A 72,089-nucleotide genomic window follows, 5' to 3' on the forward strand; every position below is an offset into this window, starting at 1 on the left:
ATGGATGGAACTGGAGAGCATCATGCTAAGCGAAATAAGCCAGGGGGCGAAAGACAAATACCATATGATCTCACCTATAAGTGGAACCTAACCAACAATACAAAAATGCAAGGAAAATAAGACCAGCAACACTGAAAGGAAAAGAAATCAACAGAGACAAGAGGGAAGGGGGGGCAGGGAAAGGGAAAGGAAGGGGAAAGTCAAGGAACATATAGTAAGGACTCATGGACAAAACCAAAGGGGAAGAGCTAAGGGAGGGAAGGAAGGAGGGGGCAAGGGAAAGTGGGGGGGGGGGGAGGCAGAGACAAATGTATTTAAATAAATAAATAAATAAATAAAAGAGAGCTAGAGAAGTGAAAAAAAATAAAAAATAAAAACAAGTCCTCTAAAACTTGAGAATTATCCCTCATCATACTTCTGTTATTTGGCAAACTTTAATTTTAACATATTCATTCCTTTCTGAGTCTCTATTAAACAATGGAGGGAAAAACAAATGTGCTGGCTATCCAAAAAGGATTGCTTCAGAGCAAAAGTAGGCAAGATATAACCTATGAATATCTAGCTTATTGCCTATTTTTCAAAAAAGTTTCATTGGAATTCAATCATGAGCATTTATACCACTGAATTTTAGAGCTGGAGAGTACAACAAAGATCATCCAAAAAAATGATTATTTAGGTTTAATACATCATTTTATAGCTGAAGAACCTGAGGTTTGGGGTAGTTACATGACCTGCCAGGAATCAGGATTGAAGCCAATTAAAGAACAAGAGTCAGAAACAATCCACAGCTCTTTTACTTTGCCATTACATCTGTCCTTTATTTTCTAACACACTTAGAAGTAGCCAAAGGCATTATTAGCTTGAGCCACTGGTCTGGCTTGATTGTGACATGTGTCACTCCAACTGAAGAAAAGTTTCCATCTGTCTTTTCTTCTGTTATTGTGACTACAGAGGCCATGTATTTTAGATATTACACTATAAGCCCCCAGGATCCTGGGTCCCTGAATGATTCCATATGACTGTCTCCTGGCTGGATAGTTTGGGGCACGTAGTGTGAATATGAAATAAACATTATTTTGTATTAAGCCACTAAGATTTGGGGAGTTTTCTCACATCAAATCTTGTCCTCAGAGATCAACATACTGCTTCTCAAAGCAGTAATTTAATTTAAATTCTAAAATTTTAAATAAAAATAGTTTGCTATACTAAAATTAACATTAGCAAATTATTCTACATTAAGGCCAGCCCTATTTCATGTTATTATATATAGTTTTTTATAGATTACATTATTGTGGCTTTCGAATAGTTGTCTTCTGGTGGCATGTCTATTTAGATTAGAGAGACTTTACGTAAGATATATTTAAGGTGCCTTAAATATTAAACTCTCTCTAAAGCTGGAAATTAAAGAACTGTTTATAATTTACATCATCTTTTGTGTATGCAACATTTTGTTTAAAAGTTCAAGTCCATTGAAGCAATTAAGCAGTACAATGCTTATGAGCCATTAACACACTCTACAACAAAATCATTTGTTATGAAGCTTTAAAGTTTAACCCAGTTTGAACTACATGTATTTCCTTTCTTTGTCTTCCATTTTCTTACTTTTATGCAATTTTGGTTTGTTTATTTATTGGGATATTATTAATTTAAAATATATACTATTATTGATGTTTACTGCTTAGATTTAGAAATTTTATGATGGGCACACTTTGATTCCTTTAAAGGGAGATGTTGATAGGTGTGAACTTATAACTTACTAATGAATATATTTATTAAAATATTTCTTTTAGCTTTTCCTTTTCCTATGAACAGGCACAAAGATTGGCAGACAAATAAACTTATAGTTGAATTGCATCAATACTGAAATAACCCTCAATTTTAGTAAATATAGCCCTCATTTTCATTTCACTTGTGTGATGGTTTAGATTTACTATTAAAATTAAACATCTATATTATTTTTTGATTTATATTTATTTTGTTTTTTTGTTTGTATATTTTGATTTAGTTAAAATCATTGTGTCATGATCCTTGTTATTGTCTTCATTGCCTTATATGGATGCTTTGTTTTATTTATCTATTTAATGTATTGATATCAATATTTTTACTTAAATATCTATAGGATTTGTGATTATTTGAATTATCTTATTAAATTATCATAGATTATTTTCTTCTCTTTCCCAGACATTGGGAAAGATACATATAATTATATAAATATGAATATATATTAATAGACCTATATATTACATTATAAAATTACAAACTACAATGAAGTGTTCTTATTTATTCTCATTGATCTGTTTTTCCTTTACCTATAACTATGATGATGAAACATCAAAATTTTGCTTCCAACAGGCCCAGTTTACTCTAGTTTCCTGGCATTATGATTACTAATATTTCTCTTCACTGTCAAATGTTGGAACTTAATAAATTTTATGGCCCCTCTCCCAATAATCATTATGATAATATTTTTTCTTCTCAACATTACATATAGTAGAATAAATAAAACTATTTCCCACCTGTAACATCTCATCTTTAAAAGGAATTTAAGAAGATAGACAGTAGAAAATTTAAGTTATTTTAATTAAAACATAAGGCTTGACAATAAGGTTGGTGGTAAGAGGCTCATAACCCTTTGCTGCATTTAACCATTGGACCTAACGTTATGAATGACCAAATTGGATAAGGACGGTAATATATACCTATATGATTACTATTTATTTCCATAGTCAGGAGAACAATGATTTCCTTTGTAAAGAGTGTTGCCTCTAGACTCTGAGTAGGAATTCAAAGCCATGGTAGTTGGCACACGACATTAAATCAGTTGTCCATTTATTGCTTTACATACGTTTTCACATACTGTTATTCAAATGCTATTAAGCAGTGAATTGAACAATCTTAGAGTAGCAAAGAGAAAAACAAATAGGCTAATTTAGAAAATTGAATAACCTGATCTTAGATAATCAAATTATTATGTACAAATTTCATTCTGAACTGGTACTATTTCTCTTAATTTTCTTTTTAGCGAAATTTTGTCAAACCCTGTCATTATATGACCTTTCAGAACCTATAATATACTAAATACTTTTCTTCTCCTTGAGACTTAGTTTAAATGAGTTGCCTGACAGGTCATTTTAGTACCATTTCACTGCTTCACCAAATCTTTCAAGTGGAAAGGTTATCTCTCGCTGATTCAATTATTTTAATATTAATTCAGTCTCCAAGTCCAATTCTGAAATTAGGAAAAAACTACTCTAATAGGATCCTCTTCCTATCCAAAGAATCTAACTGGGTTCACAATGAAAGACATTATATAAACCTCCAATCTCTCCATTTTCATGGGAAACAAAGGAATACATACTGTTAATAGAGTTGTTTCTAAGCCACAATTAACCGTGAACACAAAAGTGTAGATTATCAGTGTACTCTAATCCAATATAAGTACGTAATTCACTGCAACAGACTGCTACCAAGTATAACAGAGCTACTCTATTGTGCACCCAGATCCACTCATAAAAGCCAGACAAGTATTGTTATTGGAAAAGCATACCATTCATAATGAAACTGACTCTCTCCCATTCCATAGATTTATGAGGATGGCAGCCTGAGTATCCAGGTACATCCACCTTCTGAAACTTTTCACTTCCAGCCTCCTTCCTGTGAAAAGAACATGCTGTATGTGCACTGTTACACACACATTTTTGACCATTGAGATATACCCATTCTGGGAAACATCTATATTAATTATAACACATCAGTCTCACTGCTTAGAAACTCTGTAAATCATTAGTACAGGGGGTTTTCTTCCATACCTGTGTATTTTGTCAAACCAGTGAATATATAAGAATTGTATTGATATTTTCTTAATATGGAGATTTCTAATATAACATTTTAGTAATTTATGGAGTTTGAGCTTTATAACTTTTTAAGTTTAGGAAGGCTTTGATATACTTTCCCTGTAGTAAAAATAATTATTTCCTGAGAATTTTCTATTCTGTTCCATTGATCTATGTGTCTGTTACAGTGGCTTCACATAACATAAAATTAATGATTTTAAATTGAACAAGTCAGTGACCTTTAGCGTATTCATAACGTACAAACACCACTTCTATCTGGTTCCAAGACATCTCCTTCATTCTGAAGTAAAACATCTCACTAATTAGAAATTTCTTTTTTTTAATGTATATTTTTTATTGTTGTTCAAGTACAGTTGTCTCCATTTTCCCACCCCCAGTTTCCCCTACTCCACCCACCTCCACTTCCCCCACGCAATCCTTCCCCACTTTGGCTCTGCTCATTGGTTATTTATGCACGTTACTTGACTTGATCCTTCCCCTTTTCCCTGTTACTCCCTTCCCTCTCCCCACTGGTTACTGTCAGTTTGTTTTTTTCTTTCAGTGTTGATGGTTACATTTTGCTTGCTTCGTTGTTTTATTGATTAGGTTCCACTAATAGGTGAGATCATATGGTATTTGTCTTTTACCTCCTGGCTTATTTTGCTTTGCATAATACTCTCCAGTTCCATCCATGTTGTAGCGAAAGGTAGTAGCTCTTTCTTTCTTTCTGCAGTGTAGTATTCTATTGTGTAAATGTACCATGGTTTTTTAATCCATTCATTTACTGTTGGACACTTAAGTTGCTTCCAATATTTGGCTATTATAAATTGTACAACTATGAACATTGGGATGCATAGGTTCTTTTGAATTGGTGTTTCAGCATCCTTTGGGTATAATCCTAGAAGTGGAATTGCTGGGTCAAAGGACCATTCTATTTTTAGCTTTTTGAGGAAATTCCAAACTGTTTTACACAGTGACTGCACCAGTCTGCATTCCCACCAACAGTGTACTAAGGTTCCCTTTTCTTCACTACCTCGCCAGCACCTGTCATTTGTTAATTTATGATGGCCATTCTGACTGGCATGAAGTGGTATCTCATTGTGGTTTTAATTTACATTTCTTTGATGGCTAGTGATGCTGAGCATCCTTTCATATGTCTCTGGGCCCTCTGTATGTCCTCCGTGGAGAAGTATCTGTTCACATTCTTTGCACATTTTTTAATTGTATTCTTTGTGTTCCTGGAGTGGAATTGTGTGAATTCTTTATATATTTTGGAGTTCAAACCCTTGTCCGAGGTATCATTGGCAAATATATTTTCCCATACGATTGGTTCCCTTTTCATTTTGCTGCTGTTTTCTTCAGCTGTGCAGAAGCTTCTTATTTTGATGAAGTCTCATTTGATTATTCTTTCCTTTATGTCCCTAGCTCTAGGGGACATATTGGTGAAAATATTGGTGTGTGGAATACCTGAGGGTTTCCTGCTTATGTTCTCCTCTAAGACTTTATAGTGTTGCGGTATGTTTAAGTTTTTTATCCATCTTGTGTTGTTTTTGTATGTGGTTTAAATTGATGGTTGAATTTCATTTTTTGTTTTTTTTGCGTGTAGTTGTCCAGATTTCCCAACACCATTTGTTGAAGAGGCTATTTTTACTCCATTTTATTCTTTTGCCCCCTTTGTCAAATATTAATTGACCATAGAGACATGGGTTTATTTCTGGGATTTCTATTCTGTTCCATTGATCTATGTGTCTGTTCTTATGCCAACACCAGACTTTTTATTACAGTGGTTTTGTATAGTTTGATGTCAGGTATTGTGATCCTTCCTACTTTGTCCTTCTTTCTCAAAATTGCTGCAGCTATTCGCAATCCTTTATGGTTCCAAATAAATTTTTGAAATGTTTGTTCTATATCTGTGAAATACATCATTGGTGTTTTAATAGGGATTGCATTGAATCTACAAATTGCTTTGGATAGTATGGACATTTTCATGATGTTAATTCTTCCAATCCATGAACATGTTTTATGCTTCCATTTATTTGTGTCTCCCTTAATTTCTTTTTTCAATGTACAATTTTCAATTTTCTTTTTTCTGAGTACAGGTCTTTTGCGTCCTTGGTTAGGTTTATTCCAAGGTATTTTATTTTTCTTGTTGCTATAACAAATGGGATTTTTTTTTTCTGTTTTCTGATTCTGATATTTCCATTTTGGTGTACAAAAATGCCCTTGATTTCTGAATATTGACTTTGTATCCCACTGTTTTGCCAAATTCACTTATTAGGTCAAGGAGTTTTTTGGTGGAGCCAATAAGGTTTTCTACGTATACTGTATCATGTCATCTGCAAACTAATACCCTCCTTCTAGTCCCTGGCAACTCTGGATGACCTGCATTCTATCCTATGCATTTATCTATTCTGGATATTTTATATCAATAGAATCATACAATATGTAACTTTTTGTGTCTGTCTTTCATATAAGATACTGTTTTGGAGTTTTATCCATATTGCAGCATGTATTAGTACTTCATTCCTTTTATAGTTGGGTAATATTTTATTTTATGTATATACAAAGTATTTTTTATACATTCCTTATTTTATGAACATTTGAGATGTCTTCATTTTTTGGTTATTATGAATTGTATTTTTATGAACATGCATGGACATATAATTGTTTGGGTACTTGTTTCCAATTATATACACACATACCTATATATGAGATCAGTCCAAAAAAGTCCAGTCATTATTAATATAACAAGAACGGTTTGCATGACACCAATGTAACTTGGCAGCCAAGGGGAGTGGGCTGAAATGCGCATGCATGAACAATGACAACTTCACTATACTAGTCAATGGGGGCAGTAGATGTCATTGAGTGAGCATGTGTACTGTGTGGCCCTCACATTCAAAATGTCTAAGTAGAACAACAAATCTGCATCAGATTTTGTGTTAAGCTTGAACATTCTCCCATGGAAACTATTTGGATGATTCAGAAGCCTCAGCTGTGGGCAACTGGTGATTGGCAGAGTCATCATGACAATATGTCCGCTCCTGTGTCACTTCCTGTGCAGAGTTTTTTGGTGAAACACAAAATCACCCTGTAAGGTTATTGGCCCATCTACAGCCCAGATTTAGCACCCTGTGACTTCTGGGTTTTCCCAAACCTGAAATTACCTTTGAAAAGGAAGAGATTTTAGACCATTCATGTAACCATGGGTAAATACGATGGGGCAGCTGATGCAGATTGGGAGAACTGTGTGAGGTGCCGAGGTGCCTTCTCTGAAGGAGGTTGAGGTATCATCGTCCTATGTACAACGTTTGTTGTATCTTGTATCTTTTTTCAATAAATGTCTCTATTTTTCATATTTACCTGGCTGAATACCTTCTGGACAGACATTATATTTAGGAGTAAAAGTGTTGGGTAGTATGGTAATTCTACATTTAACTTTTGGTGACCTGCCAAACTTTCTTCAACAGCTGTTGAAACATTTTGCATTTTCACCAACAATGTACAAGGGTTCAAATTTTCACATCCAAACCAGCACTTATTATTGCATATTTTTATATGCATCCTAGTGAGTTCACAGTAATACATCACTGGGGTCTTGATGTGCATTTTTATTCCTAATTGTCTGAGTAATTTTATCTTGAAAGTATTTTGGAGCTCTGTTATATAATATGCATATATTTACAATTGTTATATTTTTGATGAATTGATCTTTTATAATATCTTTTGTGTTCAATTTTTGACTTAAAATTTATTTTATCTGGCCCTGGCCAAGTGGCTGGGTTGGTCGAAGCATTGTCCCATGCCCCAAAAATCTTGTGGGTTCAGTCTCCAGGCAGGGCACACACCTAGGTTGTGAGTTCCATCCCACCAGTTGGGCCAAGTACTAGAGGCAGCCGACTGAGGTTTATCTCACATTTCTCTCTCCCCCGTCTCTCTTCCCTCTCTATCTCTCTCTCTAAAAAAATCAATGAAGATATGCTTAGGAGAGGATAAAAAAATATGTTTTATCTGACATTAGTACAGCCACCTTAGATTTCTTTTGATTACTATTTCTTTGGATATTCTTTTTTCCATCATTGTTTTATTTTCAACCTATATGTGTTTTATATATAAAAATTAATTTCTGACATATGGTTTTAGTTGGATAATTATTTTTTTTACATTTTACCAATGGGAGTTTTGTTTGATGAGTTTCATTTATTTGAAATAATTACTTTTTAAGAGGAACTTACTGCAATTATGTTGTTTTCTATATGTCATATATACACATGTATGTGTATGTGTGTGTGTATATATATATGTTCTAATTTCCTTCATTACTGCATTGTTTTGTGTCCAGTTGATTTTTATAGTTTTCTTTTTGATTACCTTTTAATTTATTTTTCTGTATAATTGCAAGATATTTTCTAGTACTAATGTAAACGATATTGTGTTTTTAATTTCAAATTCTACTTATTTATTGCTGGTATATAGGAAATCAATTGACTTTTATATATTAACTTATATCTTGCAGGCTTGCTGTAATTGTCTGCTAGTTCCAGGAATTTTTTGTTTTTCTACATAATTCTCTTAATTTTCTCTTAATTTTTTGGATTTTCTACATAGAAGATCATTTCATCTGTGAATAAAACTAGTTTTATGATTTTCTTCCCAATTTGTATAACTTTTATTTTCTTGTTTGTCTTACTGAATTAGATAGGACTTCTAGTTGGATGTCAAAAAGCAATGGTTAGAAAGAACATTCTTTTATTTCTGTTTTTAGGGCATAAGTTTCAAGTTTCTTGCTATTATGTTACCTTGCTATTAAATATATATTTTGTCTAGATTTTTTTTATTAAGTTGAGAAAGTTATCCTATATTTCTAGTTTTTGTCTGAGAATTATCATGATTAAATGCTAGATTTTGTCAATTTTTTTTCTGCATCTATTGATAGGGTCATGCGATTTTATCTTTTATTTTTTTAACATGATGGATAACATTAATTGATTTGTGAATGTTGAACCAGCGTTGCAAACCAGGGATAAATCTCACTCGGTCATGGTGTATAATTTTTTATGCATTATATTTTATTTATTAATATTTTGCTAAGAATTTTTGCATATATGAGAGATATTGGTACATAGTTTGCTTTTTTTAAATTCTTATGATATATTTGTCTGATTTTGCTATTAAGATTCTGGCCTTCTAAAATGAGTTTGGGAGAGTTTTCTTGTTTCTATCCTGTGAGATTCCAGAGAATTGGTATAATTTTTTTCTTAAATGTGTGAAAAATTTACCAGTGAACTCTTCTGTGCATACTGCTCTTTCCTTTGGAAGGTTATTAATTATTGATTCAAATTTGTAATAGATTTAAACCTATTTGGATTAATTCTTATTGTGTAACTTTTAATAGATGTGTCATTCAAAGTATTGGTCCATCCCATCTTTGGTAAAAAATCTGTAAGCAGAGTTGTACAAAATGCTTCCTTTCAATTTAATCACTCTGTGATCTGCAATTGTGTCCACTTATTCACTTCTGATATTAACTCATATTCTTTCTTTTTTTCCCATAGTTAGCTGTACTAAAGACTTAGCATTTTTATTGATCTTTTCCATGAACTAGCTTTTTGTTTCACTAATTTTTCTCTATAGATTTCCTGTTATTCAATTTTTAAATTCTTAGTTTTTCTACCTAATTTGAACTTAGTTTATAATTTTTCTATTTTTGTAAGGTAGAAACTTAAGTTATTGATTTTAGATTTTTTTTAAGATTGTATCTATTTATTTTTAGACAGAGTGGAAGGGAGAAAGAGATGGAGAGAAACATCAGTATGTGGTTGTCTCTCACATGCCTCTTACTGCGGACCTGGCCTACAACTCAGGCATGTACCTTGACTGGGAATCCATCCAGTGACTCTTTGGTTTGCAGGCCGGTGCTCAATCCACTGAGCTACACCAGCGAGGGCAGATCTTTCTTCTTTTCTAATATATGCATTCAATGTTAAAAATTTCTCTCAAGTACCGCTTTCACTGTAACCCTGAAATGTTGAGGTCATATTTTCATTTGATTGCCTGTCAATGCCTTAAATTATCTTTCATTTTGCTGTAGATGTAGATGTAGAATTCCTTAATAGCGTGTTTCTCTCAGCATTGATATATCATACCACCACTTTCTTTCCTCTATGGTGAATAATCAGCTATTAATCTTATAGAAGATCCCTTGTACATGAAAAGTTACTTGTTTCTTCTTGCTCTTAAGGTTCTCTCAATGTCTTTGGATTTTAGGAGTTTAATTAAAATGTATTTTGATGTGGATCCCTTCGAGATCATGATGCATATATTTGTTGAGTTTCTTTGATGTGTAAGCTTATGTCCTCCATTAAATTTAGGAGGTTTTTGGTCACTATTTTTTCAAATATTCTTTCCACCATTTCCCTAGTCTCCTCTACTTCTATGACTCCCACAGTGTGTATTTTATTCTACTTGATGGCATCCTGCAAGATCTTTAGTCTTAGTTTACTTTTTTAATACACTTTTTTACCTGCCTTTCAGACTGGGGAATTTTAATTATCTTATTTAAGATTTAATTTTTTTTCTTCTGCCTATTTAACTCTGTTGTTGAATCCCTCTAATGTTTTGGGGTTTTTTTCTTAATTCAGTCATTCTACTTTTCAGCTACAGGATTTTTATTTAGTTACTTTTTATAATATCTCTTTACTAATATGCTCGTCTTGTTCATATATCATGTACTGTTTTTTTATTCTTTATCCACAATTCTCTTTAATTATTTTTAGTAAAATGAAGAATTGATTTAAAGTCTTTATCTAGTAAGTCCAATGTTTGGACTTTCTGAAGAATGTTTTTGTTATTTTGAATAACATAGATTTTATTTCCTCAGTTTTCTTTTCTGAGAGATCTTATTATTGAATTTTGTATTGTTAATTGTTCACAAAAGATATGTTAAATATCATTTTATAGAGTATCTAATATATGTCTAATATAAAAACTCTCAATAATATTAATATATTAAATGATGCCAAATAATAGAGGAATTCTCAGGTTCAAAAGAATCTTTATGGAGGTACATCACTTCTTTTCCCTTTCACAGGAGATGATAGTTACTGGCCCAGCATTTATACTAAATGAATCACTAGTGTATAAGATAATAAAGATCACCAGTGGTGTCAGGACTGATTTTTCCAGTGCTGAAGAATGCCCATGAGATTCGATCCCTGAAACAAAACATTTCTTAGAATACATTGAACACATAAATATAGTAAATATTTTTTGATGAAAATAAATTTTATCAAGTAAAAGATACTGTCAAAAATACTTTAGTTTATGGTTTAAATTAATTATATTCATTTAAATTTTTTCCAATTACATTTAGATAATATTATATTAGTTTCATATATACAAAATAGTGATTAGACATTTATACAACTTATAAAGTGTTCACCCCAATAAATCTAGTATTCATTGGTGTGCTACGCAGTTATTACAACCGAAGGAATGTTTTTTGTCATTTTTTTTTCTCTTTGAGTGGGTAAGAATTTTGTTTCTTTATATACTTTGTGATTTTATTTAATAATGAGATATTTGAATATTATAATGTGATAAATCTGGCAATGAAATTCTCTTCATTTCTCAGGGTTTCCTATTGTTGATTATTGTAGGCTGCAGTTTATGTGTTTTTTTCACACTATTTTACAAAAACTATAATCCTTGTTGCATGTTTTCAGTAAACTCACTATTTCTTTAGTGTGTGTTCTGCTAGTGTTCTGACACAGATTACCTTGAATGCCAGGAACAAAACAAAACAAAATACGCCTCCCCCAGTCTTTGACAATTGACTATGTGAATGAAACTCTGCTTTAAGTCTTGGTCAGGTGGTTAACATTTTTGCTCTAGCTTTCATTTACTGCTTTCCCCAAACCCAGACATCAGCTAGTTGTAAAAATTCAGAGTTCATTTAGGTCTCACCTGACAATGCATTCTGTCCTGGGCATTTGCATGGCTTGCCAAATTTCCTAGTACATACAAGTACCTTTTTATGCTTTAATTTTCAAAAAAACTCTCTCCACAGCTATCCCCTTTGGGCTTTATACAGTCTATTTTACATCTCAGCTATCTTTTGTGACAAAGGACTACCAGTTTTTTATTTGACTTAACAACATTTTCAAGCAATGCCTATTGCTTGTCTACCCTAAACAAGTTTTAAGGTAGGTAAAACAAAGATGAGCACCTTGCCTTAGTCCTTTACATAGTCCCTAGATTGGCTAGGAGAGGCAAACATAGTAATTAGTGAATAAGATCTGCTATGATCCTTCCAGAACTGGGACCACTAAGAACATGGGCTTCCATTTTCATCACCATTGCTGATCTGAAAAGGGTTAGGGTTAGGGTAGATGAGGGCAGGTAAAAATGTCACACAGCTATCCTATCATTTCTAAATTGCCTCTTTTTTGATTAAGGATTTGCTTGGTTATAAATTTTTTATTATTTTCTGATAAAGTTTCTGACTGTTTCTACTTGCTTTTTGATGTTGCCCTGAAGGGATGGACATTTGGACAGCTTCCTCCAACATGTTACTCTCCCTATAATTTTAAAAGATGCTTTTTCATGAATCTAGAGTCAATTTATTTTAATCATTTAAAGTACCACAGTGCTTTGACTTTCTCCAAAGCCCTGACCACAATTTGGTGTGCTTTATAGTTATGTATGTACCCAGGGAGTTAGACTGAAAGCTCTTTAGAAGCATTGATTGTTTCTAATTCATCTTTATCGTCCACATCACTTAGCATACAATAGGGCTAAAATAACATTTAATTGTGAATTAATTTTCAGGCCTTTATGTATATTATAGAGTAGTTAGTGTAACTTTCCAACATGAGTTAAATATGAGTTTCAAATACTCTGAAAAAATATGATATCAATGTCAAATTCCAATTGTACACTGTTTACTATGATATATTGCCTCAGAAAGAGAATCAAGATGGTGAATTCTGTCTTCTCTGAAGCTGCAATTGTATTTAATATTTGCTCTCACACTTGTGGTCAGCTGTTATGCACTATAAACAATATGAAGATTTTAATATTTAAGAACAGAGCTGAATGCACAATTCTTAAAATTATTCAGCATAATCTTCATTAAATTCTCTATTTTCTTTTTACTTAATTATGTAGATAGAATACATGTCCCCATAATCTCAACTATTTCATCTCTGGCAACTAATCTTGCATGTCATCAACTCTGTTATATTTCACTAATTGTTACTGCTTGCAAATTGCATGGCTTTGTACTGACAATCTCTTGGCTCAAATTATTAGCTTCTTGTATTTTTATGCCTAGATCTTCCTTAACATTCTGCAATAATGTCAAGTTTCACCTGTGCCATAGAGTGTCTGCAGACTGAATTAGCTGCCTTCTCACTTGAACCTAAATAGCATCCTTAACTGAACTGAGTCATAATTTCATATTCTATTTTATCCTATTTGTCTACATGTTCAATTATTAAAAGGATGGACTCCAGTGCTAAACTTCCTGAGAGGGAGTTCTGATTTTGCCATTCCTAGTGTTTAACATTAGAAATTTACTTAGCCTCTCTGTGCTTCAGTTCCCTTAGCTATAAAATATTTGATAAAAGTATTTCCTACCTTATATATTTTAAGAGGATTAAATGTGTTAACCTATATTGAAGGCTATGAAAATATTAGCTATAATAATATAATTATACTATATATAATATAATAAGAATATCAATAATAACATTATTATTTATTATTATGATTTTTATTGTATTGGGAGCTCCTTGAGGAGCATAAATATAGCATCCATCTTTGTAGATTTGGGACCAAGCCAAGAATCAGACACAAAATATCCACTTTTCTCCCAAATCAATTCTATTACTCTTGTCTTGAATTGGGAGAATATACCTTCTTAAAACATTTTCCTCCCTGTGTGCAACCCTTGCCCGGTCTTCTCTGATTTAATCTGTTTTCAGTCTCACTCTAGCATATGTGTCGTTCACACATCCATAACCAACCTGTTCTGAAACCTTCCTACCCGAGGAAGCTACATGTCCTTCCGCCTTCCCTTGGCTCACTTTCGTTCTATTACATTCATTATACTGTCCAATTTTATGTGTAAATTTCACTAATCTGTGATGTCCTTGAGAACAAGAAATGGATAGATGATAGTTGGATGATAGGTAGATATTGAAATGGTATCATTCATCTGTATTTTCCCAGAATTTAATATTTTCTTGATGTAAAGTAGATGCAAAATATGTTTATTGAGTTAAATTGTTAAAAAAAATGCACTAATGTTTCTCTTGATAATTAGTCAGTAACTTTGTCTCTTTCTCAGTTACATATTTTTATAAAACAAAATTACAATAGATATAGATAGTATTTGTCTATTCTTTTTTATTTTCCAGTTTGCAAGGGAAATATTGAACAACTAATTATCATGGTGCGTTATACTATTTTGAACTGTTATTGTCTTGGCTTTCTGTCTCAGTATGATAATTAATTCAATACTAAAATCTTAATAAATATGATGTATTTAGGGTTTTTTTGCCAGTGTTTTTTAAAATTCTAATGGAACATTCATTGCCTGCAAGACAGTTTTTGGACATACCTATTCTTGCAAAACATATCTCTCATGGCAATAAGAGGCACAATTCAAAAGTATTATATTATGTTATATTTATAAAATTTGGTGTTGCATTTTTAAATAATATCTTAAAATTTTATGTTTTGCTATATTACATTAATAAAAAAAGGACAGGCAGTACAATAGTGAGAGATCCTATCATATTTTATATTCTTTAAGCATTAAAAAATCGAGAACTAAGAGTCCAGAATATTCTTCTTAAATGATTTAGTAGCTATATTGATAATACACAAATTTAAGCTTAAAATCAAGTACTGTGATGCACATTTAAAAACACTAATTTAACTAAATATAGGAAGTTATTTAATCATTAAAAAACACACCTTTGTTTCTTACACTTTTGATTTTTAGAAATAGTATATCTAGTTAAAAAAATATACAGTTTGAGTTCAATATTTTTTTCTGATAATTTTCTAACACACAATTTTAAAAATATATAATCATATTTTTTACTTACAAGTTAATTTTTTTGAAAGTTGCAGTTCATTTAACATTGCCATTTGAATGGTAGAAATATAAATTCTTACCATAAGAAAATAACACACCTTTTGCAAAAAGAAGAGCAAATATTGTTTTTATTGGCTGAGAACTGATCTCTATTTATAATGTTTATTTTACAAGGTACTGACAAAAAGTTTTAAAAGAATTTAAATATATTTAATTCTCAAAACTGGTTAGATTTATTAAATTTTTGTCTATAGAAAAAAACAAGTAGTCATTATCTCAGGAAAACATACATTTATGAGAGAAAATATCAATAATCCCATTTATGTATACAGTGATGCAGTTGGAGAAAAAGGGAGAAAGGTGAGTGTTTTAAGTCACTTTATCATCAATTCAATCATTCAGAATATTCTGTGGAACTTTTGAAAAAGATGGAAGAGGTAAAATCTTCTTACCCCTATTCCTACCTCTAATACCTGGAAATTCTATTAAAAGGACAAAAAATACTAGAGATAGTTAATCTTCAATATGAACCCATAATTACATAGAAAACTGAATCTCCCAATATAGTGAAATTTAAACCAAAACAATGGAGGATACTGAAAGTATGCACACATCTCCTCAATGTTTGGGAAGAATATACATTTCTATGAATGTGTAAAACTGATAAAAGGTCCATTGACCTTTTATTTATTTATTTTGCAATCACCATTTATCTACCCTGCACCTTCTTCATTACCACCCACCCTCCTACTGCTTGCAATCACTATACTGTTGTCTGTATCCATAAGTTCTTTCTCTTTTTCCTTTTTGCTCAGTCCTTCCACTCCCACAGCACCCTCTCCCCCAGAGCTGTTAGTCTGCTCTCTATCTGTGAGTTTGTTTCTATTTTGCTTGTTAGTTCAGTGTATTCATTAGATTTCACATATGAGTAAAATATGGTACTTGTCTTTCTCTGACTGACTGACTTCACATACTGTTCTACAGGTCCATGAGTGTTGTTGCAAAGAGTTAAATTTTCTTCTTTTTTTTATGGCCAACTAGTATTTTGTTGTGTTAATAAACCAAAGCTATTTTATCCACTCACCTATTGATGGATATTTGGGCTGTTTCCAGATCTTAGCTATTGTAAATAATGCAGCAATAAACATAGGGGTACATATATTCTTTTGAATTAGTGCTTTGGGTTTCTGCAGATAAATTCCCTAAAGTGGAATCACTGGGGAAGTAAATCCACATCTTTATAATCAATTAGTATTTGACAAAGGAGATAAAAACATACAATGATTTAAAGATAGTCTATTCAATAAATGGTGTGGGGAAAATTGAACAGATACATGTAAAATGGAACAAGAAATTAGACCTCATTTTTACACCACACATAAGAATAAACTCTAAATGGATTAAAGTCTTAAATGTTAGATTCAAAACCATAAAACTTCTAGATGAAAACATATTCAGTAAAATCTCAGACATTTCTTATAGCATTGACCTCTAGGAAAATTTAACCAGGAGAATGAGTAAAGAAGAATAGGAAATATTTTTATTTGGACAAGGATCCAAGTCACAAGGTTGAGAAGTTGGAGCTAAAGAAAATATCATGCAGATATGACACTTTCATCATCTACAATCTAACTCTAATCTCTAATCTAAAGAAAAGTGTCAATGGTGAGCTGTAATCTACAGTAAGCATGGATGAAGTGAAGCAACCACATGACAAACAGAGCTATACAAAGGTGTAGAGACTGAAACAAAATGGAAGATATTGGAAGACAGCGAACATAGTAATATTGTTAGAAAGATATTAAGATGAAAATTTAGAATTGAAAATTCTGGGGCTGGCCCATCTTGTCTCCTCCAACCCCACCATGTTTCAAAAATAAAAACAAACAAACAAACAAACAAAAAACAAGATAGAATAACCCTCACTCAAAACAGAATAACAATTACTTATGCATTGACAGGAGATCTTTAGAAGAGAAACCCTAGTCTATAGTCCTTAGTGTCTCGAATAAGAAATTTTATGACATTAAATTAAAATATAGTTTTTTTTAATTTTCAATAATTTTCACAACATTTTTAGGTTTAAAAATTGAGATGAAGGTACAGAGAATTGCATTACCTCATTCTCACACATGCATAGACTTCTCCGTGATCCTCTTGGCCCAACAGAGTGGCACATTTTTTTATCAAGGATAAACCTACATTGACACAACATAAGCACCCAAAGTTGATAGTCTACATGTGGATTCATACTTTGTGTTGTCCATTATATAGGTTTAGACAAATTTGTATAACATGTATCTATCGTTATAATATTGTACAGAGTATTTTTACTTCCCTATAAAGCCTCTGTGCTCCACCTATTCATCTCTCCCCCTACCACCCTTCGCAAACACTGATCTAGTTAGTTGCCTCCACAGTTTTGTTTTTCCAGAATGTCATGTAGAGTATACAGGCTTCTCAGAATAGCTTCTTTCACTTTGTAATTTGCAATTAGGTTTGTCTATGTAATTTCATGGCTTGGTAACTCATTTTGTTTAGGCATAAAATAATATTCCATTGTCTGATGTGATACAGTTTATTTATCCATTCACCTAATGAAGAAACTTCATGGTTGCATCCATATTTTAACAATTATAAATAAAACTGCATGTGAGTGCATGTGTGTGTGTGTGAGAGAAAGAGAGAGAGACAGAGAGAGAGAGATTTTGAGGGTATATAGGGGTTACATTTTAAAAATATCTGAATTCTATCAGTTGTATATTTATTTATTTTATCTTCTTTAGGTCCTTTTTTATCTTTTTCAAAGTCAACTGAAATTTAAATTAATATTTTTTTAGTAAAAATGGCCCAACTGTTTAGAAATAATTATTATTTATTAGTATATATGCAAAACTAAATTCTTGGAATTATATTCAATAAATATATGAATGATTATTAATTGAAGTAACATATAAAGTAAATTTTTGTTTAAACCTTATAACCAGTTCTCTGTTATAATCTTATAATTTGTTATAAAACAGTGAAGATTCCCTCTGATTTTTATGTTGATGAATTAAGTTTATTTTTCCTCCATACTGTTCTCATTTTTGACAATTTCACCATCCTTCCGACTTCTAACACTCTGATGCTTTCTTCACACTGCTGATAATACTTTTACTGACCCTCCAATATGCCATTCAATCCTACCAAGTTTCTTTTTCTCATATTCCCTTAGTTCCTTTTACCCCATCACATCACCTAAAAGTTCTGTAATTTGGCTCAACAATGAAAACTAAAGGTTATAGGATACATACAGGAAATACTGATGGATACCAAAAAGAGGGATTAGTGAGCACAGGGTGGAAGTTCCACTGATGAAGGAGAGACAGAAACACTCATTTAGGCCACACCCTTGAGACCCAAGCCCCATTGTGCACTCCAAAGACTTAGAATCAAAATATCAATTAAGACTCTGCCTACAGCCTACCATCAACTTAACAAGTCTCCAGTGATAATAATAGGGGATTATAGCTCAGAACTCTGTAAGAGACAGCACACAGGAAAGCTCCAAAGCTAAAATGGGAAACAAACACAAGGTCACCTGAGCAATCTGAAACCTCTGGTGTCCATAGTTGAAGAATCATCAAGCACAGCCCAACCCAACTCAACCAGTTTAGCATAATTCTCAAACTGAATCACTGTACTTCAATCTCCATTGTTCTATGCATGTCTGTTTATCAACAAAAAAAATTATAAGCATGCCAGAGGAGCACCTGAAGATATAGAGCAATCATCAGAACCAGATTCAGATGTGGCACAAAAGTTAGAATTATTAGACAAAGAATGTAAAATAACTGTGATTAATATGATAAGGTTTTAATTGAAAAGGTACATACAGGCACCAGATGTTAGGTGCATAAATGAAGAAAAACAAAAGCTATGTAAGAGAATGTATGAAACTATAAAGAAAAAATAATTAATGCTATAAATCAAAACATAATAAAAGAAATAAAGAATGACCAAAGTGGTCATTAGTAGACTAAATACAGCCAAGGATAGAATTCAGTGAACTTGAAGATAGGTCTGTAGAAATTGTCCAAATGGAAACAGAGAAAAAGGGGTGAGGAAGCCCATACTAGAACACCCAAGAACTGTGGAACAATATCAAATTAAATGGCATACATGTAATTGTGATGTCAACTGGAGGAGAGAAAATGAGACAAAGCAAATATTTAAAGATATAATGACTTAGAATTTTCAAAATTAATGACAGAACCAAACCAAATTTTAAGAAACTCAGAGAACACCAAGCAGGATAACTGTCAATAACAACAACAGAAACTAAACAAATAAACAAACAACAATACAAAATATTGGGATGGAAAAAAGTTCATTTACTTTTTCCATACAATGGTTCTAGTAGTGCATAGTTGTCTTTAACTTCATTAGAAAAAAAATGTGTTAGATTGTATTGTGACAGCTGTCACATCAGCATGCATTTAAAAAAATTTATCAAAATTGGTGAATTTTTGTGCAGCCATTTTAATATTTAAGATAGATGAAGATATGCAACATTTTTGGTGTATTATGCCTTATTATTTCACGGAAGGTAAAAATACAGCTGAAACTCACAAAAGAAAGACGTGCAGTGTATAGAGAAGGTGCTGTGACTGATCCAACATGTCAAAAGCAGTTTGCAGAGTTTCTTGGTACTATTGACATTTTGGCCAAATGATTCTCTGCTGTGGGGCTGTCTTATGCATTAGAAGATGTTTAGCAGCACCGCTGGCCTCTACCCACTAGACGCCAATAGCAGGAGACAGCCAACATACTCAAAATAGCCAAACCAATGAAGCTATTGGTGAAAATGAAAAATGTGTTTTTTATTTTACATAAAAACTAAACAGACATTTTGGCCAACCCAATAAAATATAATATTAGCAAATTGCGGAAACCCAAGATAAAGAGAAATTCTTGAAGGTAGCTAAGAAAGGAAAATAAAACATACATCTACAGAAAATAAGAATAAAATTTACGATGGACTTCTTCTTAGAAACTATGTAAACAAGAAAAAAATGAAGTAAAACATTTTTAAAGATTTTATTTATTTATTTTTAGAGAGGGGAAGGAAGGGAGAAAGAGAAGGAGAGAAACATCGATATGTTTTCATCTCTTAAGCATCCCCTACTGGGGACCTGGCCAGCAACCCAGGGATGTGCCCTGACTGGGAACTGAACCAGCAACCCTTTGGTTCACAGGCCAGCACCCAATACACTGAGCCACACCAGCCAAGGCTGGAGTGAAATGTTTAATTAAAAAAAAAAAAAAAGTAAGAAAAGAAAACATGCCAACCCAGAATTCAATATTCAATGAAAATATCCTTGAAAACAGGAGAAATAGAATTGCCTGGTCTATTTATTTCTTTAGGTTGTTGCAAATTACCAAAAAAGTAGTGTTTTAGACATCAGAAGTCTATTCTTCCACAGTCCTGGAGGTCATGTGTTTAAAAGAAAAATGGCAGGAGGGCTACATTCCCTCCCAAGCTTTAAGGGGAATATTCCTTTCTTTGTTTTTTCCAGCTTCTAGACACATCCTGTATTCTTTGGCTCAGGATCTATTCTTCCATCTTCAAAGCCAACAGTACAACACTTATTTCCTCTCAGACTCCTGCCTCCCTCTTCATAGGACCCTTATGATTACTTTGGGCCCACCCAATATCCCTGGACAATCTTCTCTTTTCTAGAACCCAAACTTAATCACATCTGTGGAATCATTTTCCCAGATAAGATAACATATTCACAGGTTCTGGGGATTACCACATGGACATTTTTAGGAAAGATATTTTTTATTCTTCAATGTCCAACAAACAAAAACTAAGGAAATTTATTGCAATAGGCTTGCCCTATAATAATCATACAAGTGATCAAGTGGAAGCAAAATGATATATGTCAGATTCTTGGATCAGAAAGAAAGAGTATATGAAAAGGAATAAGTGAGGTAATATGTAATGTTTTATTTTCCTTACTATTAATTGCTCTAAAAGAATTAAATGTTTATAAAAATAGTAATAATAAATTGGACGATTATAACATATGCCAAAATGAAATAAATGACAATATCTTAAAGGATAGGAGGGAGGAATAGGGACTAATATAAATCACCAGCACTACATGTGAAATGTCATACATTATTTAACAGTAGACTTAGATTACTTAAAAGTTGATAGTGTAAACTTAAGGGATGCCACCTGAAGATTTTATTATAAAAAGAAACATAAATGAAAAGTAGAGGAAATAAACAGAATCATTGAAAACTTTCACATAAAGTCAGATATTCACTTAAAGCCACAAACAATAAAAATATAACTAATTTGGCATAGTAACAAAAGTATGACAAGTTTTTCCCAGAGGTTTGATTCAATTGTAATATATTACTTGTTAAAATGAAAAAGAAATGAACAAGTGCATGAGTAGAAAATAGAAATGATTGACTTTAAACATGAATGATCTAAACACTAGTTAAAAGACATATTTTTACATTGGACCAAAGAAACCAGACTGAACTATCTATAAGAAATTCACGTTAAATATTAAGACTCAGCTAAATAAAAACAAAAGGATAGAGAAAGATATTCCATGAAAATACTAATCAAAATAAATCTAGTATAGCTATTTTTATATCAGACATAGCCAAATTTAGAACAAAGATTATCTGGGATGGAGTAACATTACATAACAATAAAGTGTTTAATTATCCAAGAAGATATAATAATCAAATCACACATTACATTAAGGAAATTATTAAATTATATAAAGCAAATATTTGGGAGTAAAGCATTTATATAATACTTATAAAATATGCCTATGGAAGTTATGTTGAATAATTCATTTATATGATATTTGTTGATTTTTTCTTGAATTCTAAGCATGTAGAAAATATGTAGTACATTACTGGAGAAAAATAAGAACACAATGAATAAAAATATAACCCATTTGGCATAATAGCAAAAGTATGACAAGTTTCCTTAGGAGTTTGATTTGATTGTAATACAATATTTGTTAAACCTTCTAAGGGGTATCATATCTGTTTTTATTTGATGCTTTACCTCTAAATTCTAGAAAACAACAGCAACAAAAACAAACACTTCTAAATCTTAAGCTGTTGGTCTATACCAGTCTACCACTGTCTGTTCTGACCTGGGAAAGTCCTCAGATTTATGACCTAACAACATAAATAATATAAAATATATTCTAGCTGGTATCTTTCCCGTTTACAGAAAAGTGGATTACCTACTCCTTAAATTGAGCCATAAGCACAGGTTATTCTTTTTACATACCAAAATAATGCATAGGGAGCAAGTGTTTATTAAAATAAAAATTAGTTTGAGCAGATGTCAAGGTCCAAAATAAAATTTTAATGACTTTTTTAATAGGAAGAATTTTCTTCCTGCCAAAAATAAGAGTGTATATAATTTCTATTAAACATATTATACTTTTAAATAAATGACAAATATTATAGCATCTTGTCAAATATCATATTTAGTAGAACTGAAATGAAATCTCATTAGATATAAAATACTATCAATATAAATTTTGTCAAATAAATTTTATATCAATTAATGGTGTTTGGGTGTGAATTAAAGAATTGTGTAGTTTCCAACTGTTGAATCATGAGACACAAGCTATTTTCGCCTTCTTGAATATGAAAAAAATGTCTTGCTACTATGGTGAATGAAATTCAATTCAGTTCAATTTTATTTTACTAAGTTTTTGATCTACTAAACAGTAATCTTTGAAGATACATTATATGCTATACTAATACGTCTTCTATTTTTCTGAATACTCAGCCTCTAAAATATGGACTCTCAAGACCCCAGGTGGTGTGTAATGACTGCAGAACCCTTCAGTGTAGGCTGAACTTAGTGACTTGCTTCTAAAGAATAAAATAACATAAACATTGCATAATATTATTATTTATGAGATTGTTACAAAAAATATGGCTTTTGTTTTATGTACCCTTTCTTGCCCTCTCACTGACTTATTCTGAAAGAAGCCAGCTCCCATTTGGGAAACAGCCAGTGAGGAACTGAGGCTCTTAGCTGAATAGCTTCTTAGGAATTGAATCCTTCAAACAACCCCATCACTGAATTTGGAGGAAGATCCTCTATTAGTTGAATCTTTTTTAAAATTATATTTTATTGATTATGCTATTACATGTGTCCAAATTTTCTTCTCTTCCCCGCCCTTCACCCAGCACCCTCCTCCCTCAGGCAATAACCACACCACTGTTTATCTCTATGGGTCATTCCCATAGAGAATATAAGTTCTTTGGCTACTCTATTTCCTATACTGTACTTTACATTCCTGTGGCTATTCCTTAACTACCAATTTGTACTCTTAATCCTCTTATCTCTTCACCCATTCCCCCACATCCCATCTGACAACCATCAAAATACTCTTAATATCCATGATTCTGTCTCTGTTCTTCTTATTTTCTTATTTTTTTAGATTAAATTATTGATAGATATGTATTTGTTGTGATTTTTATCATTGACAGTTTTAATTTTTTTATTGTTCTTAAATAAGTCCCTATAACATTTCATATAATAATGGTTTGTTGATGAACTCTTTCAGTTTTTTTCTTGTCTGGGAAGCTCTTTATCTGCCCTTTGATTCTAAATGATATCTTTCCTGGGTAGAACAATCTTGGCTGTAGGTCCCTGCTTTTCATGACTTTGAATAGTTCTTGCCAATCCATTCTAGCCTCCAATGTTTCTTTTACAAATCAGTTGACAGTCTTATGATAACTCCCCTGTAGGTAACTAACTGCTTTTCTCTTGCCACCTTTAAGATTCTCTCTTTGTCTTTAACCTTTGGCATTTTCATTATGCTCAAGGAACTTAGTGAGGACCTCAACAGCATGAAAAAGACTCAGTCAGAAACAAAGGAGACACTAATTAAAATAAAGAATAATTTACAGGGAAACAATAGTAGAGTGAATGAATCTGAGAATCAAATCAATGATTTGGAACATAAGAAAGCAAATGACAATCATGCAGAACAAGAAGAAAAAAGAATTTTAAAAAAATGAGGATAGTGTAAGCAGCCTCAAGCATTCCAACCCTTGAATCATAGGTGTTCCAGAAGGTGAAGAGAAAAAAACAAGAAACTCGAAATCTATTTGAAAAAAATAATGAAAGAAAACCTTCCTAGGTTGGTGAAAGAAACAGGCAGGCAAGTCCAGGAAGAATAGATTGTCCAAAACAAGATCAATGCAAACAAGCCTACTCCAACATATATCAGTTGAATCTTTACATGAGTTTTCAGCTCTGGCTAAATAAAAGTTTGAATGCAACATCATGAGAGACTTTTAACCAGAGTTCAAAGTCCCAACTCACAGAGACTGTGAGATAATATATATTTACTGTTTTCAGTGACTAGCTTTTGTTAATCTATTATGCAGAAATACAGAAATAATAGAATGAATAATCCACAATAGAAACCATACGTTAACTAAGCAATTATTGATACAAAGCCAATAATTGTATCTCTCATGGCCGACTGTCAAATGACTCCATAAAAACTGACCTTAATTAGGATTTCATAAGAATTTTGGAGGAACATTGAATATGAGAAAAATAACTCTGATTTAATAAAACTTTCAACTAATGATTAGCATAATAGGAAAAAGAAGTTATAATAGCCTTCTATTATTTGAAGTTCATAGAATACAAATAGTTGACATAGAGAAAAAGGAAAAATTAAAATTCCTAACAAAAGTACAAATTGAAAATCTACTCTGTATGAAAGTCACAATTTGGCCCCAAGTAGGCAGAAACCAAATGTTAACTAGAATCTATCTTCCCACTTTAATATGATTGAATACACCCTGTAGAACTTTGAAGTCCTTTATAAAATTTCTGTTAATATCCTGGGATCTTACATTTTCATAATTACTTCTAGATCTCTGTCCTGTTCAGAGTTCAACTGCTAGGCTATATGCCATTGATTCAGACATGAATCTCAAACTCTTATTTACATAAAACCTGTAATTAGAGTATAATAAATTATAGTGAAAATTGAGTAGGCAGGATGGAAAAATAGAATACATATTTATGTTAAAATAATGCATACAGTTTAAAATTAAACACTGGGTAAACTCATTTTTAATTTTCCCATAGTCACACAACTACTGCCTTTAGTTTTGACTCTTCATTTGACATAAGCATACTCATGTAGAATATCTTTGGCTTTATATTTCTTTTTTCTTTTTTCAACTAAAATAAAAATAGAAAGTGCCTCTTCTCTATCTCTGATAAAACTATTAAATTTCAATGATGCTGGTTCCCCTGATTCTGTTGACATTTATTCTTATAAAGTCTAATATCCTATTCCTAAGGTATTTTCTCAAGGACATTTTCTAATATAAGAGAAGCAGATTGAAAATTATATATATATATATATATTTATATATATAAAATTATTATATATAATCTTCATAGTTCTGACTTCTGGAATCATTTTTCATTTATATGCATGCTGCTATAATGAATGATAATGCTCTACTAGTCCACTAACTGCACCAAATTTTTTTTTAAATAAATAAAGTCCCTCAAATACAAGTTGCACATTTAAATTTCCATTTATTATTATTTCCCCTTTGAAGCCCAAATTTTCATTCCAACCTTTTATACCACATTATTTCCTATCTATATTTAAAAAATCAGTTTTTTTCCTAAAAGAAAACAATGAAGGAAATAAAAGGGTTAAGAATTAGGCACTAAAAATTTATGAAGACCTCACTACTGAATAATAGAATAGATAATTCAGTGAAGAATGAAGAGTCTGTTAATGAGAAGCCATTGAACACTTACTTTTTTCCCAGAACTAGGATACCATTGAACGATGTTTTAATTTTATTTTAAATTAAAGAGGAAATAAAACACATATAGAGGTAAAAGGGATTAGAGTTTCTCTTATTAGCAGCTCAGGAAATTCCAAAACTAGAGCCAGGCCAAGTCCAAACGAGAGGTATCAAAACCCAAGTCAGTCATAAGTAGATGAGATCAGTGATGCATAGGCTGGTAGCTGTAATGGGAAGCTTAAAGTCTGTGTTCAATTTTTATCAGTCTCCTTAATCTTGGGCCACGGAAATGTTAGAAAGGTAAAGGTATTGTGGGTGAATATGTGTTCTGGATATACAAGCAAAGTGATTTAATAATGCTGTTGTGATTCTATAAGTTTCAATAATCAATACATTGCTATTGTAGCAAAGATTTCATTTACACAAATACTAAATAGGCAAGCATGTAGTGAAGGTCTACTAAATTATAAAATTGTAGGAAGTATTAATGAAGGTAAATTGTGGGGGAAAGCCACAATTCTCCATTTGTTTGATGAAAACTAAAAAAATTGAGATTATAAGAGCAATTATAAAACAAAATTGGAGTAAAAAATTAACATTCAGAGACAGTAATAACAAGAAAGAGAATTAGCATCATAGGTGGCTACATCCCCCTAGGTATTGCTACTTTTGTAACTGTATTTCAAATATATTTAAAGTATGCTCTTACTGTCTTTCCTGCTTCTTTCTTTATAAGAGATCTCATTTGTCTCATGAGTTACAGTCAACCAAAGCTCCTGCTATTTAGCTTCATGTGCATTTTACTAAAGGCAAGGAGCTTGAGTGGTTTAGTCTAGTTCATTGCCACACTGGATCTGTTTGTCTTGAGCTCTTTGGGGGAGCAAGTGCAGTGTGGATGGGGATAAGTAATGTGCTCATCCCAGCCTCTGTTCTGTCCTCCTCTTCTGACCTTTCCATGAGTGTCCAGTGTGACTGTGCGGAGGCTGGGGGCAAGTATAGACAGCGATCTTTTTCACTCTTCATGTTTTCATCCATCTGCATGAGATGGGCCCGTCCAGGCCTCAGGTATATGGCTTACTTATGTTTTAGGCTCAAGTTTTAATTTCTGTCTTGCCGCCTATCCTAGCGTGAAAATTCTGCAATATATATTCAGACTATATATTTTTAGAATATGCATATATGTATTCTGAAATAATTTAAACTTAAGCCATGCATTTTAGGGTTTATTGATGCCATTTAGGCAAGAATATTGCTTCACAAACTCACAAAACCACTTTTACAGACAGCTTGAAATGACCTGTTTTAGAAAACATTTTGAGAACTTAAATTATTTTGTTTCCTAAACATAAACTATTGAATTTACTACATAGAGTGTTTGTTTTTAAAAAAAAATCTACCATTTATTGATAAGCTTTGTACCACAGTATTACAATACTGAGTATTACAATAGTATTTTCCCTCTAAAGTTGCATAACATTGGAATTATTATTCCAATTTTAAAATTTGAAGAAACTGAGGCTCAGTAAGCTTATTGACTAAAATTAAGAAGTTATTTAAAGAGGTAGGATCCACACCAAATCTCTTCAATCTAAAGTCTGAAATTGCTCTTCATTACCACTGAACAGAAAACAATATAAAGCAAAACAAAACATAACAAAATAGTATTTGGAGATCTAATGCATAGTGCCAGGATTTACAATCCTATTATTCCATATTAACACATGAAATTTAGAGAATATAGGAAATGAAAGAGTGTGAAGCTAAGCTATTTACTCATTTGAAAAATATTTGTGTTTAATTTAAGAAATTGAACCAACCATAATATATTCAAATTTTTCTCTTAAGGAATTTCTTTTTGATTTTAGATTTGATCCATGAATCAAACTTTTCTGCATGTGCATTTCACCCTTCCATTCTTACCTATGTGGCGGTAGCTGCCACTTCGGAATAAGTGGCCATATTCCTTGGAGGTAAAATTTGTCTCTCTCATTCTAATGGCTGTTGCTTATGCCTTGGTCTATTGTGTGGAATTTGTACCTTATTTTTTTTTTCCCCAGGAGGGAGTTAGAGGAAGGTGAGGGGTGATTAGAGTCTATATCTACCATGCATTTGATCTAAAATTATATTTCCAAGGAAATTTGACTTTAACTCTAAAACCATAAAAATTCATCAGCATAAAGCCTAAAATACACAAATTTTAATCAATATAAATGACACTAGTAGAAAAGATATGTGTCTGCAACCAACAGCCACATAATTTTTCAGAAAGGTACTTCTTGAATAAATTATTACAGTTAAAATATAATGAATGAGATTCCAATGAACTTTTTAAATGAAAAAATTGAATGATCTATTAATTTTCTGAGCTTTATGTTTTATTTAATTGAATGACAGACCTTTTATTTTCATTATATCTGTTCTTGGAAGCTTCTGGATATACTCTTATTTTTTGACACTTTAAAACCATGTAAAAAAATTAAATCAAGAAAAATTATAGTATTAAAACAATTTACAATGAACTAGTTTTTATAGTAAATATGATCATGGTAAAAAAGAAACTGTAAACATAACAAAATTTAACCATTGACAAAGTCACTGCCAACCATTGTTAAAGCAGAGTAATTCTTTTCTTTTTTTTTTATTTTTAATTCCTTACCCAAGGATATATGTTTTTGTTGCTTCTGAAAGAGAATAGAAGGTAGAGAGAGTGAGAGGGAAAGAGAGAGAGATATATCAGTTGATTGCCTCTCATAAGCACCCTAACCAGGGATCAAACTGCATCCTAGGCATGTGCCCTGACTGGGAATCAAATCCACAAACGTTTTTGGTATAGAGGTCAATGCTCCAACCAACTGAGCCACCCGGCCAGGGCACTAATTGGTTTCTTAATCATTATATTATCAATCATTCTTTGTTCCTAATGAATACTACTTAGTAGGTTTTTACTCATGGTTTTATCAGTGTCACTAATCTTCCCAGAATTAATAATAAACATTTAAATTATCATAATTCTGGTTTGGTATAATATAATGAAAATAAAACTGTCTTTATAAAGTTTAGTTATAACGCACTATCTTACTAATAGAATTTCCTAAAGAGAGGGAAAAATCTCTTCCACTTAATAAATAGTCTGCAAATGAAAAGCTGCTTTCCCTACTTTACTTTGGCACAATCACTAAAACCTTTCCCATTGTAATCAGAACTGTATCAGCTCCTGCAATTTTGCTTTCTCCACTGTGCATTATGTTTATCCTAATTACATAGACTCTCCAGCATTCAGGGAGAACTAATGCTAATGTCTAATGCATGCCATCACAGAGTTTCTCGCATGCCAATCTAATTAAAATAACTTTAGAAAATGAAAGTGACATAGGTAGCAGAGCATAGAGGTGTTTACATAGCAGTTTTCAGGTCTATAACAACACTGATTAAAGTACTATACTGTTTATTTACTCATTAGAAAGCACCGGGGCTCAGTTCAATGTAAAGCAAAGATAAGAATTTTCTTTAAACTACTCTGTGGGAGTTTATCATTCAATAATGAGTGATGGAAGGAACTACTGAAACAATCCAGCTGCAGATTAAACAATTCAGTTATCTTTGGAATGGATGGGACAAGATCAAATGCTAATGTGATCTAAATAAGAAGCTGCTTTTTCAAAGATCTCTTGATGATCTTGTATTTTCTCACTCTCTGGGAAGAAAGAATTATGCTCTTTGTATATGATTTATTTTAAACAAAAAATCTCTGATTTTAGTTGGATTAAAAAGAATAACTGATACAGGAGAGACTCTTCATATTTTCTGCCTATCTAAAGGAAGTTGGTAGATATTTTTCTGAATATTTGATTTTTTTCCCTTATCATTTAATCTAAACCTCACTAGACTAGATCAAATGAACTGAGTATGGAATTAAAAATATACAGATTCACTAACAATGCAGTAATTCTAAAATTCACATTACCTAGGGTTATTTTTTCAAAATTTATTAGGGAGAGGATAAGACACATTCATGCTGCATGAATCATATCTGCATCCCATGTACCTCGTAGAAGGCTGGTAAATATTTATTGGTGGTCATGAATGAGGCAACGTAGCCATCCATGGAGGAGGAAGCAAGCAAGAACACTGGGTGTAGCTGTACTACCACATTCCTGGGTCATCAATCTCCTTTTACAGCATGTTAGCAAAATTTCATGGTCCTACCACCCACTTCCTTTTGGGTGTGACAAAGTACTTGCATTTAATCATTATGCTTTTATTGTCCAACTATCACCTCTAGTTTTTGTAACTTTTCCTGACTTTTAATTCTTCCTGACAGTGGTTAAATAAAAAAAAATGAAATGATTCAAAAGTTTTTAGAAGAGTGTGCAATACACTGTGACAAACTGACTTTAGAGAAAAATTATGTAAGGACACTTCCATAAAAGCAGTATTTGGATTGTCCTAAGAGTACACATTAGTTCATTAATATTTATGTTATTTAAACTGCTTTCTTGGTGATGCATCATTAGTGTGGTTGTCAGAGGAAAGGTAAATAAGCAAAAGAAATTATAGACTAGATGGTCCATTCAAAAAGAAACAAATTTATATTCAGCTTGAATAACCTAAGTAATGTTTCTGTTACATCGATGTGTGCCAGTGATAAACTCAGGTATCATATCTCTATTTCTCATCTTCTTAGTCAATCAGTAAATCAAAGAATCAGCAGCAGTTTCTACTCTGTGTGCTAAATAATCTCCTGGGATTTTGGGACACACAAAAAAATATCTCATAAGATGTTGGGAAATTCCTCACCTGGTTTGAGGAACTGTAGCCCTGCTAACAGGCGAGAGGGCCCAAAGGCTAGAATTAATCAAGGGGGCCTTGGGAAAACAGGCCGCTAAGGGGATGAAACCTCTCCCCTTGGCAGCCCCTGCCCACATCGCATCCCCCTGCTTGACCCTATGATGGTTGGTGATCTAGGACGGGTAAGTTCTCTCAAGAGGAGGGACAACCTAAGCCAGACATCAGCCAGAATGGGCAGCAGGACAAGGACGTGGGGGGACACGGAAAAAGGACAAAAAGGCCCACACCCTTAGGCTGGGCTTAGACAAGGCCAGAGTCCTCACTCTATCTGAAAGAAGTCTTCTTATCTCTTAGCAGCTCGGCCCCGTCCACCTGGCTCAGGCTTAAAACAATACTAAAGGCAGGTACAGCCCTAAAATGGATTGGGCAGTGCCTAGGGACAATCAGTCCTAGAAGTAAGTTCCTCTAAGCATGCTTTGCTCTTCCCTCAAAGGTGGTGATAACCAGCTCAGACTGAGAAGGAGATTTACATTATTCATAGACCCTGACTTGAGGCAGATCTCTTGTGATCCTTCCATTGTCTCTGTCTGTTTTCTGTAAACATAGTCTTTTGACATTGATCAATGAGCTTTGCATCTACGGTTCTCGGTAAAAGCCTTTGGACACGGGGGTTTGGGGCCTTCTCCACTAGAGGGAAGAGCCATGTCTTCTCTCCTGGCAAACAGAGAAGTGTTTGTAATGACTTGTGTTTATTTCCCCTATATGTGACAACCCCGGGACAGCGTCTGCAGCATTCAGAGCCCTGCGCCCTCCTCAGCCAGCTCCAGGCAGTCGCCCTCAGATCCAGGAGCCCCCTGCTCCACCATAGCACTCGACGCAACGTGTCGCTCCCTGCAACAATAAGACCCAGTCTGTACACCCTGAGTTGAAGACATAAGTTATTTAAGCTAAAAAGTAATGTCATCACCAGGTAACACATAATAGAAATGAGAGAAATAGAGAACAGAGGTTTTATCACTTGAATAAATGTTCAGAAAAATTGGAAAAAGTGGGTAACAAACCAGAACCTTAAAACAAATGTTTCTCACGATGCTTTTACGCTGGTTCAAAGAAACACTGGCAGGAAAAAAAAATGTCGAGTGTGAAGTGGGCAAAATTCAATGGTTTTCTTCTGTGTCACTTGTTTCATTTTTCTTTTGTGTTCATCAAAATTCACAGACAATCCAGGTATAGCCAAGAAGCTTTGACAAAATTTCAGAGGGAGAGTGACAATAATAATTAAGTTCAAGGGTATTTTAAGACTTGGAACAGTCCTTCAGAAATGCTATTGGTTCAGCATTTCTTAATTCAGCTGCCTGTCTCTCCAGCTCCTATACTAGGTCTCTCCTTGGGCTTCAGATAATCAGCAATTCTGTATAATGCTTTCGGTTTTTCTCTCCCAAGTGTAACAAAGTGGCTGTAGTACTTTTCAAATAAAGATAGAAAAAGAAAACGTGGAGACTGTTTTCACAGTTTGCCCCTAGCACTTCAAGGTTACATGTGAATTTCAGCAAAACCTTTGTTTTCAATGGAATCTCTGTTGCCCTGTGAGCTGCTCATAATTTCAAGCATGAACACTTTGACTGGCACCTGCCTGGAGCTTCATTTAATAAATAGATACCTTGAGTTTTCCAATGTCTGGGCTACATTAAAATGTGTACTTTGGGATAAAAAGCTAAGCTGTTCTTCTTTGTTTTTTTTCCTTCTGAATTGATTGATTAAAAAATAGTTTGGAGTAGGAATGTAAAGTGACAAGAGAATTGTAAAAGTAAAGGAGGAGAAAAATACTCAGGAAAGTTCAAGTTCACATAAGTTAGGGGATGTTTCCAGGCTTGATTAACATAGTAAGTGAAAAAATCTTTGCTAAAACTGTTAGGAAAAACATACATTCCTCACAAAGACCCTTTACCCAGGCAAGCAAAATTAAATACCAATAAGCTCTAACTGAATGAAGATAAGATTAAATAGATTAACATTTACAGAAAATTACTCTACATATTTAACTTTGCTAATGTAAATCTGTCATGTTTACAAGTCAGTAAATGGTTCATCATTTAAAAAATAAAAACATCTTTTTGTTTAGTGTTCTTTTGGAACTATGAAATTATTTGGTTTTATTTTAGAAAAATTGTAAAAATATCAAAATGTCAATAACATTATCATCCTAAAATAACTAATCTATAAGATTGTTATTTTTTTATCCATACACACAATGACTATGTTATGTGTGTGTAAAGTTATAGGCATATAATATTGGTCTCTATTTTAGTGTTTTTAAAATTGACCCAACCTATTGCTCATCAAGAGCTCATTACATAATCCAATTATTTTTTTCTGACACTTATATTTCACACATGTATGTTTTTGTTTTGTCATAGTATTTTTGACATTCACACATTTAAAAGTTTTGTACTATTCAGTTTATCAATATTTTCTTTAGTCTATTATTCTTTTGCAATTCAATTGTGTAATTATTTTTTTCTGCCATATTATTTTGTTTCTTCCTTATATATATATAACCTCTTAAAATATGTATTTTCACTTGCATCATACATAATAATTTCATCCACTGCTTTCATTATTGCGTTATTAATTTCATCTATGGAAGTGGTCTTAATTATTTAATTTTTCAAAATCAACATCTTAGCTCTTGAGTTTTCTTAAATCCTTTCTTATATCATATAGCTGTCTTTTAATCTCAGTTCATTTTATTCTTATGATTTTTAGTTTATTATTTTTAATTTTTTCCAGGATGCTGAGCAATTTTCTGTTGTTAGGGACCACTTTGTGTGGTATTGGGAATTGTAAACCCATGGGAGCCAGTCCCTGCCTGTAAGCCTGACTGGAAAGCCAGGAATGCTGGGAGGCACATGGACTGATATTAACACAGAGTGTCCCCTGGGAAATCTAAAGAGTGCATTATATTTACTGAAGCTTGCTCTGCTTTGCACTGCCTAGATAAGGAAAAATCAAGTGTTTTAGTGTCAAAGCAGGAGAAAAGATTCCTGAGCCCCTGAATCTTGGCTTAATGACCATCTGGCATCAGTATGTCTAACAGATCCTAACACAAGGCTGATCTATGTGTTCCTCTTATTGTTAGCTATAGTTCTCTGACATGGATTGATAAGCTTTGCACGCGTGCTATATACCCCTGCACTTATCATTCTCAATAAAAGCCATTTCAGAGAAGGGTTCAGGGCACTCCCCACTAAAGGGAATTGCCACCACCTTTTCCTGACAGGCAAATCGTGTCTGATACAATTTATTTCTTCATCCATGACAGCTGGGAGGACTCGGCGGGATGGGAACCTCCCCATTCTGTCATTATCTTCTTGAGTTGATTGTTTTTAGAAATAAATCCTTCTTCAGAAACACTTAGGTAGGTTTTGATCTTTTCCAATTGAATGTATATTTTGATGTGTCATTCCTTCAAGTTGATTAACCTAACTAAATTATATAATATTGGTCAACAACTTAACTGAGATATCTTACATCTCCAACTCTTTTTCATTACTTTTGCCAATTATTTCAGCAAAATTTTTATAGACATTAAACTTGATAATAAATATTAAAGATATTTTAAAAACATAAAGGCTACCATTTTATATTATAACTGGTACTGTTACTGTTGAAGGTATTCTTGTTTCATCTGTCTTTCTACCATTAAGTAAAATGGGGTTTTTTAAATTTTACAGGTTTACTCAATATTTTCATTCATTCAGGCTGTGCTCAAGAACTTAAGAACTGAAGCATAACTCATTTTTACATGTTATCTTTGACTCTATGAAGATTTTTTCCAATTCAAAAACTGTGATTCTAACCTAATTAAGAAAATGAAAATTATTACATATCAATTAGAAATTGCATATGAAATTACAATGTCAGGAAAGCCAAAATTAAAAAAAAAAAAAAAAAACTACACTGTATCTCTAAATTCTATTCTTACTTACCATTTTTGGAGTGCACAAATGCTTATAGCTAAGGCAAAAGAGTGTTAATTATTAAGTCAAAACAAACCCAATTGAAACAGTAAGACACCATTATGCACATATTCAAAAGATATGTGCACACAAGCTTCAGAACATTGACAGCATCAAATGTTGGTGAGGTCATAGGCCAACAGAAATTCTTACTTACTGCTGGTGGAAATGCAAAATGGTATAGCTGCTTTGGAAGACAGTTAAGTAGTTTGTTTTTTTTTCAAAACTAAACATACTCTTTAAAAAAAAAACTAAACATACTCTTAACATAAAATCCAGAAATTGCACTACTTGGTGTCTTCTTAAAAGAGGTGAGCATTTTATGTTCACACAAAAGCTTGTCTATTGATGTTTATAGCAGCTTTATTCATAATTGCCAAGTAAACATTGGCTTAGTTAATGTCACATCTGATAAAGCTGGGAATAAAACCTATCTCTCACCTTAAATTCATGTCTACTCTTTATTGTATGTGTTTCACTCAAAAGAAAGATAATGGAGCTTTTTAAGGTTTTAGGTTTAAGGGGTTTTTTTAAGCTTTTACTTATTTATTTATTTTAAAGATTGTATTTTTAAAGGTTTTATGTATTTATTTATTTTTAAAGATTTTATTTATTTATTTTTAGAGAGGGAGAAAAACATCAATGTGTGGTTGCATTTCACGTACTCCCTGCTGGGGACCTGGCCTGCAACCCAGGCATGTGCCCTACACTGGGAATCAAACCAGAAACCTTTTGGTTCACAGGCCAACACTCAATCTACTGAGCTACACCAACTAGGGCTATTAGCTGAGTTTCAGTTCTGAATCTGGTGCCATGTTTTGGACACGTTATTTTAATTGAGTATTAAAATGACTAGAGAAATTTATAGAAACTATCTCACTATTGTAATTCATTCTCTGGGTATGTAGTAACTCACCTATACTTCTTGTCACACATTCTTTCCCAGTTAGCTGATTTCTCAAAAGAAACTTTGTAGATTAGAAGGGACAGGCAAGAAGTATTCGAAGTGATGAAAATCAAGAACCTACAACTTAGATTATTCTATCCAGCAAAGCTATCATTTAGAATTGAAGGGCAGATAAAGTGCCTTCCAAGCAAGATGAAACTAAAGGAGTTCATCATCACTGAGCTATTAATACATGAAATGCTCAAGGGAATTATATAAGAAAAAGAATATCAAAATGATGAACATTAAAATGACAATTAATTCACAACTATCAATAATGGAATCCAATAGCAAACTAAGCAAACAAGCAGAACAGGAACAGAATCATAAATATGGTGATCATTTGAAAGGTTATCATTTGGGAGGGGGAAGGAGGCAATGGGTGAAAAGTTGCAGGGATTAAGAAGCTCTAATTTGTAAGTAAAAAATAGACAGAGGCAATGATAAGAACACTATAGGAAATGGAGTAGCCAAAGAACTTATATTCATGACCCATGGACATGAACTAAGGGGAGGAGATTGCTGGAGGGGATTCCTGGAGGTGGAGAGGGGAAAAGGGGAAAATCAGGACAACTGTAATAGCCTAATCAATAAAATATATTTAAACAAAAAATAAAAAGCTAATTTTATATGAATTAGTCCACAGCCACAGAAAATACAATAAGTGCAAAGAAACAGCATAGACTATAAATGTAATTCCTTTATCAACTATGCACTTTTGGAATAAGAGCAAACAACCAGATATGGAGAAACCAAAGAAAGTCTTTTAGAGAAATTACACTAGGCAGAGATTGATGAGTAAAATACAAGGTGCCTAAAGGAAGCACTAGGCACAATCCTAGAATATAGTTGGTGCTAAACATATGTATGCAATATATGAATGTCCAAAAAATATACATTATTACCTCTTTATTTGGTCCAAAAAGGCATTAGTGGGAACTTGTGGCATATTTTTACGGTGTAATAAAATTGTCAGCTCTGGATACTTTCACACACATAAACATGCTTGCATACATACACAAGCATATACACACACAGGATGTTTTTAATTCCTTGAAACATATATTAGGGCCATATCAAAAAATGAGCACACAGGAAAAAATAAGTTTGAATTATTCTAAGCCATAAAATCCTAATGTGTGCTCTTTATGCTATGTCTTAAAGCTTTTCTCTAATAGAAATTCCCATTGGACAAGAAATATTATACATTGTCGAATCTACACTAGTGTTTATAAAACCTGCAATAAAATAAAAATTATAGGATGGTGAAAATATGTCATTCCCTCTTTGCTCATAAATTTTCAACCTTTTTGAAAAATTTACGTCTTTCTGCCAGTCTTGTAAAATTCTAACTGAGGCCCTGCTGTGTAGAGCATGTCAAAATCCTTTGAGCTGATTACTTTAGGTGGCTTGATAAAAATGTTTGTCTTTTTTCAGTGAATATTATGTATTTGCACAAGTTTGCATTTTAAAGATGTCCCAAGGTTTATTATTGCAAAAAGTGAAAATTCACTTTTCCACATCAAATTTTTAAAAAAGTACATCTTTATTCTTTCAAATTTTAAAAACTTTTACACACATAGCTAAATAAACAAAGGTAATAGCATATAGAAAGAACGCTGGTCTTTTAAGTACTGCGTTTCTCATCTGATTAGTTAGCAATTTGTACAATTAGATCTAAATGGATGCAATGCTGATATCATTGCTTATTTTATTATAGCAGTAAAACAGGTACAGTGCTATCTGCCTGGCTTGTTTATAATATTACTCATAAACAATTTTGTATACACTTTATTTCAATTTCCCAGCTTGATTAGCTAACAATCTGCACTGAAACATTTAGGGTAAAATAGAAAGCTAATTGCATAGAGATTTTTAAGCTCATTTGCACACAACAAAATTTATTAGTACCAATGAAGGTAAAAAGAAACAGTATGACTTCTCTTGTATCCTCACTAATTCCCTCTGCTAATTCAAAATGTCCACAGGGAATCTAAATGGGATGGAACATACAAATAGAATGTTTGGTAAGGACAGTATATGGAGAAAAGAAAATGTTCCTTGGGTCTATGGATAGATTATGAATGTTTTTTTTTTCCTGGATTATTGCATAAATTTTAGAATACTGTTTTAAACGGTGAAAAAAACATAAATCTTCCTTATATTAATGGCTGATTCTCATGGATTGCATTTTAAAAACAATTTCCTGTATAGTGTATCTTCCTTACCCTGAGTACATGAATGATATCGATAAGTATCAAAAAAAGAAACTCAAGCAATAAAAGGCTCAGAATGTATAACACAGAGTGGGAGCGTAAAAATCTGCTATCCTAGAGTGAAAAATAAGAGTTTAAACTGAAAATTTTTAAATATGGGAAACCAAGCCAAGATTGAATTTTTAAAACTTAAAAACTTCTCAAAAAAATTTGAAAATATATTTTAGCACAAAGTACTATTAATTTATAAAATTGTAAAGTTAGTTATCACAAATATTTATAAACTAATAGGTTAATAAATCTGAAGTCCAATTATTTGTTGTTTTTTTGGGGAAGTACATTTTAAAATTTTAAATATTCTGGTAGATATTCCATAAAAGAATTTCTAATTTTTTTGGTCAATAATCTAGTTAAAATAGTTTCAAAATCTTGATGTTCATTCTTAGCCTGGAATAAAATTAAAAAGTCTATTTTTCAAATGAAACATTTCCATGAGGTTATTAAGACATGAATTTCTACTTACCCTGCAAACCTTCCTTCTATTTACATTCATTTTTTCCTGACCTTTGAATTCCTGAAGTAAGGGACAATTGTTTCCCCACCATTCATGTAAATGTTTGAAAACTAAGCCTAAAAATATCTTCCTCCCCAAAGTAGTGCAACTTTTAGTTCTTCAGCTACTCAGACAATACTTGGCCTTCTCTTATACAGACAGAGATGTCCACTTTCACCTCTCTTATTCATCATTGTACTGGAAGTTCTAGCCATAGCAATCAGACAAGAATAAGAAATAAAAGACACTCAAATTGGAAAGGAAGAAGCGAAACTGTCTTTATTTGCAAACAGTATGATACTGTACATAAAGACTCCACCAAGAAACTTCTAGAACTGATAAATGAATTCAGCAAAGTAGCAGGATACAAAATTATATCCAGAATTCAGTTGCATTTTTATATGCCAATAATGAACTATCAGAAAGGGAACTCAAGAAAAAAAATTCCACTTATGACTCATTCAAAAAGAATCAAGGATTCTAGGATTAGACTATAGAATTCTAGGATTAGATTCTAGGATTCAATCTAAACAAGGATGTACAAGATCTGTACTCCAAAAAAAATAAGACACTGAAGAAAGAATTGAAGACACAAATAAGTGGATGCACGCACTGTCTTCATGAATAGGAAGAATTACTGTATTTTGCAGTATATAATGCACACACACATTTTTGGCACAAATTTTCAGGAAAAAAATCTTTAATTTTAATTATAAAATGCAACAGCAATCCGGAGAAAAAAAGAACAAAGTTTGAGGAATCATGCCAGCTAATATCAAAGTACCCTGTAGGGCCATAGTAATCAAAACAGCCTGGTAATGGCATAAAAACAGACACATAGATCAGTGGAACAGAATACAGAGCCCAGAACTAAACTCCCACTTTAATAGTCAATTAATTTTTGGCAGAAGAAATATTTCTTGTAAGATAGCCTTCTTTTGTATTTATTGTCTTTAAAATGCTGAAAACGTTCACACCTCTTTGTTTATCCTAATATAATCACATATAACATATAACTATTTAAAAGGTGAGACAAATTATTCATACATTAGTAAATTGCACAGTTCTCCTCTCTGGTGTTAGAAGTGAGGATAGAATTTGAATGTATTACATGGCATTGCGTAAATGTACATAGAATGTGCAATTTCTTTTCTGGCCATCACCCCTTCTCAGCCTCCTGAAACTTTCCAAATAAGGCATCTCCAAGAAATGAAAAGGCTAATGAAAACTGAAACATTGCTTTAGTAACTACTACACAAACTAAAGTTCACAATACCACATTTACAACCTTCTTTGGCTTAGGTGCAAGTCCTCCTGTGCCCTAATCTAAATATTAAGAACAATGTTTAGACACATTTGTGGAGACTGGGAGACCAGGAGATGCAAAACAACACACGTATACACACAGAGTGAAAAAGAAACTACAGTAGTTAGTGCAGAGTAGATATTCTACCATAACAAACATCTATACAATTTCACTGACTTACTGCAAAAAGTTTATTTTTTGTTCACATTACACTTCCAGTTTACATCAGCATGTGTGTTCTGCTTATTGTCAATACTCAAAAGCTCCAGGCAGGAAAAATAGAATGTAGCAATTTTCATACTGTCTCTTAAGCTTCCCCAGAAAGCAACATACACTATTCAGACTGATTTTATTAGCTGATAAAGCAAATTGTATATCTAGGCATAACTTCAAAGAGGACAGAATAATTCTATTCAACCTGTGCCTAGATGGAGAAGAGAATCAGAATATTTGGAAACATCCCTAATGACTTTCATAGGTCCATTAACCCAACCAGTTGCAAGTAGCAGAAGAAATAGATTAACGGGGCTCTGTTTCTAAAGAATAACAACTGCATTCATTTTCAGAGCATGGTCTAATGCAGTGGTTCTCAAAGTATGGTCCTTGGACTCCTGGGTGCCTCCAAAACTGAAAATATTTTCATAGGAATACTGGGATATTGTTTGCTTTTTTCACATTCATTCTTTCATGAGTTTACAGTGGAAATTTCCAGTAATTACATGACATGTCGTATGGCAGCAGAGTGATCCAGCTTCTCTCTATTGAACCAAAAATTTAAGGAAATTTACAAAAATGTCAACAATGCCACTCTTTTCACTACTCTTCTGAAATTACATTGTATATCCTAGCATATAATAGTTTTATTATTGTTATTTTTAATTAATTAATAAATACCTGATCCAAAAGTCAGAGCTCACAATGCGCTGTGACTTTTGTTGTAATGCAGTTAAATTTCTTTCCCTGCCCAGTCTTCTTTCCTCCTGCTTCTTCTCATAGGTGTTGTTTCCCAAAACACCCCCTTCTGAATTTCTATGTGCAGACCTCTGTCTCAGCTTCTGTTTTCTAGACACAATTTAAGATAGCACAAAGAGTGATTTGAGAAGACTGATTCTAAATTTGGATTTTAGAGCCCTGTCACTCATAGGCCAGTGGGCAGTGAAGATCCCATCACTGGTGGTAAGTGAAACACGGATACCCTGTTAGGTGGTAATAGCACATTTGTTAACACTTTCATTAGTGGCAAACTGGGATAGCACACCTGGAGGGCGCTGGTGGGTGCTGTGTGTCAGACACTTGGTACGTGTAGGATAAGTAATAATATGATAATTAGAAAACCAAGTGGGTCTTCTGAAGCTAATTAATGATCTAGAAAAAGAAAATTAAAGACTAAGGGTGATTAATAAGGGAGGATAAATGGTCATGGAAGGAGACGACTTGGCGTGGTCAACACATGGTACAATATACAGATGGTGTTTTAAAGAACTATACATGTGAAATCTATATAATCGTATTAACCAATGTCATCCCAATAAGTTAAATAATAAAAAGTGATTAATAACCAACTAAGTGAAAAGAATGAAAGCAAGAGGTCCTTGGAGCATATAAATAGTTTTTACGGGAGGAATGCAGAAAAGGCTGATGATCAGCCCAGAGTGCAATCGTGAATAGCAGAGCCCTGGAATAGGTTAAATTTTAAAGCCAGAAAGTTCCTACACAAATGTTAAGATTCTGGAGGAAAGAGGTGAAATCTTGAGATGTTATGCACTTGAAAACCTTGAATCTTCATATTCTCCTGAACTCTCTTTTTTTTTTTAATAGGAAAATGATTGAATTTTATTTTTTTTTCATTTTTTAAAATTTATTTACTTTTTAAATACATTTGTCTCTGCCTCCCCCCCACCTCTTTCCCTTGCCCCCTCCTTCCTTCCCTCCCTCAGCTCTCTCTCTTATAGCAACACAATTGCAGATGCTGCGCTAGACATAGCATTTTAATAGAGCACATTAACATCTCAGGAGCATATTATGGGGCCATTGGTATGACAGAAACATTCTTCTATATTTCTATCTCAAAAGAGGGCTACAAATATTTTATATAAATTTGGCATGGACTACAATGGATATTTATGGTCTTGCTATATAAACTTTCCTATCCTTTGTCATAATATGATCCCTAGGGACCTGAACCATCTGAACATTTCACAGAATATCATATTGTTCCATACTAAAAATATTTATAGAAATGACTGAGAGGGAATCTGCACAAGCTATATTAGAACTGATTAACAGATCAGAATCTATCAACATTTTAAAATTTCTACTCTTTAAACATCAATTTTAAGAAAACGAAAAGACAGGTCATCAACTGTGAGAAATACCTGAAAATCATATATCTGATAAAGGACACATATCTATAATTTATCACTATATAAATATCTTTATCAATAATAAGAAAAACACTTATTTTAAAAATCAGATGGTAATTTGTACAGGCACTTAACTTGGAGTTGGGGCACATACAGGAGGGAACTGATCTATTCTCTCTCTCTCATCTCTCTTCCTTTCTCTAAAATCAGTAAACATATCCTTGGGTGAAGATTTTAAAAAGAAGGTATAGGGTATAGGAAATAAGCACATGAAAAGTATTTAACACCGTTCACAGTTAGAAAGAAAAACAAAATAAAACCACAATGAGAGATACCACTGCCCGTCAATTGTCATCTGCCGGCTTCCAGATAAAGAAACAGAGGCATGCAACACTAACTTGCTTATAATGTTTGGCCAGGAGCAAAAGAGCTAGCTAGCCTCAAATCTAGACCTGTCTGACTTTGAAAAAAGTGGCCCCTCCCACTATACTAACACACTTGAAGGAGTAGAATCATTTAACAATCTTCTTATCTTTTGCAGGAGGTTGTTTTGAAATCAGCCACTGTGGCTTTGCACATATTTATACACATTAAGTCAATTCACTCAATCCCATCAACTTTTTAAAAATTCATCGACTCATTAATAATTTTTCCCTAGTAGGTTCTTAATCACTCTTCAGCATTTATCAGAACCATGTGCTTCATTTAAAACCATGTGAAGTAGTATTACATAAAGGCTAAGAATTTTGGAATTATTTTTCCAACTCTAAATTGTAACAGATAGATGTAAGTGGAATCAAAGGGCCTGTGAATTCTCTTGCCTATTCTGGAGGAACCCCATACCCAATCACACATCCGCTTTCACCCCTGACTGTGAATATAATTTTAAATCATGTCATCATCATGTTGGAACATTCAGGAAATAAATTTTGTTAAGCCTCAACAGTCTCATAAAACTACTTTACCACTTTATTTTTCTGTTTTAATCTACCTCTCTAGAGTCTACGTTTGAACTCCATTGTTCATGCCTTCTTGTGCATAATCCTGCAGACTTTCTGAGGAGTAAAACATACAGTTACTTTACATGAACAACAATGTGGCTCGTGAAATCTCCTCCTGGATTAGATAAACTTACAGAAGTCCAGTAAACTCATATGTATACGAGTTCAAATCTAGGGACTTATTAACTTGAGAACTGAGTAAATTTCCCAATCTCTGAACTTTTTTATTTCCCTTCTTACTTGTTAAATGAGAATACTAACACCTATATTTTAGAGTGACATGAACTAAATTAATTTAAAATACTGGCATGCCAAATTATTATTTTTTAATTATAAACCTCTTATATATGTATGAAAGAAAAAATTGATTTAAAAATGCAGTTTAAGGTATATGAATCCTTCTTAAGAAAATAGAAAAGGAAGACCATTATGGATCAAAAAATATTTTAAAGGATTTAAAATATGAAAATGTAGAAGTTTTGGCTGATTTTAGGAACTAGAGCTAGACTGAATGGAATTGGTTTGCAAAATAGGGAAAGGGGAAGGGGAGAAGAAATTAGAATTCCCCAAGGTCACTAGACAGGGAGAGGGGACAAAAGAGAAAAAGAGAGATGGAGGATAAAAACGGATCTGGAGACATAGACTTATTCCAGAAAAAGCTGAAACTGTCATTACAAATGACAGTGACAGTGGTGAAGAAATTGAAAAGACTTTAAAGGACAAAAGTATATGTAATGTGTGATTTTTTTTTGTTCTTTGTTATGAAGATTACTATGCATAAATTTTTCCCCAATATCCTGGATTTTTAAGTACAATTAATGTTTTGATGCCTATTACAGTCATGTTTAAAAGGATAGAGGTATTGGTGGTTTGAGGATTCAGCTATGGGACTGACATAGGCATCATTTGGGTCAAACCTAACATAAAGTTAAAGATGAGTAATGTCAGAACAAAGAAAAGAAGGTAGAAAATCGGTCAATGATGACAATGAGAATAAAAGCTGATGAGGGAATTTTCTGACATCTTGGCAAGGGAATGTCAAATTCTATGACGGGCATAAATATGAATGTATTTATGACAATACATTCATATTTGTAAGATACTTATATTTAAAATAGCTGTATCTTTTTATCTATATTTTTTGTGCTTTCACACCTTTCTCTCTTGATGACTTTTTCCATTAATGACCTTAAGACAGAAAAGAAAATCTAGGCCATTATAAATAAGGTTTTTCACCTAATTCTGAAAAAAAGAAAAGAGAAAGCACACCTGATAAACCTGATAAAAATATTAAAGTTTAAAGTAAAAAAATTCCTGGACTTCTTATCAAGGGGTAGGGTTATCTTTCTTCATACTTTCCTCACCTCAAGCTGCATTTTAAACCCTCGTCAGGACGTGATCTCCAAGGTCTTATAGAATATATTGATTCCTATTCTCCTTCATGACAGATATAACCTTCTGTAGCCATTACAATGTGGTCCCTTCATATTAAGTCAGCCATGCTGAAAGCAAGCCGTCTTTGTTCCTTTCTTTCAGTTCAATAGATATTTGTTGCGTTAGTTTTTAAAACAATGCTTTTATTTCCTTGAGTTTCTGCTGGGCTGCAGTTGTTTTATTAGTTCTCGGATGATTTATGTATTTTCGATGCACAAGTGCCCAGAGGCTAAGATAAATAGAGATATTTTTATGGTAAAATTTGAAAAATAGTTCCAGGCTTCAAAAAGCAAAGTTTATTAGGTGCCCAAAATTAAAATAAATGCTTTTTCTGCCATGCTATTTTTGCAAGTGACAGAACAAGACATGTGAAGAGAAGTTTTCTGATAAATATTCTAATTTTGCTCTCTACCCACATCAATGTCTAAGATAAATATTAAGTCATTTACCAAAAGATATCAGGATACTTTAGAAGAGAATAACCTTGACATACTCCTCAAGCTTGGTACACGAATCCTGAGATATCTAGGCTTCTACTCTTTAAGTATTGGAGATAAATTTGTCACAACACCAATGTGACTAATACACAGACTTTCTTCTTTATGCAGAAAGTTCAGATTTCCATGAATCCATTGATGTATTTTAGTATGGTTGTTAACATTCTGTTAAAAACAAATCTCCACATATTTGTGTGCTTCTGTGCTTTGATCAATTATATGTGAATTTGATACTTTAATGCTTCAGAGGATCACCTTCCTGCCTGTGGACGTGGAGAAAGCCTTCCCCCATACCATATATTATTACAAAGAGTATTCAAGACTATTCTTCTTAAAGTTCATTCCTTGCTACAGTAATTCTCCTTTATCCATGGCTTCACTGTCCCTGGTTCAGTTACTTGTGGTCAACCATGGTCCAAAAATATTGAACAAAAAATACAGGAATAAACAATGTATAAATTTTAAATGTTTTGCCATTCTGAGTAGTGTGATGGGGTCATACACCATCCTGCTCTGTCCCCAGAATGTAAATCCTCCCTTTGTCCAACGTACCCACAATGTGTACACTCTCCTCTCCTTAGTCATTCAGTATCCATCTTGGTTATCAGATCAACAGTCACAGTATCCAGTACCTTATGTTACTTCATAATAGCCCTGAAGAGCAACAGTAGTGATGCTAAAAATTCATATATCCAAAAAGGAGCCCATAGAGTATATGCATGTATGTATGTATAAGAAAAAACAGCACATATAAAATTTGACACTATCTGTGGTTTCAAGATTTCAATGGGGGCTTGGACCTTATCCTCTACTGATAAGGGCGGAAAACTGTGCATTATAAGATGATAAAATGCTACTGCTACTGATACAATTTGGAGGGAGTATAAAAGGAAATGGAAATTTTAAACAAAATTAATCCTCACCTGAGGATATATATATTTTTTTATTTGAGAGAGAGAGAGAGAAACTTTGATGTGAGAGAGCAACAGCAGTTGTTTGTCTTCCCTGGGTGCTCAAATGGGAATCGAACATACAACCTAGATATAGCCCTGACAGAAAAATCAAACCCACTACCTTTTCATGCATAGGACAATACTCTAAACAACTTAGTTACCTGGTCTGGGCTATTTTTAAAATTTTAAATTAAATGTATTGTGTGACAATCGTTTAAAAGATTATATAGATTTCAAGTGTACAATTTTATGACATAATACCTGTATATTGCACTGTGTGTCCACCACCAAAAGTCATTTCATCTGTTGTTTAGCTATAACGTTAATCTCCCATCAAGTTTAAATAATCCCCTAATAGTTCCTAATGCTGAATATGCTCATGAAGATTACTTATTACTTTATATGGTCACATACATAATTATTTAAGTATATATTATATCTTGTATAAAAATCAAAGCTAAAAGAATTTGGAACAGGCTAGAGAAAATTACTAATTCTCTTGACTGAGCTATTGTTTATGACATCTTTTGACAAAGTGAGTACTAGCTATTATGGAGTGGTGGAGCAATGTTCTGGAAAGGACTGAAGTCAAACGTGAGTTGCTGATGCAACTTATTACTCTCAGGAATAGATACAGCCTCTCATATAAGTTCACAACCTGTATAAAGGTGATTAAAATAATCATTTGGGCCATCAGCATAAGTTCTGATGAGGTATGCAGAGGCAAGGAATAGAAGAGGAACAAGACAGGGTCGTGTTTGGGCCCTGGTGAATGCAGACATAAAAGAAGTGAGTAGAAAAAAAAAGCCAATGGAAGTACCTAAATGGGAGACAGAGAGGTAGAAGAATAACAGAACAGAACGTTTTAAGAAAGTGGGAACTGCCGTACTGGAGAGGGCAGTTTCTAGAATGGTGAGAGCAGAAACCAGAACATAGTGGGCAAAGTTACAAATGAATGGGAGGTGATGAAGTAGAGAGAGTGCTGACTATTTTGAAATTTTGTCTTAGGATGACAAAGGAATCCTCAACAAAAAAGGAATACAAGTTAGGAAAAATTATTTTTGTTTTGTCCTTAACATTAAATAGATTTTGTTATAGTCATGCATTTGCATACAATAAGACAAACGCTAATAATGCAAGAATGGAAAATCTTAATTGATGGATGGAGATATTTGAAATGTGCAAAGGAGGGAAACCAAAGCCCATGTGCAGGGATTTACATTGTATAGGAGAAGGCATACCACTTCTATTGGCAAGGGAGAGTCGTTGGCAAGCGGAATGATTGGTGACTCATATGTAAAGATCAGGGAAGACGATATAAAACTCTTTCTGTTTTATCATCTTAAGTAGGAAACAAATGTGGCCTGAGGTTGAGAGAGCAAATTATAGGACAGGGAGTTGAAAGGAAGTTCAAAGTCTGGAAGTGTTGCTTAAGGTGATAAGGGGGGAATCTGGCTAAGGGATTTTTCAGAGGATCCATTGGTATTACAGGGATTGCATATGTGATTGGAGAACAGGAATTTATATTGGCTTAAATATGCAATGCTGGGTCATTTTCCCCAGGCACTTTCAGTGAATCAGGTGAAGGAATGGCTAAGTAATGTGGTTATGTCAATTCAAAGCAGTTACATGGGGAAAAAATGAGGTAGAAGAGTTTAGGATAATAGGGAGACAGAAATTGTATGATTTTAGTTGGGTGATGGTATAATTTATCATCCAAACTGGAACATATTTAAGAGTGAAAGAAGACAATAACCAAACAGGATGCTGGAAAACAGGAATAAACTGAATCTGTCACCAAGCAAACAATGATAAATGGCATTCATGTTTATAGTAATCAAAACTAATGTTAAAAAAGATCATATAGATTGAGGGAAAACTTCTAGCAAATGGTTTAAATCTAGGATAAAATTTAGATTACGAGAGTAAACAGTGAAAATCCTGGAAGTGCAGAGAACCATATTTTTTAAAAAATGGCTATAGAAGTTTAGATCTCAGAAGTTTAACATTTATGGTGACTTTAGTTAATGAAACAATTTAGTGATGCTCGAGTAGAAAAGGTGAAAATTCCATCAAGGTTCAGAAGGTCACAGTGATCTAAGGCTAAAGTGGGGATGCTTATTTTCCTACACATTCTTAAGTTGTCTAGGAAGATAGAGGAATTAATGATAGAGATAAAGTTTATAAGCCAGAGACCAGAGTTCTCAAAGAATGAGCTTGAGGGAGGTCAATCAATAACAAGGATGAGAGGTCTGGGTGACATGAGATTCAATGAAGATAGTTTGATAAGACAACATAAGAGGTTTTTAATAGCTATTAAGGAAATGAATATATTTGTCATTGCTTTATGCCATTAAATATTTGAATCACTCGATCCATGCTCATCCTTAAACTTTGATTATATTTTTACTACTAATGTCTACAGAAGAGAATTCACTGTTTGTGATAACAAGATTGTCAAGTCCTACATATTAGTTATAATTCTGATTTTAAATTAATAACTAGGACTTCTTATTCACGTTTTGGTTTAGATTAATGAGAATTCATCCATAAAGGACAATGTATTCTCTGGCAAGTAAAGGCAAGAAGATCTTTTCAACTTCAAGAGTTGACCTTAGGCTAGAGAGGATATACCAAGTTAATTGCCAATTTTGTACCTTCTTTAAGTTTTTTTTATGATAAGATATTGACTGCCTTTTATACACCAATTTTAAAATCTAATAGAAGTTAAAAATTGAGGGAAAAGGTGTTCACATCTTCTTTGTCACATCATGAATACTTGAGATCTTCATTCTGTCTCTCATTTTAGTACACAAAAATTCTATTACACATCTACCTAAGTTCTGTATTTTATTCCTTTTCACCATTACTAAAAGTAAATAATTACATTTATAAAATGTTTCAGAATATTCCTGGTAAGTTAGCGTTTTAACAAGAGAAAATTAGACATTAAAATGTTACTTGAATCTTTTTATTTATGATATATATATTTTATTACACTGAAATCATAGCTTGCCATCTGTAGTAGCCTTTTTTGAAGTCTGAGGAGAATTTCGCTAGCACCCAAATATTCAATGACCTGCAAGTAAAGTGAGGACCAGTATTTTGCTGTGTATAATGTACACTTTTGCCCAAATATTTGAGGGAAAAATAAGTATGTGCATTATACATGGATAGTACTAACTGCATATCTATATAAATGTTTTAAATTCTTTTATATATGTTTATGTATTAAAAGTATAACTCTAGGAAGAAATAATGATGTCCATAGGCAAAATAATACCCTGAAATACAATAATCAGTTTTGTTTCTAAATATAAATAAATATTAAATTAAAAAATTAAAATGAAAGATATTTTTCTGGAAAGTTTGGGCCAAATATGTGGGTGTTCATTATAAACAGCTGCATACAGTAGTTATAATTCATCAGTATAACTAAGATTTTAAATTGATTATATAGGATTGTTGAAATTATAGCAAATTATAGTAGACAAAAAATAATTAAACTATATCTATATTTCTATATATCTATATCTATATCTATATATATATCACCTTAACATTCAATTAATATGATAGGTATTTAAACAATTGCTACAGTAACTGTTGCATTTTAATTATATAAGATATGTTGACAATTTGGTGGCTGAGTTTATTTCTCTTTGGCACTTGCCTTTCTCCTGAGGAGGGCTTATTCATGAGAATTTTGGCTTTCTTCTCTCTCTGCTTTTCACACTGAGGCCTCTCAGTAGAGTTAAAAATTAACTTAATTTTTCACCTCCTCTTTTGAGAATACTATCAAGCTTCCAAATTTTAACACATTTGCATAGTCTCTATAAACTCATTTCACAAACCATGGCAATCTGTAAGCTTCTTCCAATGTAACCAACTACATGGTTAACACTTTATAGAGATATTGTGTAATCTTACAAGTTAGCTAGATTTAAATTATATCTTCATCAAATTTTGCCTATGGTACAAGTCTGTTTTCATATGTGTTAGCCATATGAACAGATAACATTACAGGGAGCTTCATAACTGAAAGGTAATATTGGAGGGGCCAACTCTATGGATTTTATATGAAAAAGTCCAGAGCTTTCTTAATGATGGAAAAATACAGAACCAAAAATACACTTCAGGAATCATAGGATCGAACCAGTCAGTTCTTTCATGTTAATAAGAAGTTGTAGCTCTCTGTTTCCTGGCCCTTTAAATTACTGCGTTTATTTTAAAAGAGAGCATTAACCTTCTCTGTAAAAGCAAGCATGCTCAATTTTCGACAGTACAGAAATCTAAGAGCAATGAGAAAGAGGATAGTTATAACAATGGTGGCACCAAAAGGATAAATCCAGAGGAAGAAGAAAAAATATGACATACATCTACAGCATATTTAGATAAGCCTTGCACTTTGTTCAACTTTTTTCCCCAGCTTTATATCCTACAAGGCTTTAAGATGTAATAATCTCCTATTTCTTTTAAACACACTTTTTCCTGCAAACTCTGTGTTACCTCTGTTTCGGTTTAAAAGAGGGGCTTTGCGTGAATAAGCAAAGGGCAAAGCAATGTGAATTTTATTACCTTTTTTGTAAATCATATTAATTTGTGGCTCTCTAAGTGTGAGCCCTATACCAGCAGCATCAGCTTCACCTGGGATATGCAAGTTCTAGGTATCACCCCAGATGCACGGAATCAGAAGCTCTGGGCATGGGGCCCAGAGGTCTATGTTTTCAACCAGCCTTCCAACTGATTCTGGTATATGCTAAAATTTAGAAACAACCATGTGAAAGAATGTAACTAGTTAGTGGTATTTAAACATACGGTCTTTTTTTTCCTATTAGAAATCACAAGAAAATGTTAACAACTTATCATTGGAGACAGAAATATGAAAAGAAAGCATCAATTCCTTTTTTTATTGTTAGAATTTCCTAACATAGTTCAACTATTATTTTTATTTCCTCTGCACTTATCTATATATTGTAATAATAGCCCATTTTCTTCTTTGTATTTTATAGTTCCCTACATTGATAAAATACAAGTAAAAAATTTTAAGGACATGATTCAATTCATCAATTTCAGAGCCTTTATTCATTTCAACAATCAATCTTACTCCCTTTGCCAGTGTTTGCTTTGTGCCAGGAACTGTGATGAGTCTTTGGGTAAAGAAAATAAATCATGAATAGGACATAACTCTTTATGCCAAGACACTTACTTCAGAATCTATTTGAGGAGAGAATTGTAGAAACTAGTATGGTTGTCCAGAATTGGGGAGAGGCTGTGGCAAGGCTGTACGATTAGGCCTTTTGTTCCATAAAAATCTATATTAAAAATTAAAATTGTTTTATCAATTATTTTTCCCAAAAGGTTTTGAATTGAGTTCTGTTATATATTAAACAAGACTGATAAAATAGAAGGTTAGGACCATGAAAAGAAAGATAAAAAATGCCAACTACATAAACTCATTTATTTCTCATTCTTTCAAGAAACATTTCTTAAGTACCTACTTTGTGCCAGGCATTATGTTATGCACGGAGGATTTATAACATGGAATATTTAGAGTGAAGCACTTTCTATCTAGTAGGAGTGAAGAAAAGCTAAGTCAGTTTAAGAATAGTAAATCCTTAATGTCCTGGGAATAAAGTCTCGATAGAACAAAAGGAGGATGAAGTTTAGATGACAAAAGGAAAAACCTATTTAATTTTGCTGGAGAATTTTTAAGTTTAAGTAATTAACTTTATTCCCTTTTTATTCAAACTGATAAATCTAAGTGAAGAACAAAAGTAACAGAAGGGAACTTTTTCTCTCATAATTCACAAGCAAGCTCTGTAGAACAGTTTTGTGTACTTTCTTTGCTCTATTTTCCTATCAATTTTTCTTTCATAGTTGAGTTTATGTTTCATCTAAAATATTTGGTGCTAATTTTTTTCAGTGAAGGCATGAGAATTTTCTAAGGACTCTTTACAATAGCCTTTGAAATGACAAAATAATTTTTCATCCTAAATTCTCAATTACTTAACTATCTCAAAGTTTTGATTTTTTTATCATAACTTATACTACCATTAAAAATTTTATAGCTTGTCCTTTTCTAGTATTTACATTTTATTTATATTTACTACCAAGATATAAATTTGTGAAATTAAAAAACATAAATATTCTGAAGGTTCTACAGATATGAGTTCATTGTTTTATAAAACAATATATACTCGCAAAAAATCATTTTTTTTAATTCCGGAAATCATGCCAAATAAGGGAAAAGTGATAATATCTCTCTGACAACTATAACATGAAATAAGTGCATTTGTTTCTGAGAGCAGGAAAATATTTTCTTGACCTTAAGAGTAGACTAAAATCTCATATGAAGATTTATAAAAGAAAATGTGTGTAAAAACCATAGCAAATGTCCTTACAGAAACTTAAGATCTAGGTCATGTAAACTTTGCAGTTTGCTACTGTTCCTAGAAGTGTAGGGGCTAGGGTTAGGATGCCAGGAATTAAGTCCTAGTTCATCCAACAGTAAGCTATACTCTTTGAGCAAATTATTACACCCCTCAGAATGTGTTTCCTAATTTATAAAGTGCGATTAAAATATAATTTTTCTCAAAAGGTGCCTGAAAGGATTAAATGGAATGAAGCATATAAAACACTTAACAATAAATGCAAGCATATAAAGAAATCAATAAAGTTTAACTATTATTTTTGTTGATGGCCCTTGGTAAATGTAGATGTCAGATGCATTTATTTCTCTGTGTCTCCACTTCTTTATACAAAGGTTTGTATTAGTGTCTGTCCCCTGTAAGCAGGCAGCTTCTGAAAAGGCTCCCAATGATCCTTGCTGTGTGTTGTTCAAATGTTTGTGTAATTCCATGCCCTGATCATGAGCTGAACCTAATGACTTGCTTCGAGCTAGTAGAATAGGGCAAAAGCGAAGTAATGTTGCTTCTGAAATTAGGTTATACAAGTCTGACTTCCATCTTTCTCATACTCCTATGCCTTCAGATTTACTAGCTCTGATGAAGTCAGTTTCCATGTTGTGAGCTATCCTAAGGAGGGATCCACATGGGGAGAAGGTGAGGGAAGCCTCTGAGGAACTGGGGTTCACTGTCGAATAGCCTGTGAGGAACTGAGTCCTGCCAGCAACAATATGAGTGACCTTGGAAACGGATCTTTCCCCTTAAAATTGTGAGATGTCCTCAGCTCCAGCTGACACCATGCCCAAGACTTTGTAAAAGTCTCTTATCTATGGTGTACTTCCGCTGCTGAACTATAGTGGTGGTAACATGATAAACATTAATTGTGTTAAGAATTTATCACACAAGTATTTATCACACATTTGTTAAAATCTCTGGGAATTTGTTTCTTACTGTATTAGCTCTAGGAAGCCAGAGTATTTAATTATAATGAGGACCTCCAATTACATAATTAAAAACAAAAACTATCTCTTTTATTTGCTCACTAATCTTTGTCAATATAGCATCCCCATACCTAATATTTAAGTTTTCTAGGATTAAATTTATAGTTTTTAATTTTTCCAAAAGAATGTTATAAAATTCTAAAAGAATGATCTAAAATTAATTTATACTCATGTTAATTATAAAAAGAGAGAAATAAAAACTCAAAATGAAGGAGGTAAAATTTAAGGTGTTATTGAAGCAGTTATAGGTTATTTGAGTAGTAATTTTAAGCTATATTTATAGTCATTTCATATCAAAATATATTCTCCTTAATATGAAAGATTCTTAAATACATAGTTATTAAGTTTAACAATTAATATGTTATCTCTAGATCATAAATTATCTAACAATCAACAGTCATGGAAATGTAACCTTTTAATCACTTAAAACCATGCACGTAAATGCTTATTTAATGAATTTTAAAAATTTTGGTAAATAAATAAATATAGATTTCAAGCAATAAAAAACTATCCATTCTACAATTTTGTTTCAGGTAAATATCCTTCCAAAATCATAATTTTGGATGAATTTCAATAGCAAAGCAAGTGGAACATATTAATAAACCATTTGGAAAAGAGGAACAAAGAGTTCTGTGCTTTACTATGCCTAATATTGCTTTTTTTGTTTGGCTATCCTAACTTAAGAAAAGAAGTTTCAGTGGGAATTGTTTAATAATTTAGTGAGAGGTGGACGTGTTTTGGAAAGAGCACTCAGAAACAGAGCATTTAATGGCCAGCAAGGAATATGGGAATGAGAACAGCTTGCAGACTGGGTACTATAAATAAGGAATAAGAAAGATTTCTGGACTGTCTCTTAAAACTAAATACATGCAAATTCACATAGTGTCAGAATTAACTTGATTTATTTTTAAATGGGAAAATAAAAGAGCCAAAAATAAACGAGCTCAGCTTTCTGCAGTACCTAATACTTCATGATAGATAAGAATAAAAATTACTTCTTTCATACTATCAGGTGACTACTCTTATTACGGTTGATTTAAAGACACATAAGCTGCTAAACAACACCTTAGGCAGAACTGTCTATTTCAATTGCTAAATCTACCAAGTATAAGCATAAGAAGCAGTTAAGAATTTGGCTACGCAATAAGGCAAGTTAGACCTTTTCAAGTAAAATAAATTTACCTGTGCTCTGAATTATGTGGATGTGTTTACTACATTGATGTAATTAATTAGATGCAGATATTTCCAAAATTAGAAGTTTTGTACATCTATATACATCCTATACATTTGAATGTGATCTTTTAGAGAAAAATAGATACCCCAAGTGACTCAGAGTGCAGGAAGCATCTTCAGGTTAGAGAGATCGCCATTCAGTTAGAATGAGATAATCACACTGTCCCGTCTTCAGCAGGTGTCCAGGAAAGGTACAAGAATCCTGGTACCTCTTGTAGCAGTTTAATGCCTATAATGAATTATATGATAATTGAATTGTGTCAGCTTCCCTGGAAGCCTAACTACCATTTGTTATACTGTTTATATAAAATATTGTATTTGGATTCCAAATAACTGACTTAAATAACTAGTCTTTGCTTTAAACTCTTTTTATCTTTATTATATTTTTCCCCATTACCATTTAGTCTCTTTATACCCCCTCCCCCTAGCAATCACCATACTGTTGTCCATAACCATGAGTCTTTTTTCCTTTTTGCTCAATCCCTCAACCGCTTACCTTCCCCTCACAACAGCTGTTATCGTGCTCTTTATCTATGAGTGTCTGTTTTGTTTGTTAGTTCATTTGTTCATTAGATTCAACATATGAGTGATATCATATTGTATTTATCTTTCTCTTACTGGCTTATTTCACTTACCATAATGTTTTCCAGGTCCATCCATACTGCCACAAAGGGTAAAATTTTCTTTTTTACGGCCTAGTAGTATTCCATTGCATAAATGTCCCATAGTTGTTTTATCCACTCATTTATTCATGGACACTTGGGTTGCTTCCAAATCTTGGCAATTGTAAATAATGCTGCAATGAAAATAAGGGTGCTTATGTTCTTTCAAATTAGTGTTTTGGGTTCCTTCAGATATATTATCAGAAGTGAGATCACTGTGTCAAAAGGCAGATCCATTTTTAATTTTTTGAGGTATCTTCATACTGTTTCCACAGTGGCAGCACCAGTCTGCATTCTCACCAATATCCTATCTTCACATCCTCGCCAGCACTTGTTGTTTGTTTATTTATTGATGATGGCCATTCTGACATGGTTATCTCATTAAGGTTTTAACTTGCATTTCTCTGATGATTAGTAATGTTGAACATCTTTTCATATGTCTATTGGCCATCTGTATGTCCTCCTTGTAGAACTGTCTATTTAGGTCCTTTGCCTATTTTTTAATTGGGTTTTTTTTTTTGGTTTATTTTGGTGCTGAGTTTTGTAATATTAAATAAATTTTGGATATTAACCCCTTATCAGATATATTGGTGAATATTTGCTCCCGTTCTGTGGGTTGTCTTTTATTTGGTTGATGATTCCCTTTGCTGTGCGAAAACTGTTTCATTTGATGTAGTGCAGCCATTCACAGACAACATATTATGGTCCCCTGGAACCTGAGAGAGCAAGCACACTCTCCTCTCTCACAGTGGCTGAGGAACTTAGATGTTAGACAGAGTCTGGTTCAATAAAGTTCAAAAATATAAGGTTATCTGTAGGTATAAATCTAAAGTTGATTTTTCAATATTATAAAAAAAAGTAATGATTTCTGTAACATTAGTCTTTCTACCAGTATTTTTTTTTAATATGAACAAATAAAAAACCCTATAGTGCAATTTTCCCGTTTTAAGCAAATTAAAAGGTAGCATTGGGAGAATAAGACATGACATGCAAATTATATTCTGAAGTTATTCTTATATGAAATGAAAAAAATGTAATATTATGATTTGATACATATAAAGTTTTCCTGGGTTAAATACAAATTCATGTCCACCCAGAATCACAGAATCTGATCTTATTTAGAAATAGGATCATTGCAGATCTAATTAAAATGAGGTCAAACAGAATTGCAGCAGGTTTAGTTCAATATTAGTGTACTTATGAAAGGGAAATTGGAACACAGAGACATGCATAGAGGGAAGAGAACGTGAAGAAACACAAAGAGAAGGCCATGTGAAGATGGAGATGGAGAATGGAGAAATGTGTCTACAGACAAGGAACAGAAGCCAGGGCAGAGGCATGGTTCAAATTCTCATGCTAAACCACCAAGAGAGACGCAACTGTGCTGACACCATTATTTCAAACTCTGGCTTCCTGAACTATAAATTTCTGTGGTCTTAAACCAGAAAAAAATAAGTACTATCGGGTAATTAATGACAGCTATGTTTGAAATAAAATTTATACTTTCACTGAGAATGCATTTTCGTGCCTATAACTCTTCGGAGCTGTGAAACTGAATAATCCCTTCAAAAATATTATATACAGAAGTATGTGCAATACATAAATGACATACCGTAAATGTGTCAAAGTGTATAGTTCTTGGGACACCAGCTTTGGTTTTTCTAAAACCAAATTTGGTTAAATTATCTAGTGAGGAGATGTATCTCTGGGAAATCTTTGGCCTACTCTTTCTTCTATATTGTTTTAAATATCTATGATGAGCCCTTTCATCAAAATAAGATAGGGGGACATTTTTTTACAAAAGGCTACCGGTAAGAAGATAGTTATGCCATTTATTCTCTTTCATTGTATATGGAAAACACAAAAAAAGCATTGGTTTACTATGGGGTAAAATCCTTTGTCAATATGTCAGTTTTGGTACAATAGTTGTATGTGTGTGTTTGTGTGTTTCTCTATTGGAGGCTACTGCACTATTATGGACTTCACTGTCTATATTCTTACACAGTAATGAATCAACACCAACATCTTCATCATTTATTCATCATTCATTTCTTATTCTAAAGTCAACCTTTATTGAAATTACAACACACAAGGGCATATCACAGGGTTTCCCATCTCTCCAAACCAGATCTATGTCTAGCAATGGAAACTCAGATAGAACTTCCTTAAAACAAACAAGAATGTTGGTTATAATTAAGTAAAAAAGGAATGCATTACTGTAAATTTCCTGCTGTTATGATATGAGGGAGGCTGTACTGTGAGAAAGGTTAGTGTTGTCCTACATCAGGACATTTCTTGAAGATAATTTTGGAATCCACATTATTGGATTCCATATATTTGGACTCATATATTGACTCATATATGTGTTATCCCAAAAGGATCACAGTAAAGATAGCACTTACGACAGATTCTTTTGTTGTTTCAAATGCCAGCAATAATTAACAAAATACATGCAACTCCCCTAATTTCATGACATGGACCAAGATTTAATTTAAAGTTTAAAATATTTCCCCTGTGATGCCACTTTTGAAATATTACCAAGATATTAATGTTAGTGGCTAAAAAGTTGTGTCAGTTTTTTACTTACATTCTTTGATGTAATAAAGTAGCTAAAGTATGTTTTAAGAAGACACATAAAATAAATCTGTGCTTTATTGTGATAAAACTGAAGGTTTTTCTTCGAAGTGATTTCCTAGTATACTTCCTATTTGTTTTAAATTTTAATCGGCAGGCAAAAAAAAAAAAATAGATAGTTCATCTCTTCCCCAAATTATTGTGTGGGGAAAAATCTACTCTTATCCAAATTCCACCTTTGACCTCTAATTCAGATCTGGAAGGACATATATATCACTGATAAGAGCATAATATTTCTGGTGGGAACAAAAGGAAGTGGTTATAATGACAGTTACATGTTCACTGGAAAGAAGGGATGTCTAGAAAAAGAGCTACTTCCCAGGTAGAAAAGCAAGCGAAAACTTTCTAGCAGATGATACAGTAGAAGAAAAATTTATGAAGTCCCAAAGATTTGACACAGTGACAAGAGCCATATCTGCAATGTTACAGGCAGATGTGAACACTCTGGAAGGCTTGCCTGGGATGAGCAAAAGAAGAGGGGTCATGTGAGCACATTTTAAGAGACACTTCGCTTCATGCTGCATCTCAGTCACCCTGTCCCTGACTGCGAGAGAAGCTGATCCAGCTTCCCCAAGTTCCTGCTCAATGGTCAGATCCCACTCAGAGCTAGAGGAGAGGTATGGTGCAGCAGTAGTGACTCATGCACAGGAACAATAGTGAGGATTATTCTGGTATTACAGGCATTATAAAGGAAGACTCACTGCAATTAGCAAGGCATTGCTGCTACCACAACCAGAGAGTAAGAAAGCCCTTGGGGAGATAGCAGTACAGAGACATCAGGAATCTTTCACCACATTTTTGTCCCAAACTAGAAATATAAACAAAGGCAAAGAATAACCACTGGACTCAAAATTTACATCCATGTCTACATGAAGCAATACCTGGCTAAAAGAGTTTTGAAATGTGGAGCATTTCTGATTTATCTTGACCCCTCTTCAGTCATTCCACCAAATCATTTACTCTTCCAATGCAATTGCACTCCTCACATCACATCTCAGAACCATACTGTTGCCTGTCATGGGAGGAAGCATCTACCGGGGGCCTTCACACAGAGTCATACTCGTCTTCCAGGAAGATTCATTGCTCAACCCCCACCTTCCTGTTCTGCTCTTTCAGTCTTTGTGGCAGAGGCTTCCTTGTGTAAGGACTTGTTCCTCTTCTCTGCATGAAGATTTCCATTCTCTTTTCTCCTTGACCCTCACCAGGTTGGGGTAACTGACATTTTTGCCAAAAATATGTCCTTGGCAAGATCTCACTGGTGGCACTGGTCTCCTCCAAAACCCTATTAGGAGAGAATGATTTTATTCTGTCCCAAAATCCTGACCTTTCAGATTCTTGAACTTCTCTCTTTCATCCATCTTATCTTCATTCTACCACAGACACTGAGGTAATCATGTTTTATACCAGGAGTTGGCAAACTGCCATTCATGGGCCAAATCTGGCATACCACCTCATTTTGTAAAGCTCCTGAGCCAAGGATTGATTTTACATTTTAAATGGTTATATTTAAAATGGTTATAGAAGATAGGGGCGCACAGGTTCTTTTGAATTGGTGTATCAGGATTCTTAGGATATAATACCAGCAGTGGAATTGCTGTGTCAAAAGGCAGTTCCATTTTTAGTTTTTTGAGGAAATTATATACTGTGTTCATAACAGCATTATTTATAATAGCCAAGTACTAGAAACAGCATAAGTACCCATCAATAAATGAATGGATCAAAAACTGTGGTACATTTCCACAGTGGAATACTATGCAGCAGAAAGGAAGAAGGAACTCTTATTTTTTGTGACAGCATGGATTGAGTGGGAGAGTATCAGGCTAAGTGAAATAAGCCAGATGGCGAAAGACAGATACCATATAATCTCACCTATAACAGGAACCTAATGAATAAAACATACAAATGAGCAAGATAGAAGCAGAGGCATGGAAACAAATAACAAACTGACAGGGACCAGAGGGGAGGGGGGGATAAGGGAGGAGAGGAGCGAAAGGGCCTAGTTAAAGAAGGATAAATGACCCATGGACATAGAAGACAGAGGGGGGATTGACTGAGGGACTGGGGTTGGGCGGGGCAGGGGAGAGCAATGGGGAAAATTGGGACAACTGTAATAGAACAATAATAAAAACAAATAAAAACTAAAATGGTTATAGACGTACCAATACTATATATTTAAATTTTCCTCCCGGCTCACAGAGCTTGAAGTATTTACTATCTGGCCCTTTAAGCAAAGTTGCTAACCCTACTCTACATACTATTCTTTCCAATACCTACAGCCTCTATTTTAAAGTGTTTGGTCTCCACTTCCAATTTGTCCAGTTTACCTCAACTAAAATCCTGACCCCTAAATTCCTTTTATTCACCAGGACTCCAATCAGTTGATGCCACCACTCTTTCAAAGTGACTCACTTGCCTACTACAAGTTGTGTGCTTAAAAATTTGTTGAATAAATGGTGTTAGTTGGGGGTGGGGATCTGCCTGATTACATCATTCAGTAGTGTAAACATTCTCATTTCTCCTTCTTTCACCCCAAAGAACTATGCCTGCCCCTTTATCTCTTCCTAAATAGAGGCAACCTGTGCCTTGGTTATAAAAACTGAAAAAAAAAACAACCTATGATATAAATAGCTATAAATATTAGATACTAGACACTTTAAAACAATTTGGTTTGATCCTCTCAATGCCACCACAGGATAAGTATTATTGATATTTTAGAGATGAAAAAATTAATTCTCCAATAAGCTAATTTCTTAAATTCACATAATTTGCATTTGCTAGGGTTCCAGTGAGGCCATCAGACTTTCAAGTCCCATGTTATGTCCACTATGCAGGGTACTGTACATATAATAGAATGACTCAAGGCATGGACATATCAGTTGATGCTGGGGGTTGAGTTTAGAGCCCATATTAGGCTTGGAAAGAGGGTTTAATTGGCATTAAGTATAAGGGTTAAAGGGTGTTTCTCTGTCTCTTAAATCATAGTACCTAGAAACCTATGGAATGGTAAATAACACTCATCCATCTGATTTTTCTCTGCCACAGCCGGAGAGTTCTTTTAAACACAATAAATGTGCAAGAAAATCCATTTTCCCCAAATACTGATATATACCAAGAAGCTCAGCTGTGCTCCACAGCCTTCTGATTTTCTAGCTGGAAACACATGATGACTTCATAGGAATATCTTCCTGCTGCACCACAGAGAAGCTGTTTTTTACTTTCTTCCAAGACTAGAGGGTAAGCCTAAAGGGGAAAAAGAGGCACTTAATATGATAATTAAACAGAGGTTAAATTATTTCTAATTAATTGTTTTCTTCTTCTAGCCTAAGGTTTTCTAATCAGACTAACTAGCTCCAGTACAGAACTTGATATCAGAAATAAAGTAGGTAGTTCTGGTATGTAGTTCAAGAAAATACTGAGCATGAGCTATAAAATGTATTGTCCACATTGCTACCCTTTTTTAAGGCTCTCTCTTTAAAAAAAAATACATCTGTGTACTTTTTAATGTCCCCACAAAATCGTTTCTTGCCTCAACTTTCTTCAAGAGTCTGTAAATTTTTGAGAAATGCCTCTTACATCCTTTGCCATTGACATTCTCTTGCTTCTTGATCTTTGCCATGTCCAGATGGGTATTTAGATTTAGACACATGGTTTCTTGTCTGTTTCATCTGACATGTGTTTCTTTGGAGCTCTAAGTTGGATAAGTCCAGTATTCATTTCCAATTTTAAAATAAAAACAGTTTCTCTGTTTACAAATCCCCAAGTCAGTCTTATTCAAACTAACTTGCCTTTGGAAAATCAGAACAACAAACACTACAAACATATAAAATGACCTCTGCAGGCAGAAGACTGAGAGAATCCAAGTTTTCTCAAAGGATCCTTCTTTTGCATTAATATTCGTCACATGCTTGCTGTGCCAAGCACTGTACTTCCCATGTGTTAACTCATAAAATGTTCAAAATAGGTCCATGAAACAAGAAACCAAATGCTAAGGAGCTAAGTAAACTGCTCAAGCTTATATAACTAGTATGTCAGATAAGAGATTAGAATTCAGCTAATCTGGTGTCAAAGATTGTTTAACCACTAAATTTTATACTTCCTTAGGAATATTAGCTGGTGGGCTTCTTTATGAAGGTTTGTGTCACTTTTTGTTTGAGTGAGCAGAGTGCCTTCATAAAAATGGGCCTCATTAACATACAATGTATTTTTCTTCACCCTAAATGAATGCATGGAATTAGCAAATGCCTACAGACAAGCTTCTAATTCGCAAGAAAAACTGTTTTCTTTATATTAAATGTATTGGGGTGATCCTGGTTAACAAAATTATACAGGTTTCAAGTGCATAATTCTACAATATATCATCTGTACACTGTATTGTGTGTTTATCCCCCCAAGTCAAGTCTCCTTCCATCACCATTTATCTCAGCTATACCCTCCTTCACCTTCCCCAACTCCCTTTTTCCAGAGAATCACCTCACTGTTGTTCATGGCCAGGATTGTTTTCTTTTTTTGTTAGAAAAACTTTTGCTGCAACCCAAAGATTCCTTTCCAACCATCATGCTAATTTTTCCATCTGGCCTTATTGCTTTAACTTATGGCTTTGAAATATGCAAAAAAGACAATGGTGTACTTCTAAACTAATATCTTTTCCTGTGATATCTCCCAACCACAAGGTCTGGCACATAAGCACTTACTAAATATTGCCTTCATTTGAAAGAAGTATTTGTGAAGAGGTTTTCATAGGGAGAAGGGGCAAAGATCACTGCTTTTTTGAGACTAGCGTGGAGACTAATCACAACTGTAATCCAACAGGTATAGTGAAATATTTATGAATTTCTATGTTTATAGTATTTGTAAATTTATGTATTTAAAATTTTAGTATTAATAAAATCAATTTATAAGTAAATGAATTATAAATCTTATATATTATATTATATGTCTTTGTGTTGACAATACTTAACCTATTCCTCTTTGTAGGGAAGGTATTTCTGTTGATAATACTAGACAAGAGGCTATTGGGGACAGAGACAGAATTGAGAGTATGTTTACTTCCCACAGCAAAAAAGAAATATTTGCTCAATATAATTCAATACCCTATGCTTTGTACATATTCCCACAAATTTTTAAAATGTTGTTTTTGCCATTTAAAAGAGTTAGATAATTTTGAAATCCTTAATTGATTGAAATTCATATCTGATATCTTTGCAAGACCTCCTCTAAACAAAAAGTAATTACATTTTCTTCCTTTTGTTCAACTCTTCCAAAGTTCCTGAGCTTCCTTGGCTGGATAGCACCTGTAGCCCTCGGTTCTCAGTTATTGATAAAAATAAAAACCACAGTGCCACAAAGTGGATATTTCTGTGAATCACACTGAGTTCAAGGTACGCACACACACACACATACTGGGAACCTTGGGGAATTGTTTTTATTTTGTGGAAAACACACCTAATTGTAATGCATTCTTTCCCAAGTGCCATGTCCAATCATTCTCAAAGAAATCTTTCAGCTGCTGCTGGAAAGCAGGCTTACTTATACAGTAGTTGCTCTTTAACTGCTGCTAGCAATAAGCCCAATTTACCTTCTTAGTATAGAAATACTGTACCTAAACTTGAAATTTCTTATGAAAGAGACAGTCTAATCCCTGGTGAATTTGTGAGTGGTATGTGTGGGTGTTTCCTTGACCTACTTAACTTTTAGGGAAATCAACGATCACTTAAAACATCCAAACAATTTTTTCTCTCCAACTTTCCTAAGAAACAAAATTCAGCTGCAGCTGCTTTATTTCTACAAAGTTTTTATTTCTGCAGTTTTCTTATTCATTTCATAGCTGAATGAGCAAATGCATCTCTAGAAAGAGAATTTGTTTCCTGGAAATTTTGTGCAATACAGTAAACTGAAATAGTTTTCTTTTGCTGAATACATGCATATCTATAAGGGAAAATATTTCATCAAGTTAAATCTTTACATTTTAATATTAAAGTACTTCCTTAAAAAAACACACAGAGGACTTGGGCCTACAATGAAAACATGTATGTCAAAGTAATGGTGGGTATCTTGAATACATGTCTTCTAATGATTCCCAAACCCATAAAAATTACCTAATTTTTTTCCTCCAGATTTCTTGATTCCTCTAATTAGCAAATTAAGACTTAAGTAGGTATGTACATTTTTGTTTGGTGATTCTAATTCTCAGACAGGTACTGGGAAATTGAGTTCCCAGATTTAGGTAGCAAGTGAATTAATGATAAAGATCCAAATAAGTAACATCTCCATTTCCCAAGGCCTTAAAAAAATACCTGAACTTCAAAGAACTCTATAATTCTTAATTCTTGTAAAAATAAATAAATGTTTATTTTTCAGTCTCATTAAGTTTTTGTTTAATTTATTCATTATATATTCAGTGATTATGTGAATTTTATAATAATTTTCTTTTAAAACAAAAGAAGTGAGTCCATATAGATCTAGGGTACTTATGGGGCCCACTTTCTTTGCTACTTAACAACCTGAACACAGAATTGTGTAACTGTGTATATATTCATTAAAAGAGACCAAGTCTACTTTTTTTCAAATTTTCAAAATGTTCTGTGACCCAAAATATTACTAAATATTAGGTCCCTTCTTACTAATGAATAGGCACCTATTAGAGAAGAGAATATGTATTACTATTCTTGTTATCATTGTATAACTTGGACCTAAGTGCCAAGTAAATATATTTTGAAGAAAGAGGAAAGAAAGAAAAGAACAAAGGTAGGAAAGAGGGTGGGAAGCAGAGAGAGGAAAGGATATGTTACCTATTTTTGTTGTTGTTTCTCTCCTAGATGATTTATCAGTAGACAGTATCGGTGGCTACTACAGATCCAGGGCTGGAGTGTCCACTGCGGACAATGCCAGGCATTGCAGTTGGAGCTCTCCAGGAAGTAGACACTGAGTCAGAGTTGGGTGTGCAACTCATTGTATTGGGAAGTAATGCCAGTGAAAGGAAAAGAAAGGAGGAAGGAATGAGTTTGTGATCTGACAAAAGCTCTATCAGCCCCACAGGGCGCTGTAGAGTAAAGGTTGATTCTTAGAGAAGTCCCACCTGAGCTGCAGATGGCTAGGTCTTTGGCTTACAGCCATTCCAAGCAGAGTGTTACCTGAGCTCAAAAACTGAGTCTGACCATGAAGTTAACAGCTGGAGGCTGTTGAATAACCGCACTCTTAGAAGCTAGCATGGGTTTTCTTAAAGGGGGACCTGAAAGACACATCTCTGAGTCCCCTACACAAGGTAAGAACTAGTTTCTTTTACCCTAGAAAGCAACCTAAAAAAAAAAAGAAAAAATCAACTTCTTGCTATCAAATGTCGGCTCCAAATAACAAGGGAAGGTGGTTCTTTTTCTAGGAAGGAGGACTCCAGCAGAGGAGTCTGTATGTATTCATCCATCTCTGCAATGCATTCCTCTATACTTTTACCTTGTTTATTAGGGACTTCCAAAACAAATGCATTTCTGACTACGTAGGATTGAAAACATGGCATTGATCAAAATGTTAAAGAAAACCATTAAGTATCTCTTTCTCATAAAAAAAAAAAATAAGACACTCAAATGGGTATCATTTGGCAAGCTTAAATTGATTAAATATCCTTGTTTCTCTTTTTGCTTTCCTTTTTATGAGTTTCCATGGGAATCTTTGTAGAGCAACTGACAACAGCTGAATCTATATGTGCTCTAACAGAATCAGTTTCAATTAAAGCCTTGCTGCATCTGCTCCTTGCAGCTCATGAAAAATAAAATCAACATAAATTTATTGAATGATTAATATGTACCCAAGATTATGCAAAACTTCCACAAGGGATTCAAAATACAAGAAAACTCCTGCCTGTGTGCCCTCATGGAAATGAGAAATGAAGCTAGGCACATGTTCATTAAGAGCATGAGTACCTTAGTTTAACTTTTCCATATCTCTCTTCATACTCTCTACCATCACACTAACTGAAATGACTTTCCTCAATTTCAGGAAACTAATAGACTTGGAGTAGGTGAAAATGGAAGTTAAAGAACAGTATTGTATAACAACATAGTCAACTACTAATTCATTCAGTATCTGAATCAGCCATTAAACATAGATTTAGTATCTACAATTTGCCATATAATAGGAACCCAAGGCATAAAAATTAATAAGATAGACAACGCTCTTCTCTTCAATTAATTTATATGTGAAAACACTGATAATAATAATTTTAAAAATTACAAGAGCTAAGAATTAAATAAAATAATATTATAAAAAGTAAACAAGGTGGTGTTGGGGAGCTGGTAGATTTCATATAGGCTGTCTAAGGAAAGACACTTTGAGTAGATATAAGTGAAATCTGAGAGGCAACAGAACAATCAAAATGACAATATGGTGGGAGAATATTGAAAAGATAAAACAACTAGAAAGAAAAATAAAAGTTTCTGAAGTGGAAGTAAGTTCAGTCTGTTCTAGAAATACGCTGTCCACTAGGAATATAATGCAATGCGCATGCATAATTTTAAATTTTCTAGAAGCCGCATTAAAAAGTAGAAATACAGTGCTTAAATTACATTAATATTTAATTTGTTTTATTTTATTTCATATGTCAAAAATAATACCTTTTGTAAATGTTATTAATAAAAAATTAATGAGATACTTTACATTTACTTTTATATTGCCCTTGAAATGTGTGTGTATTTTAAACTTAGAGAACAAATGAATTTGGATTCAAATTTATAAAAATGATGATTATATTTTAAGTGATCAAGAGTCACTTATGAGTAATAGCTACCATATTAAGCAATACAGTTTTAGAGGTTGAAAGAAGACCACTGTATCTGAAAGGTGTAATGGATCAAAGCAAATTTGGAAGAAAAGATAACACATAGATCCAATAGGGCCTCTTAGTCAGTGATACTGAATTTGGCAATGAATTTGGACCATGTTCCAATTATTGTGGAAAGTCACTGAAAAACACAGGTTAAACAAGAGATTAACATGATATGATCACTGCTGGTTTTAGTCCTTTCAGTCTTCTGTATCAAAATATCACAGACTAAGTAGTTTATAAAAAACTGAAATTTATTTCTCAGAGTCTGAAAGATGGAAGTCCAAGATCATGGCTCTGGCATGATTGAGGAAAGGCTCTCTTCCAGGTTACAAACTTCTAGTTGTATCTTCACATGGCGGAAAAAAACTAGAGGGCTCCATGGGATTTCTTTCATACGAGAACTAATTCTATTCATGAGGACTCCAAAGTTCATGTCCTAATCACTTTCCAAAAAGCCTTATTTACTAATATCATCACCTTTGAGGGTTATGATTTTAACATATGCATTTTTTATTGTATTTTTTTCATTACCATTTAGTCCCCTTAATCACCCCCCACCAATAATCACAACACTCTTGTTCATGTTGGAAAGACACAAACATTCATGCCATAGCACTCCTTTAAAGAACATATCTGTGCATGGTGTAGAGAATGGACTATAGAGGGGTCAGGAGAGTAAATGCAGGAAAACCAGTTAGGAGCCTGTGATAGTCTTCTCTGGGATATCTATGGTGGCATGGACAGGGTTTTGGCAGCGACCTAAGTGGGGATAATATCACGGTGGGCAAACATAGATTTACAGTTTCATTGTGATCTCCTTTTATGTTAATAAAACTATTGTAATAATCATGACTTGCTTGATTTTATCCATACAGACAACTGTAAAGCTACTTTGCCCACCAGACTGAATTCCATCAGAGACAGCAGATGTGGAGTAAGTATAAAGAGAAGTATGAAGCATGGCTTGATTTTGTTCGTTTGTTTAACATTTTGCTGGGCCAGCAGTTATGTGGTAGTGGTAACACATACATTGCAATAGGAAAGATTTGAGGTTTCAGAGGATTAAAACTAAAAACTTCACTGATTGTGTAAAGTTTGAAATGACAAATGTGAATGAAAATGGTGAATACATAATTTGTTTATTGGTATGGAATCCTGATTTTTAGAGACATCAGTGTTTAGATATCATTTAAAGTTAAGAGACAAATGAGAAGACCTAGAGAAGGAAAGGGATGTGAAAGAAGGAGAATTGAGAGGGAGGCGAGGAATGTGACAAAATAATGGAAACTGGTTAGGAGGGTAACAGCAGTTTTCATAGGCAGATAGTGGCAAGAAGCCCAATTGGAGTGCTACGTAGTGAGATAAGAGGGGAAGCAATGGAGGTAAGCACAAAAAACTCTTTCAAAGAATGTATAGAGAGAAGCAAAGTAATGAGCCAGGGACTGGAGGAGAGATGTAAGATCAAGGAAAAAGGCGTTTTTTTGTTTTTGTTTTTTTTATGTGTTCATATTTAAGATTGAAAATAATAACTTTCAATTTCCTACAAGTCAATAACCCGTCACCCAAGAACTGATGATTCAAGACAGCAGAACATTAGTTATGTAAGGTAAATCTAAGAATCTGAGACTTACAGTTTAATCAACTTCCCCAAAATCCCAAAGAAGGTAGCAAAACTAAGATGCAAATTCAGAATAGGTGCATATTATACTGCTTCTTGTGGAGAAAAGTAGAATTTTGGGAAACTAATCTCCTTTACATACAATGGTGGCAAGTGTGATGTACCCGATTAGCCTAGATACAAAGTTATAAGAACCCAAACTAAGACTGGAATTGTGCAAAGAAGGAAAGAGATGATGGAAAAGATATTAACAACCAAACAAGACCTTCACTAAAGGTAACTGGGCTTAAACGTTCCTGCAAATATAACTATATGGTAGCTTGTATCTACTGTGAATTTGACTTTCACAGAACACTTCAATTTATACATAGTTCATCACATCTTTCATCTGTCTTTTTTTTTTTTAATCTGAATTCTCTTTTTTCACACCTCCGTTGATGAATGATGATATTAAGCTATTCCTTGACAGGACTGCCCCCTAGTTGTTTCAAGAATTTTTATAAAAATATACTTGATCTTCTGCTGTATTTTCCAGTATCCCCTTATGTGTAAAAGTAAGTTGATTCCTTTAAGAGAAGTGTTGGCAAAAACAGCAAGCAGAGAAAAGACAAAATTCAAAATAATTAGCTTACACTGATTTAGACAATTAGATGCTGATATGACAAAAGATTTAATTTGAAATTCACAAATATCTTTTGTGTTTAGATCCTACGTAACACTACAGGGAAATTTTTAACCTCTTAGGAACTTGAGTAGTGACTGTAGCTGGCTGACTAAGCCAAAGGCTGGTCTCACCGGGATTTTCCAAACAATGAGGAGTTTTCTGTGTTCGGCCAGTTTTCAACACACCTCTCAGGATGCCGGGGTAGCACAAGGTAATACAGGAGCTTGACAACTAGCCAGTCAACCTTTTGAATTTGTTAAACTTATATTTAAAAATCTCTAAGCAGTAAGTATTTTGGTATTATTTCAGAAACAAGGAGACTAAGCTCGATGTAAATGATTTTCTTTTTTTTTTCTTCAAAATCTCAAGCTAATAAATGGCAGAACTGGAATTCAACCCAGTTGTGATTTATAGCAAACTATGCGCTCTTAATGCAGCATTGAACTGCCTCCTGAGAAATCGCTTGAGAAGTAGGTCCAATGATCACCTGTGTAGCTTCACCAGATGTCATTGCCATTTCTCCATGGTGCGATATTTCTGTTACAGGACGAATTACTACTAATTCTCAATGGTCTGAGGAGTAGAAGATTGCAGGGGTTATAAGGTAGAGATGGCTACATTAGGATGAACAAAAATGAGGAAACGGGGCTATTAAGTCCCAACAGATTAGTGATATTTGATAGAAGCCTATAAATGTGGATCATGCAAACACATTTCCAGTAAGTGCTTCAATCTATCATTAATTTCCCTAGCTTTATTGTTGTTACTTTTGTTGTTGTTGTTTGACTTTAGTACTGCAATCTTGCAATTTCATGCCAATTCTTCCTTAGTGCATTTTTATTTTTAATTAAAAAAAAAACTTTTAATTAGCCCTGGCTGGTGTGGCTCAGTGGATTGAGTGCTGGCCTGCGAACCAAAGGGTCACTTGTTTGATTCCCAGTCAGGGCACAGGCCTGGGTGCGCACCTGGTCCTCATTTTGGGGCAAGTCAGAGACAAACACACATTGATGTCTTCTTCTCTTCCTCCCTCCCTTTTCCTATCTCTAAAAATAAATAAATAAAATCTTTAAAAAATAAAAAATATTTAATTAAACTTATTTGGGTGACATTTGTTAATAGGATTATGTAGGTTTCAATTATACATTTCTATGATACAAAACCTGTATATTGTACTGTGTGTTTTTTTAAAACTTTACCTTTTGAGTCCTCTTTCTTACTGCATACAATTGTATGATATAATCAAGCAGGTCCATGCAGCATTTAAGGACTCAAAAGATGCTCTAAAGCCCTCGGACCAGTTGACTGATAAAGCATATTATGATAACTTTGGGCAAAGTCAGTGCAAAATTTTTGTGACCCAAAGACCTTTTCTGAGTGTCTAATTTTGTAAATTGTTTTTAAACCTCATTAGAACATAGTAACTCTTTTGTTTTATGACTCTTGAGAAATTGTACATTTTTAAATGGACCACTTTTACAGTCCAAGATTGTAGGTCAAATTGTTAAATTCTGGTTAAACATGAAGCACCAGTTAGGGCCAACTAATTTAGCAAGAGTATCCACAGTGACAGTTCTGAATAGATCTATAGAAAGAAGCTATCGTTCAAATCCTACAAGTTATAAATGAAGCTTCAGTAAATTAAGCTGTTCATTCATTCCTTCTTTCATTCATCCAGTGAATACACATTTACTTCAAGCCTGCAATTAGGTTGGCGGAAGGTAGAGTCCTAAAGACGTAATAATTAACAGGCCTTTCAAGAAGTATGGTGAAGGAGATGGACACATATTCTAATAACTAGTAAGTATTACAAATATCCATGTGCTAGGAACAGACATGGAGTACTATAACAATACATAAAAGTCATAGACTTGGTATTGCTCAATAAAAATCTATTTTGTGAAATGAAAGGAAAGCCAAAATAATATTTCATATAATATGGAAAAATCCCTTAATATCCAGGTAGATTATCACAGGTAATTTAGACAGTATGTCTTCACCAGAATGGATAAAAATTGAAAGTACATCTTTAATAGAGATACAAAGAATGGACATAGATATAAACACAGAGAAAACATGGACCCATTAGTTAGCCATACTGCACACCATATCGAAAATTTTGTAGGGACTGATAAAAATATAATTGAATATCATCATATTTATACATTATTATAATAGTTGGCTACCTGTACCCTGTGGCTTAAACTCATGCTATTTAAATAACATGTATAACTTAAGGCAATATTGTCTGAATGTGTCCAGACTGTATTAAATTAAGTTAAACTTATTGTTTTTTAAGTCTGGGGATATTTATCTGGTAAGGGGTTAATTTTCAGATACCTTGGAAGATAATATTAATTTAAATTAAAAGGAAGAAATTAACTTGGATATTTTCCAGTATCGGCAAACAGGTGTGATAGCCAAACATTTAATTTAACCTGTGCAGTCACTGATTAGGAAGAATGGACACCAGTTGTAAACTGTCAATATTGGTGAATTGGTGGGCATTGGTTAAATGTTAGATACACTGTTTCTAACAAACTGTTTCCTATCTTTATATTTGAAAAATTATTGCATAAATGCTGAGTAATGTAATAAAATCAGTGTAACTTACCTATTCTCAAAAAAATCCAAGGTCAATTATTAAATACTTTATTTTCCATAAACTTGGGAGTAAAACATATTTACTGTTCAAAAGAGCCCATGTGTGATTTACCTAAGTATTTAAGAAAAGTCACATTAACTAAGTCTTAAAACAGAGTATCGAGTAAAACAAAATGTCCTGGATTGGAAATTAAGATTTCTAGTAAAAAAAAAAAAAATGTAACGGAGGCACAAACAAATAATTTGGATAGTAATTTGGCAATAGTAAGCCACTTTATAACAGCATTTATAATTTTTATCATATTTTATTTATTATTGTAAGACAAAGTTTTATATTTTAAAATTGATGCAAAAAGTATGAAACAGATTTTATTTCATGTAATTTTAATGGTCCAATAATATTTCCCAAATTTACGTTCACCCCAACTGACCCATATGTCACATTTTCTGGACACTAACACTGTCATTATGTTGGCCCATTAGTTAAAGGCGCATTTCCTAATACTATGTTGTGTAGGAAAAAGATAAAAAATTCCACAGTTTAAAACTCTTCAAATAGTTAATATTCAGGAAGGTCAAAAATCTGTGCTTCA

The sequence above is a fragment of the Pteronotus mesoamericanus genome, unplaced genomic scaffold, assembly GCF_021234165.1.
Source record: "Pteronotus mesoamericanus isolate MK-2021 breed Mesoamerican mustached bat unplaced genomic scaffold, CSHL_Meso_final contig_20, whole genome shotgun sequence".
NCBI lineage: Eukaryota > Metazoa > Chordata > Mammalia > Chiroptera > Mormoopidae > Pteronotus > Pteronotus mesoamericanus.